The sequence below is a fragment of the Parasteatoda tepidariorum genome, chromosome 1, assembly GCF_043381705.1.
Source record: "Parasteatoda tepidariorum isolate YZ-2023 chromosome 1, CAS_Ptep_4.0, whole genome shotgun sequence".
Lineage (NCBI taxonomy): Eukaryota > Metazoa > Arthropoda > Arachnida > Araneae > Theridiidae > Parasteatoda > Parasteatoda tepidariorum.
In genome coordinates, this window is record NC_092204.1 from 18,351,431 (window position 1) to 18,423,519 (window position 72,089).

A 72,089-nucleotide genomic window follows, 5' to 3' on the forward strand; every position below is an offset into this window, starting at 1 on the left:
TGGTTTGAATGCTCAAACGAAGAAAAAGAGAAGAAATTTCATTTTACTTCAAAGGTCACAAAATTTCAAGTACGATAGAAGAATTGGAGGTTTGTATTATTCCATCAAAACAATTATTTTTTTATCTCTGTTATTGAACGCAAGGAGAATTGTTTTGCACTAAAAGATTTGCAACATTTTACGTCAAGAAAAAAAAGCTAACTTATTTTATGAATTATCTAACCAGACCATGAAAACAAATTACAGAAGAATATTTACTATGAATACATATTTAATATAAATTACACTGGAGAACAATTATACAAGTACTTGATCTTATATAATTAGACTGTGGGGATTTTAAATCAGAAATTAGTTGTATTTGGAAAGCTACAGATTTTTTTTTCAAAATGATAGCTTTGTTTAGTTTATTTTTTGTCTAAAAGTACAAGTTTGTAAAGAATGTATAGGTTTATATACTTGTTTATACCAGGATTCATACACACCTGGAAAAAATTAAAATAGATAGTAATATTGATGTAAACTGTTGTTTTACATTAATATGTCTGTAGCTACTAGAATATTTTATTCTTTCTGAGTAAATATATATAGATCCGAAAATGGAAGATATGAAATTATATTTCGAAAGTGAAAGGTGATAAGGAATTTTCAGCTCTTAATGACAAAATTTATACTAGTTATTAATAATTTCCAGGTGCGTATGAACTTTGACATACACTTGACTGTTCCTTTGAAATAAATACTTTAAAAAATATATATTAACTTTAAATATCGCATCAAGAACTGAAATGTATTATTACCTACTTCCTACCACTCCCTAAGTAGCTGAGAAGAGGGGGCTCTTAGTAATTAATGGAGTGAATTTCGAAACGTCCTGGTAAGGAATATATAATTGAATTGAAACAGTAGCTTAAAGGGAAACCAGTTGTAGATAAAAATCTCATGCAACAGAAAAAAATTTGTTTCCCAGTGCTTTTAACAAATACGTATAGTTTTCTTTTAATTAATTAAATTTCAATTTATTCAAACCTGCTCATCATTTCATTAGTAATACATTTTGAAAGAAGTGCAATACCTTTGTGATCATCCTCTTCCGTTCTTTTGCAACCTTCCATGGTATTTCCGGAATCCAGAAATTGGGAGATTTAAATTTGTAAAAACGGAGTCTGAATTTCGCTCCATTTTGATATTGCGTCATCGTTTCAAAGACCCCACCTCCAACCGATTCGATAGGCGACGTCTTTATAGAACTCCAAGACGTTTGTCTTCTTGCCCTTCTTCGATTGGTTAGAAAATTTGACAAATCCGCAAAAAAAGTCAGCCCTTTTAAAAACTTCTCTTTTGTCACTAATATAAAATATACATGTTCTAAGGAGAAAGAAATGAAAAGATATTTGTTTTTCTTAATTAATTGAAATTTGGAATAAAAACAAGAACAAAAATCAATAAATAAATATTTTTTACCAATTTATCTGCTACGACGAATAATTTTATAGTAGAAATACAATTCCCTTTAAAGTTGTGAGAATAATCGGTGGAAAAAGAGACATTTCAATTTGTTTGTAACTATTCCAGAAATTAGTTCATTAACGCTGGAATTTTAATTGCAATAATATCAAAAGTGCTCTTATAAAAGAGTAGAAACACATAAATGTTTCAATCAAGTGGGTATTTTCTTATGTTAGCTACCATTTAAGTTTTTTCAAAATTCATATAATACTATTATTATTGAATTGAACCGAAGGCTTACTATAATATATCTCAGCACTAATCTAAAACTTCCCCAAACTAAAATCTATCAATAAAATAACTGTGGTATCAGTTTTTATGTGGTTGATACGGAACACCCTGCATGTATCTTAAGTCATTTATGTAAGTAGACCCTTTTTTAATTGCGATTTAAACTTGGGATCGATTTTTATCTCTCTGAAGAAAAAAAATCGGAAGTGATGCAACAGCTGCTGTTTTGGCTGTTTAGCGATACATTTTGTTTTGTTTTATAAAACCTCTTAGACTTAAAAACTACGAAAGGGTATAAAAAACCGAAATTATGAAGAGACATAGAAAATGTACAAGGAATGTGATGAAATAAAACAATAAACATGCGATAATTGTTTTGAGAATGACTTGCATAGTAAAAAATACCATGCGGCCCTTTCTAAAGCATGAAGAAATGCCACTGTTGTGTTGAAATTAGACGCACTGTAAGGGAAATTTTATTTATGAGCTTAACCATGGTTGCCATACCCTGGAAAAATTTTAAAAGTGATAGAAAAGATCGACTATAAAAATTGTTTTGACTTACTCCTATCCATCCCAAAGAAAATTTCTAAATTTCAAAAATCTACATCTAGATGTTAAAACTGTTCTTATGAATTTGTAAAATTAAAGGAAAAAGTCTCATAAAATTTCTAACAGATTCACGAAGCACTTGTCACCACTTTTTAAATTTTTTCAGACTGTGGCCACTCTCTTAACTATTTATTCATTGTTGTGAGAAAATTTATTTATCTCTCTCGAGATCTTTATTTTATAAGCTCTAACTAGAGTTAATGCCAAAAGTAGCAAAAAAAGGAAGAGAGAGATTTTACGTTACTGGATATAAATTTAATATTTATATTGAAATTTTTAAAAATATTTAAAAAACATTAATTCATGGGAGATAAAAACTGTTTCTTATTTGAACTACTTCAATGATATAAAACTCGTAAACGAGTAAAATTGCTTCTCATTTATTTCATTTTATTATGTTTCACGTTCTGTATTCCTAAGTTAATTTTTTTTCGAACACAGGTTGATTAGTTTTCAAATATAGATAATCATTCATCTCAATACAGTTAACATATCAGCAAAACGGTCTTACGCAAAATTATAATAATTATATATTTTATTTTCAAAATGTTCTTTTTTTTTTGAAAAATATCAGCTTTAGAAATCAAGCAATGACGAATGAGAAACTATCGCGGGATTTGATGAGCGAAGCCAGCAGGGATTGTTAGCTTTTATAGCATTTGTATTCTTTTATTTCCACTGACATACAGACTATAAACAAAACATTAATAACAGGAAAAAGTCGTTTGGTTGCCTAGCAACCAGCCAGAGTTGCAGTTATTATATTTACAAGAGTTGGCAGACGATTTAAAACAATTATTTAAACTAATTCTCCATTGATGTCGGAACATCGGTAGTGCCTCCTTTAAAAAATCCAAAACTATGAACTTTCTAACTATATATATGTCGCAGTTTTTCTTTGTTGTCGGTGCAATTTTTTCTGTCCCTAATATCACATGGAAGGATCCAGTTTTTCCCCATTAATTTTCATATTTTTTTTTGTTGTCATCAGCATAAAATTAATAAAAGTCATAAATGCACTATTTCCCTTTAAAATATTTTTGCATCCCAAATTATTGTATGTAATATTTATTTTGCTTATTTTACTCCGCTATTATAACGTTTTTGGTTGTTTTCTAAATTTGGATTTGGAAAATCGATAGTCGTAAACTTATAATTGGGTTAGTTGTTCAACACCGAGGAAAAACAAATTAAAACGATTGAGTTAAAAGAGTATACTTTAATGCATCTATTTCCAGCCGAGGGCACGTGGTTATACTCTATCTATCATTTTAGAGTGATAATCTATAAAGGTAAAATCGACAAGGTTAAATTCTCTTATTTTATCAACCATTTTATTTTTAAAATTTTGCAATCAGTTTATTTTAATAAACACTATGTTATTGTCACGAGAAAGCATCATATTTTCTGCAAAAATAGTTGGACGATAGTATGCATCATGCTTAACAGTATGATTACTCACTTGATTAACACAAACTGTAGGCAAAAATTTCCTCACGCGATATCACGTGATATGGCAAAGAACGTGTTAAAATTTTTTTTTTTAATTAACGAATAAACTGTTAATTTCCCCATTCTTCTTCTAAAAAGATCTTTCTTAAAAAAATATATATAACAAAAAGTTTCCTAAACAAAGTATTGTTCATGTTTTTGTTGACAGCTAGGTTCTGGTGATGGTGTAGGGGTCGCTATATCATTTGAGTAAGTGCGGGTCTCAGGTGGTGGCACGAATAGGATTAAGAGGAGGCGCGGGCAGATTTCATTGAAATCCCTCGACATCCCTTATAAAGAAAGACATCATGCAAATGAAAAACCATCTTGCCTTTGCTCTCCAGTTTGTGTCCGTCAAGTGACTCAAGGAAAAACATGAGGGTACCTCCACAAATTGATCTAATGTTACCCCACAAAAATTGTATAGCTTAACATCCTTAAATTTTTTGTACAATTATTATGATTGGGGTTGAGAAATTTTATACATATCGTATATTACTCATTGTATTTTTACACGTATCGTATATTTGTTTCAATTATATTTGCTTCAATATATTTGTTTCAATTTTTGCTAATTAATAAGATTGATTTGTTACCTTAATCCTAATTTCTTGGATTAGGTAACTTGGATTAGGTAATTTCTCGGCTTAAACCTAATTTCTTGGGTTTACGACTACCGATGTTCAACTCCGTAGTCTTGTAATTTTGAACCCAATCCAGAAGACAAGGGAACTCTTGGATCAAGTATTGGGAGAAATGTACCTTCGTGGAGGACTTTTTGATGGAATTAACCCGCATATGTGTTACACCTCCCACGATTAGCCTGACGGCAAGGAGACTCAAACCCATGATCCGTCTACCATTGAGGATATTTTACGTCAGCACTGTGGTCGGCGCAAGCCGGATGCGGAATTCGTATTGACCAACCATCGCTGGGATTCGAACCCCTGAGCCATCACGGCACATGAGTTAAGAAATTGAACAAATTGGTTTGATGACTTATAATAAAGGAAAACTCTGAAATACGACCTTCTCTATATATCATAAAAACATATTGGTCTGACACTGCTTTCCGTTGTTATCGGTGCATTTTAATTGCCTGGAAAATCATATGGTTGAATCCAGTTTTTCCATAAGAATTTCCATACTTTTTTTTTTTTTTTTNTTTTTTTTTTTTTTTTGGTTATCATCAGCTCAAAATGTATAAAGGTCATGAATTGTATTGTTTTCCTATAAGAAGGGGCCTCCCTGGCCGAGCGGTATCGCCGGTCCAAACGCTCTGTTAAGCGTGGAGGTAGCGGGTTCGAATCCCGCCGTAACCCTGGATGTATTCTTTGTGATGTCTTTCTCTGAATTGTTCTATCTGTATTTTCTACTTGACAATGACTTATAAGCCTATATTGAGCACACAAGTCAGCAAATGTATGTAATTTCAATTCAATAAATCCTATAAGAAATATTCTTGCATCCATTATTTTAAGGGGCCTCCCTGGCCGAGCGGTATCGCCGGTCTAAACGCTCTGTTAAGCGTGGAGGTAGCGGGTTCGAATCCCGCCGTAACCCTGGATGTATTCTTTGTGATGTCTTTCTCTGAATTGTTCCTCAGGTCGTCGGGCTACCGAAGCGGGGGTGCCATCCCCTCCGCAGAGGATCAAAATTGTGATGGCATGTCTTCGGATCATCCTCCGGGATGCTTCCCAGACCGTCGCCAATAGCCCATTGTGCAGCTCTAGTGCGACGTAAATTAACAATAACAACAACAACAATTGTTCTATCTGTATTTTCTACTTGACGATGACTTATAAGCCTATATATTGAGCACACAAGTCAGCAAATGCATGTAATTTCAATAAATCAGCCATTATTTTGAAGTATTTACCTGTTTCTAAATTAAGAGTTTGAAACTAACCGAGTTTTTTTTTTCTTTATTTTTTTATTTCTATGATATTACCTTATTACGTTACTTTTTAAGATAAGATTCTTGAAATTGATGTCAAACTTATTAACCGTTTTAAAATTCTAAATTTCAGGTGAAAATTACATTAATATAATGTACCGGCCAGGTGGCCGAGCGGTTAGCGAGGCCTGACTGCGAAGTCATTGGCTGCGGGTTCGAATCCCGCTCTGAGCATGGATGTTTCTCTCGCTCTTCGTGCTGTCCTCTGTTGTGTGTGTGCGTGTGATGTGTGAATGTGGGCCACCCTATAAACGGGTTTGTGGCTTGGGCAACGTTGCTCACCTCCGTGACTTTGGTTCACAGGTGACCACTGCGTAACGCTAAATGAGCAACAATTCCGGCATCTTCATAGGCAAAGATTCAAATTCAGTGCCTGCCATTGGGGGAAAAAACATTAATATAATGTAATAAATTACAGTTGAAGAGATTCGTTAAATGATTAAAAACTTAACGTGGATAAATTGTACTTAATATTTCATCCTGCTCGGTAAGCGAAACTGCGGATATAACTCACCACATTTGTTCTAGCAATACACCTTTAATATTAAATGATATTTTAAAAATGATTGTTCAAATTAATTAAGCAAAATTATTTATGTTCTCAAATAGATCTTAATGGAATCAGAAGGAAAATGCTTAGACGTGGAGGAAGAAGCGCGAGCAAGCAGAATTCGTTTTAGTACAAATATTTTAAGTGAAAAATGTCAACTTTCGTAGAAACAAATTGTTTTATGTCAAGAAGCAGCAATTATTGTGACTGGATTACTGTGTTCGGAGTTGATGAATGGCTACAAACATAAGGCTTAGTTCCTAGTTTTTTTTTTACTTTGATAATATTTGACCAATATCTTTAGAATATTAAATTTTGTCATATAAAATTACTTTGTTTCAGAGAATGTTGAAATTTCTTTAGTTTAGAGTTCACAAATTCTTAATCATTATAAAATTCAAAAACGATAGTTACAGAGATGCCAACCGCTCCGGACGCGCCAAAATTAATTTTAAAAAAAAACGGTAAATAACCACAAAGTAAATTAAGCAAATATTTGCCTATTTTTGCTTGCTTTTTAAAAGGTGACATTAATGCTTAGACTTAGACTGATTTCTGTAACGGAGTTCCTGTCCACAAAGCGGCCACTCCACTCCTTCGTTATGATGCAGTGCCCGTAGGCGCCTGTAGTACTGTCGTTAGCAAGAGATACTAGAGAAGTAGCACAAGAGATACTAGAGAAGTAGCAGAAGCTTTGGTCGACGCAGGCTTATACTCTGTGCCTGGCGACATTAATGCTGGTCTGGTCTTGTTGGTTGGCCGGGGTACCTGAGGCCGGAACGGCCCTTTACCCCTTCATCAAGAGATGGGATTTTTGAGGTGTTTCCTTGTGGTGGTGAAAATCTAAAATTGAAAACATTAATGCTATAAAGTGGTGAATTATATAAGCCTACGAATCATTTAGAAATAGTGGTGGATAAAAATCTACTAAATTGAATTTATTTAGCCAAGAAACACAATTGATAAATGTAAAATAATATTTGCTTAAAATATATATTTGCTGTTCGGAGCAAGTTGGCATCTCCGTAGTTAATTATTCAAAATTACGTATTGCGTAGTTACGTATCTTTATAGAAGTTGAATAATTTTATTTTATTCTATAGCCCTCGTTAAACAGCCGACCAGCCGACGCGATTTTAAGTTAACGACCACCAGTGTTCAACTCCGTAGTCTTGTAATTTTAAACACAATTCAGAAGACAAGGGAATTCCTGGTTGGAGAAATTTGCCTTCGTGAAGCACTTTGGAATGGAACTAACCCGCATTTGCGTTAAATGGAGAGGAAAACTACGAAAACCTTTTACGCTTAGCTTGACGACAAGGGGACTCTAACCCATGACCCGTCTACCACTGAGGATATTTTTCGTCAGTATGGTGGTCAGGGCGAGCCGGGTGTGGAATTCGCATCGACCAGCCATCGCTGGGATTCGAACCTCGTGTCATCTCATTGGGAAGCGAGTGCTCTATCTTCTAAGGCACCACGGGTCATGTTTTATAATTTATTCTTTTGATTCGTTAAAAATTTGTGAAGACTCACAAAAATTAAAGTTAAACCAAAGGCATCCAAACTATCAATCATACTCCTGATTTCACTATTGTGACTTCATTTTTCAAATTAGGCCAACCCTCCTTAGTTTGAAGACCAGAAATCTGAAAACATCTTAAAAAACGATATGCTTGTTTGAAGAAGGTAATTTTGAGGTTTACACGAGGTTGTTTTGTGATATCAAGGTTGATTTGAGGTTTATTCGAAGTTGATTTTAAAAACAACCTTCCACGATGTATAATCAAAGTGTATGAAGTTGTTTCTTTCGCACTTGAGGTTGATGGAAATTTAGTTTAGAGCAACCAGCTTAGGAAGGTTGTGCTTGAGGTATAGGGATTTTTTTCTGCACTTCAAGCAAATGCGTATATTTGACGTGTTAATAATTTCACTAGATCTAAACTAAAATTATTTCTGAGTTATATATGAGATTGATGTTTTGAGGTTATTTTATAAGGTTGAAATTGACGTTTATTAATGAAGTTATTTTTGGTGCAAAGCATAACCTCTTTTTCTACCTCAGGTGTATATTTTTACATCTGTCAACCAGAAAAACACCTTCTTTTTTTGTAGGGGTATGTTTTTATAGCTGATTTCGTGTTTTTAATGTCATCTGTCTTGATTAATTAACATATTCCAAGCATAGCCTCTTTTCTTTTTTTATTCACTCTTTTCTTTTTTTAAATTCATTCTTCTTTTTTTCTTTTCCGACCTTTCTACTGTATTTGACAATGGTCTGATAGAAGAATAATATTCAAAATCGTTATGAAAAGACAACTTTGTCCTATTCACAAAGGGGAAACGTTAATCTATTAATATACAAAACACAATTAATCCTTTAATGCGTGGTCACACAAAAGTTTTTATAACTAAAATACACCAGCTCGAAAAAAGTGCCACTATATATTTATTTGGATATTTCCTTCTGTTACTTAGAATTTTAGCTGTAGAAAAGCTTTATGCTCTGTCTTCAGGTGCAAACATAAATATTTATATATTGTGGTAGAGCTTTTTTTTTTGCGAAATTAATTCTAATAATGGAATATAAGTGAAACCACTTTTTTTGGAGTAAGGAACCGTTTTTTCTAAAAGGATACTAGACATTAATCGGTACGCTCAAAAACCTCTTTTTGTGCTGTAAAAAATCGCACAAACAAAAAATTGCACAAAAAAAAAGACTGCACTAAAACAGGTTCGACTGTATATTAAAGTAATCATATTAAGCGGGTGTAACAGGATTTTAAAATTCCCAAGTTTGTAAGATTTCACATTAAAGTTATTAGCATTCTCATTTTTAGTGTTCTCCAGCACATTTAAATCGTGTTATGCACCACGGAAACCTATCACCCTATTTTCTCTTTAAAAGCTTTATCCAATCAAATTGTGTGATTTACATTTGTCGGGTGCATTTTTTGCTTATATTATTTGAATCTAGATATTTTTTGACAAACGTACGTGTACCTAATTTTTGAATTTAGTTATTTAAACAGAGAAATCACAGTTAAAAACAATTAATGTCGATTACGAGCATTATATTCATTTACGAATGCAAAATGAAGCTGACGACGTTTAGTTCTAATCATTGCAATATAAATTTTGTTCTCTGTTTCACTCTTTAAAAAAATTAAAGGTATTTGTTTCATTGACTTAGTATTTATCCGGCAAATCTTGGTAATTATTGTGGCTGAAATCTGGCAATTGTGTTGTGCAATTATGTTGATGTACAATTATTATTTTTTATTTCCAATGGCACATTAAAATGGACAAGTGAACATCAAAAAGATAACAATAAATCTATAAATAAGAGCGAGCAATCCAGTAGCAGACCCAGATAGATTTTCGAGGGAGAGCAGGGCACCTAGACAGGTGAGACAAGTCCATTACCTCGTGGAGGTCACACAATGTACAAAAGGGATCATGAACCACGTTGATGCGACATAGATGTTTTTTCAGGCAATCGTGGTCAGTTATCAGACGAAACATGGCGACAGATTTCATCCTAGGCCACTGAGGGTATATAGTCTGAAAATATTAAAAAAATAATTGGCTAGCAAAAGCATGAATAAAAGTAAGAATATTAATAAAAATAACGGGTTAGCAGAAGCATGAATAAAATAAATTAAGCACATAAAGAGATATGCAATAAAATAAAAGCAGACGTGAAACGCAGAGCTATAAGCGATAAGCAGAGAGCTCGCCGCACTTAACTATACTCAATACTAAAAGCAGACGATAAAATTAGACCTTTTTTTAGATATTAGTTATGTTTTTGAATTTGAGTTTTCATGTAACCCGTTACGGGTTTTTCTAGTTTGTTTTATAATATTTTAACTATCCCGTTACGGGTACCTCATATTTGTTACTGTTTGTGTTGTTTGTGAATAAAGGTTTTTTATTAGAAACAGAACTGTTATTTATATAACTTGATACGTTGCAAAGGACATTGAGAATCTGTTTAAGCCATGGTTTATTGGAATTACGATTTTTAAGTTCCTCGTAAAAAGAGGCCCTGAAGATGTTCTTTATGATACTTTTGATATTATAGAAAGGGAGTCTAGAATTAGATCTCTGTAGATGTACAATTATTGTTTCCTGAAGAGGTTGCAATATGAACATTTGACGGGCTCTTAGCTAGCAGATATTGAAGTAGAGACCAAATAATCAATAACGGCTTGTGTCAGTCATTGTATTTTAATTATTTTTTTCTTTTGATACAATCTGCAAAACTTCAAAAAAAAAAATTCTCAAAGTACCGATATAAATATATAAGGCTTCATCGTACTTTAACAACGTTCCCTGATCGGAAGTGTTTGCATTCTTTCCCATCAGCTTTACATCTGATCCTATTTTCTGCAAAAGCAAAAAGGCCTTTTCATATCCAGGCGCCTTCTGCCTGCCGTAAGGACACTTAATCATAACCGGACTCGGCAGTGGATCATCTTTCAGATTTTGGATCTTCCGATACCCGAATCTTTTCCCGAATCCCCTATTTGGGATGGAAAAACAGAACAGGAGGGTTTACTTTTTTTTATTGCTAGTTTGATGGCATTTTGAGAAGAGAAATACTACTTGTGTTTGAACAGATTGAAATTGGCGAACAATTCTGGTTTAAATTACTCGGTTTCTGCATAAAGTCATACGGAAATGTCATGTATTGAAGTACGAGTATTGTGATCCCTTTTTTTTTTTTTTTTACTTCGTAGGAAATCTATTCGATTTTTAGGTTACATAGAAATATGTTTTTGAATAGAGGAGTTGTACGTTTTGAAAACTTTTTTGATAGAGAAATTTAATTTTAAGCTAGAAATCTGCTACCACAACTTTAATTTTATATATTATTATTAAAATTATATGTTTACAGTATAAAAATTACAATAAGCAAACAGGATTCATGCAAGTATAATTATAAACATTCATTCCAGCATTATATTTTCAGCTTTTTAAAATTGTATACTCATAGAAATTACGTTAATTGGGTACTTGCAATTCAAGAAGAAATGAAGTAATAAAGCCTAACCATGTGATTTATTTGGATACCTATAGGCGACGTCACGCGTGTGTGCCGAACCTGATTGGCTTCTGATTTGATATATGCCACGATTTACCTACGATGACGTCACTTGTAGGCATCCAATTAAAGTATGAATTACATTCATGTTATAATTAATTTTATTATTCATTTTTAATGCACTTATTTTATTACCTTTTCCACCAGTAAGAAATAAATTCAGTCCTCCTTCTGAAGTAGCGTTAGCCTTTTTTTATATATATTATAAAATACCTAAATTATAGAATCATGAATGCTTTCGTCTTCGAAGATTTCAAGGATGACATAATTAAGATACCAGTTTTAATCTTTCCGAGCAAAGTTCATGGAAATGTTTGCCGTTAACCGTTTAAACGTCATTGTTCCAACGCCATGTCTCTTCTATGAACAGTTAAGGACTGGTAACTGAAAATTTTCATTTTAAGCACTTACAATTGGAGATGCTGAATATTCTTATCCACCAGAATATATCAATAACATTAAATTACATATCTTTTGATATATACATTTATCTGAATTCTAAAATCGACCAGTTATGTTTTTGAACCAAACTAGTTGTTAACTGGAAAAAAGTTTCATTTGATTTTAAAGAGCTCTTGTTACCCACATTTTTCATTGAACCATTTTCCCCAATGTTGCAAAATAAGAGCCCTGCTTGTGAGCAGTTTCAGGGTTGCAGGGTCCTCAGAGAAATTAGTTAGTGGCAACGAAACTATCGTTTAATGCATATTTGTCACTGAAATTATATGTTATTTTGAAAAGAAAGTACACCTGTACCTAAATTCTATCCAAACCAGATCTTTAAGTTGTGTCTTAAAAAGGAAATTCCTACTAGCATTAATTCATTTTTTCTACAATTACTAAATTTTCCCAAGGCCCATGAGAACTTTGGGAGTTAAAATATTTTTTTTTTTATTTTTTATTTCATGTAATTTTTACGAAGGCAATCAGAAGCGCTGAGTGTCACCTTTTACCAGCCGGACTTTTGTTTTGCTCTAATGGAAAAAAGTACCTTTAAGAAAAACGTGGAAGCAGGTTTGCATATAAATTAAATCTACGAATTTTGTTAAAAAAAAAAAAAAATAAAACAAATGTTTGATTTCATAGCATGATATATGTCACAAGATATATAATTAAGAGTTTGGTTGATAGAAATATTGAGTTTTTCTAATTGAAATTACAAAGTATGAAAAATTTCAGTTACCAGTCCTTAACATTTTGAAAAAGAGATATGTTCCAAAAATAGAACATTAGCATCGAAAAGGTTAAAGCATTTAATGAATCATAACCGAATAAGGTAACTATTGGAGTTTTATCTATTGCAATAAGTGTTCACTCCTTCGATGGAAAATTTCGATGAACCGTTTCGTAAGATTCGTTACCATTTTAAAAAGGAGAAATGTTCCAAAAATAGAACATTGGTATCGAAACGGTTAAAGCATTTAAGAAGACAAAACCGAATAAAGCAAAGTATTGGATTTTTACCTATTGCAATATGTGTTCACTCCTTCGATGGAAAAGAACGTTTCGTAAGCTATTTTATAATCCTTCTACCGATTTAAAGGTGGCTCAACTTTATGACTCTCGATAGAAAAGCTGGTATTTTAACCAAATTAAACGCGCTTCTGATCTGAATAGGTTAAGCATTCGACATCAAAGCATGAGACGACCGATAGCTTTGCATGAATAATTCAGAGACGACAGAAACAGTTGGTTCAGGTGTCGAAAAATCGGCATTAAAAAGGTTGGTCACGTCATCATTTGCAAACGCGATTGTGTTCTAAAGAGATCGTAACTCTCTAGTGAGCACTTCGATTTGATGATTTCTATTTGCCCATGCAGTCAATGGGATTTAACCTAAAGGGATAAAATGACGCGCAAATCTTGAAAACTTTATTTATTCAATGATAGCTGCCTAGATAAATATTTTACATTATTGCTTCTTCATTTGTTCGATCAAATTATATTTTCGTTACAGTAAATTAATGATTGTAATTAGGCTCGAAAGGAATATTTAGCTCAACAAAGGGCTAACGTTTCCATAAACTTTTTTCAAAGAGAAAATAAAAACTTATTATCTCGATTTCTATGAATAGAAATGTGACAACTCAATGTAAAAAAGGGTATCTCAATTCTCAAAATTGCGTACAAATCTATGTTTATGTCACTTTATCTGTCCTACAGCAGTTAACAGTTAAAAAATAATTGAATGTGATGTCACAATGAAAAACTCATGAATTGAAAAGTGATAAATTTTCCAGCTACCAAACTCGTCATCTAGCAAAAATTATGACTTTATTTTTCATGAAATTAAGCAGACCTTTGCTAAAGCTCAAATCGATTGACGAACTTATTCAAATCAGTATATATTTGTTTAAATTTTTTCTTCCATAAAAATTCACTATTATTGCTGTTATTTTTGTTTAAAAATTCTCTAGATTTATTATATTTCTTGTTGAAAAAATTAAAAAAAAAATGATCGAAATTTGTGAGTATGAACCATTTTTTCAAAAACAAAAAATACTTTGTGACATTTATTTACATTCAACCTATTTGTAACCTAAAGATCACAAAGATTAGAATAATATTAAAGACTGTAGAGTAGCTAAAAGAGGGAATACGGGGGGTCATAATCCCCCTCCTCTCAGATTAACCTATTACAAAAATTATGACCAATTATTATCAATAAAATAAAATTTGTGCAAGTTTTTGTTTTCATATAAGTTCATATATTTCTGAGATAGTTGACTAGAGAGCATAAATTTTTGCTTAAACTGCAATGAAGTTGTAAGCAATTTTTCTCCCAATTTAAGTGCTTATATCCAAGTTGGTCTCTCGGATTGGCGATGTTATTTCATTTTAATGTTTTAATTATGTTTTTATGCTATGCTTTTATCTTGTTGTGTTTTTATGTTTATTTGTTTATGCATGTTTTCTTTTCTATTTTTTAAAGTCCTATTGCATGTTACGTAAATTTTAAAAAAAATTTTTACATAAAAATTTATATTTCGTAATTTAGTTTTATATGAGAATTTAAAAAGAATTCTTCAGTTATTTTTATTAATAAGTTAATTAATAATATACAAGTTTTTTTTAAAAAATGTTTTGATAAATATTTTATTTTAAACGTTAAGTTTTTTTTATTAAAGTTCATTTCTTTTCATATTTTTACTTCTGTGAGGCATGTGGCTGTAAATAGTATCATTTTAAATATTTTATTCCATAGATAGTTTCTATAAATTTAAATTTGATTAAAAATATTAAAAATTAATTTCTTAACCCCTTGACATACGAAGACGTCTGGGAGACGTCATTTGTTTCTTATGTCAAAACTATAATTGACGTGTCTGAGACGTCTTCAGGACAACATTCCGTTGCGAGTTGTTGTTTACAGGGCAATCAAAGATCCTTTCTATATCAAGAAATGATAAGTCAAGGGTTTAAATTAATTTTTTTAAATTTATTTCAATAATTTTTTACATTAAAATGTAATATTATGATATGGTCTTTATTTAAAATTTAAAAAAAAACGTTTTTTTTAAAAAACATTAATTTGATTAATTTCTTATTTTAAGTGATAAAATTTTTAATTCAATTTTAAACATATTTTTCACATTTTTGCATCTATGAGACAAGTGGCAGCAAATAATTTCATCTTAAGTATTATGAGAGTTTTTAGATAGTTTCTATAAATTCAATTAAATAAATTAAAAATTAATTTTTGTAACTATTTTTCTTTAAATTAATCTTTCTTAACGTAAGAATTTTAATTTTGCAATTTAATTTTATATAGAAACTTAAAAAGAAATCTTTAGTTTTTTCTAGTAAGTTAATTAATAATATTTAAAAAAAATTTAAAAAAGGATTTTATAAATTTTTTTTAAATATTAAAATCTTTTTATTAAAACTTGCAATTGCTTATAGTATTTTTTTTCTGGGGCATGTGGTTGCAAATAAAATCATTTTATGTGGTTAGATAATCTTTGTCTAAAGGAGAGAAGAAAGAAGAAGAAAAAAAAAGGGGGGGGGGATTTGAAAACTTTGAAGTTTGTATTACTTTTATTTTCAGATATTCCAATTGAAGACAAAAATCATATGAAGCATGAAGTGCAGAATATTAAAAAAGAATTGATGGTGACGGAGCAACAAATAGTTGACATGCGAAAACAAGTTCAAGCTTACAAAAGAATTTTAGGACTTGAAATAGGGACAGAGATAGTTCCGATCCAACTTGATATTTTTCATTCTAACTGGCGAGGTAACGCAAATAAGAAGATTATAATTAAATTACATTATAAAAAAAAAGACAGAGTCTTATATAAAGTTTACCCTCTATTTAAAATCTTTATTTATAATGATTTTATTCTGTTTGTTACGTCTGACAGAAAGTTTAAAAGGAGTGCAAAATTTCTTGTTTTCCTGTGGCACCGTCTATGGCCAAGAATTCGACTTCTGCCACTCCCGCTTATAGGGCAAACCCAGTCGTACATCCTGTTCAATCTAATTAATCCTTGTTTTTTCAGTATAAAGTAGAGGCAATGGAAAGTTTCCACTTACCTTATATGGACCGCCTTTTCTAAAATGTGAATAAACATTTATTGATTTTAAACTACAGGGCGATAAAAGACAAACGTAACCTAAAATGGGATGATAAAACATAAACATGAAAATGGGATGATTCATAATAATTAAAAAGGTGATGAAGGCTTAAGAAAGTTAAAAGCAGCAAGCCGCATCTCGAGTTCCATTACAACAACATCTATTTGAAAGTTTTTGAAAACAAAAGTTTTTTTTTCTTCTTCTGCGCTCGCAGCGCCATCTCGAGATAATTTTTAACATGAGGGCTTGCGACACATCCATTCATTCATCCACAGATTGTAATTTTGACCTGAACCAGAGAACGATCAATCTCTAATCCAGTACCCCCAGAGGTGTAATTTGTTATCGGAGCATGGAGGACTTTGTGATCCCACAGATTTAGCGTGTACCAGTCACCATTTACTACGCGAGCAGGCTTCGGCCGGCTGAATTCGAACTCCCGCTCTCACGAATGCGAGTCCAGTGCACTGCCAGCTAGGCCATTCCGGCCGCGAGCTGATGAAGTAGATCTGTACTTCTCGCTGTTATCCTTAGTGCCTTGAGAGGTGAGGTTAAGAGTTGAAGTTGATGCTACAAAGTGGTCGTGAAAGTAGCTGAGAAAAGAAAAAATTCAGCAATAAAGGATTAAAATTGATTCATTGCAAGTTGTTTTGCTAACAGGTGAATCCACAGGAGAAAAAATGGGGCTCCAACACCTTTAGAGATTGTCAAAACTTTAAAGCACACAGGAAACCAGTTAGAGATGCTCTCTAGGGCAGCGGTGCCCAAATCGTGTTCCGCGGAACCCTAAGATTCCATGGAAGTGTCACAAGGGTACCGAGAGTTAGGAATGTTTTTTTTACCAGTTATGATTCTCGAAACATGCAATTAAATTTATATCTAATTATTAGCTATTATTTATTGAATATTTTCGTTTTTTAAGGAAGTTGTTTTTTAAAAATGCTTACAATGAAAGAAAAGCCAAATTAAACCAATTTTTACAAATTATAAGGAACCAAATAAATAAAAAGATCCAAAGCCAAAATAAAACAAATATTGAAATATAATGAAAGAATATGTATTTATGAATAATTGCAGTAGTATTCTCATCGTATAAAAATAGCCATCTTTAAGAATCTCTGATAACCATATCTCAATGTTTATTTTCGTCTTTTTCATTTTTATTTCAACAGAAACAACATTTCAACTCATTTTCATTTTTTATGAAATTATAAGAACTAGACAAAATGGTGTTCCAGACATGTGAATCCAACTGTCTAACATAAAATTCAATTTTAAGACAATTGATAAAACGATTTGATTAAAAGATTTCATTCTTCACTGATTCACTGAATGATTTCAAAATAGTTAATAAAATTCCAATCATTGAATAGCATTTTCATAATGATTAAATAGTTTTCGTTGGTTTATATATATTTGAACTGATAATGAAGTTTATTCATTAAGTCTCATGGATTCCACCTAAAGAAGGCTGATAAATATCTTCCCCAAAGTTTAAAAAATCGGCATGCTTACATTATGTATCATTAAGTTCTACTATTATAGGCGAAGACTCTCTCTTATTGTTGATTTCTTTAAAAAAAAATCCCCACTTTCTGAAAGAATTTTTTTAATTATCATCTCCCTTATATCATTATTCCAAGAACTGAAAATTAGTGTTGTGGTTTCAAGCACATAAATTTTAATTGGAGCATTGTTCTCAATATCGTTTATTGTTTTTTGGACTTGTATTTTATAACAAGACTGTTTAAGGCACTTTGTGACAACACGATCCATCGACCTTAATCTCTTCTGTATTTGTTTGCTGAAATAACAAGTTAAATGTTTCAAAATTCTGGAGATCACTATGTGCCATTATTCACAAAAATTCTTTTGTTTTCGTTTTTTAACATGAAGCGTTCTGCCTATATATATAATTTTCTCATAAAATCTTTAAAAAAAATTACTGCCATCCGTGCTTTTTTCTTAGATTTGTACTCCAAATGAAAATTTTTCATATTGTTGAATCAACGGAGATTTCAATACTATACAATCACAGAATAAGACTGACAGATACTCTTTGCTCATTTTACCTCCGAAATAATTTTCATTTTTGAACATTATTATCTCATTTGGAAGACATTTGAAAAACAAGCCCATTTTATCAATTCTTGAAACAACGTTTTCACGGAATCCTTGAAGCAAATTGGGAAAGGTTTCATTAATCCACTGTTCACATACTTCATTAAACAGAGTTGCCACAGTCTGGAAAAAATTTTAATAGTGCAAATGAGATTTATCGTTAATTTTGCAGCCTTTAATTTCGCATCAATTTTAGGAAATCTGCCTAGATATTTTACTACTAGTTTTAAAATTTTTCTGGAAAGTGGCAACCCTGTTAGACGTTTTTAGTTTTACCACGGAGAGTTCGAAAAACGATGTTATGTCTAGTTTTAAACTTCTCGAGCCAGTGCTAGCTTTAAGATTCTCAGCCTCCAGCAAAGCTGCAAAATCCTTTGCTTTATCCCATAGCAAAGTCCAGATAATAAGGTCGAATAGTCATAAGGTAATAAGTCATTATTCGAATTTCTATGCGACTGAAACCATTGAAGAAGAGCTTATTCCATTTCAGGAAAAGTATTTATGGCACTTTAGGACGATATCTTTCAAAATCATTGAAAAAGTTTTGGATGTAATTCCATATTTTTAAGCTAATTTTTTTCCACGTTCGAATTTGAATAAGATTCAATTTATCTTCTAAACTCGAGAGTTTTTTTTAAATTTTTTTTATATTTTTTTCGCTTTGACATGTTTGACTTTCGAGGAACGATACTAAACTGCGAATGATGAATGTAAGGAAATGAACAGTTTGGGAAAAAAGGGCTTTTAAAACGCTTCAATTATGATAAACTGGTTTCAACCAGTTCAAGTTGTTCATTCCACTAGCATATCTTCAGATTCGGATGCTGTTTAGAAAAACTGATTCAAACTAATTGATTGATCAAGACAATGCACTTATTAAAACACTGCTCACAAAAGAATCCCCTTCTCATTAAGAGACACCGCAGATGTTGTTCAAGACATGCTGAGTCAAACGTGAAGGAACTTCAAAAGAAGGAGTTGGAATATTTTGCTTCGTTGGTCTTAAGAAAATGAATGGGTATTCTTTTAGCTTTAAAGAACAAGACGTCTTGCTTGAAAAAAAATCGAGTTAGGGAGTAAACGTCGAGTATAAGTTTCCATGCGGTGGAAAACGTTATGGTGAGCCCAAGGTTTGCAAGAACAGCGAATAGGAGGTGATACTGGTCATTTAGTTAGACTTTATGCCACATTTAGAGTTTGGTTTTTTTATATTCTATAACGAATACATTTTTCTTTTCAGACAGAGCACGAGAAAAAAACTTCCTCAAATCTGAGCTGGTCAACATNAATGGGCTACAGGTGGCGTAGAGCAGAACTCTCTACCAATGGCAACACTTTGCATGCTTTCAGCATAAGCGTGTGGAGAGTCATAGAAGAAGGAAGTACGTTTATTTATGTCTTGATTTTCAAATAGATTAAAATCTTTAATGTTAGGAAACTATATGGAACTGAAAACTACGTTAAACATAGTTCTAAAAGAAATCTCCAAGGAAATTTTTAAAAATATTTTTACCAGTTAAATACGAAAAATACTAAGAAAAGTAAAAATATATTAGTACATTCCTATACAACTGAAAAAAGAGAGAAGGGGCCAAAGGCATGTTACCGGTCTACTTCCCAGATGGCGTATTCGAGGGTTGCGATCGCCACTAATAATTTTAAAAGAAAAATTAAAGAAAAATTAAAAATTAAAGGAAAAAAAATTAAAGAAAAATAAAAGAAAAATTAAAGAAAAGAAAAATTACCAACAAGTATAAAAATTGACTGCTATTATTTTAAACCCATTAGACGTTATAGATCAATTCCAAATAAATTGATTTGGCAGTTTTGTTCATGTTGAAATGCGAAACCTGTACATCGCATACTGAATCATTTTTTTTAAAAAAAATCCTTTATTTAAAATTCTCATTGCAAGGGTATATCACTTTTTTGTTTAAAATATATTTTTGTGTTGATGTTCCATTATTTTTATAGATAAAAGAGCTAATTTTGCAATCCGAAGAGGATAAATCATTTATGGCGTATCTTTTATCTTTAAATCACGACAGGAATAATCAGTCGACTGTAAAAGAGGAAGGATTTAAAACCTCAAACGAAAATAAAGGTAAGTTAAGATAAATTCTGCTAACTACCGTTATTAGAACATTGCATTTTAAAGAAACGCTAAACATCTTTCTGTATTGTTGCCCTAAAAATTGAGTATGCCAAAAAAAAGTAGTTTTCATTAGCAGTGGACTGATCGTAAAGACACGGTTCCCAGTAGAACACCGAAGTCAAGCATCACTGGCTGCGGTCAGTAAGCGGGTGGGTGACCACTTTGATCAGCCTGCGTTGGGACCGAGGATGCACGGTATCAGTCCTCGTTAAACTGTTCTACCGTAAAGTGCTCGACTTTGCACGCAAGCCGTCGGGCTACCATAGCAGGGGAGCCATTCCCTCTTCAGGGAATCAAAATTGCGGTGGCATGTCTTCGCATCATCCTCCGGGATGTTTCCCAGACCGTCGCCAATAGCTCATTGTGCAGCTCTAGTGCGACGTAAATAAAATTCCTACCTACCTACATAGGAGACCCCGAGCTTGAAGTGAAAGTTTTCCTGCAACAATAGCTACCACCCTCAAAGAAATTGACCACAACTGCTAAAGGTGTCGTAATTTCCCTTATACGGGGTTCTAGCTTAACCCTTAAAATGTTTTGATGAAGCCAAGGAATTTCGGTTACCCTGATTTAAAAAAATACTATCTTTAATCGCTTGAAACTATAAATTGCAAATTTCACGTGAACTCCTTTAACCATGAAGATTACAACTTAAGTATTTAGAAATCCGATCGTAAGGAGGATTTTTTGTGCATTAAGAATATCAAATTATTAGACGCACTGTAAGATTCTATGTAAAATCTTAATCATCAGTTGATGCTATACAGCTTTATTGTTTTTACGTGGCTGAAACTGGTTTGCACTTGTTTACGTTCGTGTATCACTTGGCTGAATTAGATGATATATAATATAAATTTGACGACTGAATAAATTGGAAGATATACACTATCTAGCCATTAATGACCGGACACCCCTTGAACGGCAGGTGGACTCGTCCTGGTGGAATAAATACGGAACCTGTGATGGGGGAAAGACTACTCGCAAGCAGGCGACGGCCATACGAGCGTTAACAGTGAAAATGAGTGGACGACGAGAGCTGAATGAGGCGGAAAGGGGCATGATCATAGGAGCCCACCGATTTGGTCATTCCATACGTGCCATCTCCTACAAGTTTCAGGTACCACAGTCAACAGTTGGTGACGTCGTGTTGAAATGGGAACAAGAGGGAGTGAAAAACCGCAGTCCCGACCCGGCAAGCTCAAAATAATGTCCGACAGGGATCGACGATCTCTTCGACGTGTAGCGAAGGCAAACCGACAAATGACGTTGGACACTGCCGCTACCAACTTTCGCGCTGCATCTGGCAGTGTTGCCAGTGCACGTACCATTCGTCGGGAGCTGATTGCACAAGGATTCCATGGACGAACAGTAGCACATAAGCCAAACATCTCTCCATGAAACGCCCGCCACCGATTTTAGTGGTGCAGAGCACGTCGCCAGTGGACAGAAGAGCAATGGAAAAGCGTTATGTGGAGTGATGAGTCACGCTACATGTTGTGGCACTCTGATGGACGAGTGTGGACCTGGCGAATGCCCGGAAAATGGTACCCACGGGAGTGCATTGTCCCCATTGTGAAGTTCGGCGGTGGAGGAATTATGGTTTGGTCCTGTTTCTCATGGTTTGGCCTTGGAGCCTTGGTGTTAGTGCGTGGAACCCTGAATGCAGAAGGGTATAGAGACATCCTGGACAATTCGGCGCTTCCCACCCTGTTGCAACAGTTCGGTAATGGCCCGTTTGTGTTTCAGCACGATAACGCTGCTATTCATAAAGCACATGCCATCACGGACTGGTTTGATGAAATGGAGGTGCAAGAGCTTGAATGGCCATCCCAAAGTCCCGACATCAATCCAATTGAGCATCTCTGGGATGAGTTGGAGCGGCGGTTGAGGGCCAGACCACAATGCCCCAAAATCACCACTCAACTCTTCGCCATGTTACAGGAGGAATGGCGGACAATACCTGCCGCCGTGTACCAACATCTAGTGGATAGCCTTCCTAGAAGGGTTAAAGCTGTGATTTAGGCGCGTGGCGGCCCTACGCCCTACTGACTTGATACTAGCACCTCATGTATCCGAAATGAGGGGTGTCCGGTCATTAATGGCCAGATAGTGTATTATATAAACATTGAATATTTATTATATCAAGCATTATATTAGTATATGGTAATAATTAGACCAAATTATTAGACGCATTGTAGTTTTTTTTATAATTACATGCTTTGCACGAGTTTGAATGCAATACTTTTATATTTAAACTTGCATGTAATGGGATTTTATTCAGGAGATTTTTTATATACTTCCTATTTTTATTTATTTTTAACGTATTGCATTACATTGTTAACCAATTGATAAACGAACGTAAACAAATGCAAACCGGTTTCATCCGCGTAAAAACAATAAAGCTGTATCACCTGGTAGCTGTATCAAATAGTATGGTCAATATCACCTGGTAGCTGTATGGTCAATAAAGCTGTATCAAAAGTATCACCTGGTAATTAAGATTTTACATAGAATCCTATAATGCGTCTAATAATTTGTGGCGAGGGACTGTATAATACAATTAGTACAATGTAAATAAAGGAATATCAATACAATCATTAATCTATCTCTGAAAGTTATAGATTCATCATTACATTTCTACGGGATAAGATGCTTAAAAATATATTATTTTGTTAGTAATTCTTAACTGATTCCTAGTAAGTTTTTCCCCACATATAGCAATTCTTTTACTATTATTTCCCCCCGCATGTAATCTAAAATTATTTCAGTGTTAAAAGCATTATTTTAAAATTAGTTTTATGAGAATTACCTAAAAATTTAATTTCAATCTGTTTCTCAATTAGAACTTTTTTCTTTTTCACATTAAAGAATTTTAACCGGTATGATTGTGCATTTTTATTCTTAGACGAAATTGAAAATAATGAAAAGTATAAAAACTTGTTGGAAGCTAATTATAAAGAAAATGAAAAGATTCAAATGAAGTTAAATGAAGTGAAAAAAGATATAAGGGAGGTAAACAGACGGTTGGTTGAAGCTGAGAAATTGTGCGCATTAAATCGTATGAATTTCAGAAGTTTGGAAAAAGAAACTCGAAAACTCCCCAAAAAATCCATTTGCTTTGACAGGTAATAAAAATGCTTTTGTGCTCGATAATCTCCACTCTTTATCTAACATTTTACAATTCTTAACAAAAGTGAAGTAAAAATGTATGCACAATAGGATACGTAAATTAATATAGTGTAAGGATCAAAAGAATGAACGGTTTTTGTCCATGAAAGTTGATTCTGAGTAAAACGAATTTCAAGGTAGACGGAAACTGTCAGCAAGCTAATCTTTACTGTGTAATAACTCTCGAGAAGAACCGATTTTACACGTTATTGATTTGTCAAAACTTTCCTCTAAATGTAACAGGAAGTGATCCTAATGCCATTTTTTTGTGAAAAATGAACATAAACTTCTCCTTTCCTCTTCATGTGCGAGGAATTAACAAATAAAGGTTTTGAAATCAATCGAATCACAAGAGAAGAAGCCGAAGTTTAAAAACTTCTAAACCAGCTTGGTTGTCCGATGAAACGTTGAAGTATTTTTAATAATCACGTGTCAACATTTCTCTGTTAAAAACCACAAAGAATTAAAATTTCTAACTTACCTTGCCAAATTTAATGCAAAAATATATATTTGCTCCTATTTTTCCTCTTTCTTCATTTAAAAAATTTGCCTTTATGATATTTTATTTTTTAACAAAAACATCGTTTATTTTCGGAAATAAATAGTTCAGGACTTAACAGCAAAATTTTCTTTTTAATGTTTTCGTAACTTAATGTTTCATTTCAAAATAAAACACACCTTGTTGCTTTCTCTTGTTAGGGATATGATAATAATGATATGAAGATCTATGTAAAATAACAAAAACAATAAACCAAAAGTATATTAATACATAATTTCTATCAAAACTTATTTTAAACTATTATATTTACATTAGTTGGATGAGAAAGCTTGAATAGAACTATACCAGGGTTTCTTAACCTGTGGTTCATGAACCCCTAAGGGGTCCATGAGTTATAGTTTGGGGGTCCACTGACAACTAATTTTTAAAACGTTTGAAAGCCTACCCATTGCTCGTAAAGCGAGCTATGTCAGCTATAATTCCGTTTGCTACTGTGTATCTTTGCGAAGCGGGATTTTACACAATTGTGACAATAAAAACGTAACATCGAAATCGATTGAATGTTGAACATGATATGCACGTTGCTTTGTCGAAAACCATCCCCCAATGCAATTTATTAATTAAGGAAAAGCAGCAGTAACCTTCACATTAAGAATTTTAATTTTAAAAATTTTGTGTACTATTAAAATAATAAAATTAAATGTTTTCTCATAATTGATGTTTTTGCAATTATTTTTTTCACAGGGGGGTGGTCCGTGACTTCTTAAAAATTTTTAAAAGGGNGCCAATAGCCCATTGTGCAGCTCTAGTGCGACGTAAATCAACAACAACAACATCATTTCAATCAAAACTTATTTTAAACTATTATATTTACACTAGTTGGATGAGAAAGCTTGAATAGAACTATACTAACTTAATTGAAACAGCTTTTACTTTAACAGCAAATGTTTCGAAAGATGTTACATACTGTTAGCACATTTTAAAAGTTCATGCTCAAAGCTTTTAGAAGTGGTGTCATATTTATGCATGCAAAATTTGCTCGGACGAAGTAAAAATGTTAGCTTCTTTTTTCATTGATGATTGTATCCGCATGGTTTTGTAGCGCCATCTAGAAAAACATGCAAAAAAGAGTGAGTGTGTGTGTGGAAGGAGAGCCGTAAAGAGCCACAAAAAAGCTCTCTTTCAAATATTAATAAATGAAAACAGAGCAAACCTACAGTCCACTTCTTTCTGTTTAGTTGAGCGCGTTCATATTTACCTGATCGTCGACAATGATGTTCGCAAGCTTCAGAAATTAGGGAGATTTCGCACTTTTACGTTAGTTTCCGTACGCTCCCATAAGGTAAGATTCAAGCAACTGCCCATGCTCGCGTTTATTTTAGCTTCTACGTATCATAACGTTATGCTGTTGTAATTTACACTACAAAGACAAATCTAAAAGCACGATATATATAAGCTGTTAAATGTTGTTTTCTGTTGAAGTCCACCTTCGAACTGAAAACAAGGCCATGGAATGCGAATATTGATAAAATTTAAAAATGAACTGGGAGATCTTTTAACCATTGATTCATTCAATAAAAAAAAAATATTTTTATGGTTGTTGTTAAATATTATGGTTGTCTAATTGCACTTGTTCCATAAGAAACTAGATACTATATTTTTGCTATTTCAAAAGTATAAATTATATTTATTTTAGCTATACAATTTAGTTAAAGGAAGTTAAATAATCAATAATATTTTTAAATTTTAATAATAATAATAAGCTAAATTCTTAATCGCTGAATTCTTCCATCTTTATAATCTACCAACTTTTTCTGCTCACAGATTCGCAGTTTTACGCAGAGGAGAGAAACTTGAATCGTATGCCACAGGATATTCAATTACGTTAGCGTTTTTAACTTACGGAGTTTTACAAAATCTCTTATTTTCACTTACACAAGTTTGATATTTTTTCAAGGGTGCATGCGACAATTTTTATATATCCCCCCCCCAAAAAAAAAAAATCTTACTAGAGTTAACATAGAATTTACATAGAGTTAATATCGAAGTATTTCCACATTTTCTCCAAATCCTGTAAGAGAGCCGTGATGGTTCAGGGGATAGAGCAGTGATGGGCAAACTTTTTTGGTCGAGGGTCCAAAAATCAAGAAAAAAAAATGTTTGGTGGGCCAAGTAAAAATTTCAAAATTTAAGAAAAAAAGGCGATATGCAAGTTTTAATTTAAATATTTAGTGAGATGAAGGAAATTGCGATTTCATTTTTAAAAGTTCCTTACATTAAGGTTGGAAGTGAGATGTGCTTATTTTAAGGAACAAGGCTAAATGCTTTGCTGTTAGTCTACTTCTGAAATGATTTTTTCTAAGGTTCATAGTTGAAAACTCTTGCTCACATATATAAGATTAAGCAAACATGCACTAATTTTCTGAGCATGAAATATTAAATTTCGGAAACTAGCTTTTGGTAATGATTTGTAAAACTTTGGAATAGTATTTAGAAACGACTGCTTCAGATGATTGTTAGATTGTCCGCTCTTTGGAGCGGAAAATGCGCAGTCTGCCAAATGTGAAGTGCAATTTACCTATATTAGATTCCATAAGTCAGCTCCTCGAGAGAGACAAGCTCTAGTTGGAGCCAATCTACGGCTATTCTATAAAGAACTACTGCTTTCAACATTTTACCAATTGAAGCTGTCTGAACTAACTATTTCCATCAATTTATGTTTTGTAGAACAAAAATAGAGAAAGCAAAAACTTCATCAGTACTTTGCTGAAAAAGTAAAAACAGAAATAATTTTAAACATAGTCGACAAGAAAATGGATGTATGTTGTTTATATTTGCCACTGATCGGCAAATAAAAATTCTATCCGCGGTCCGGATAAAATCTTCCAGAGGGCCACAAATGGCCCGCGGGCCATAGCTTGCCCATCCCTGGGATAGAGCGTCCGCTTTCCAATGAGTTGAACCAGGTTCAAATCCCAGCTATAGTTGGTCGATACGAGTTCCGCACCCGGCTTGCAATAACCACAGTGCTGACGTAAACATCTTCAGTGGTAGACGGATTATGGGTTAGAGTCCCCTTGCCGTCTAGCTATCCGTGGGAGGTTTTCGTGGTTTTTCCATGTAACGCAAATGGGGGTTAATTTCATGGCAAATTTCTCCCACTACTTGATCTAAGAGTTCCCTTGTCTTCTTAATTGGGTTAAAAATTAAAAGGTTACGGAGTTGAACATTAGTAGCCGTATACCCTATATTGGGTCGGCTGCTCAACGACGGTTATAAAATTAAATAAAAATCATTAATACCACTAAGGACTGATTGTAAGACTCGGTTCCCAATACATCATCGAGGACAAGCATCACTGGATGAAACTGTTAAACCCAGTTAAACTGTTCAACCGTAAAGTGTGCGAATTCACGCGCAGTCATCAGGCTACTGAATCGGGGAGATATTTCCTCTACAGGGGATCAAAATTATGATGACATGACGACAGATCATCCTCGAGGAAGTTTACAGACCATCGCCAACAATTCTTTCTGCAGCTCTAGTGTGACGTAAATGAAGTACAACTAATAATTATAACCATTATTTTAAGTATACTTAGTATTTTATTGGTTTATTCATTTTTCTTTGCTGAAACTTGAGGGTTTATCTTCCTTTTAGTTTATTGAAAAGCTAATTTGGATCTTTCTTTCATTACAATAATCTTTTAACAAGAAGTGGTTTTTTGTCCTCCATAGCAAAATGACTAGTGTAGCCACTAAACACAAGCCTAAATTAAAGTTAAAGCTATTTATTTTCATCAATGATCAATACGTAGACCTCAACTTTTATTTTTTATTTTATTTTAACTGTCAATTTTTCTGAAATATTTAAAAGGGTAGTAAATGTTATGCTTTGTAATTTAATTTTTAATTTAATAAATTTGATTTACGATAATGTCAACCGCTATATTCACCACTTTTAGAAGTTTATATTTAGTTGTAAAACTGAGATATTTTAATAAAATTATAACTATTACGTTCAAAGAGGTTTTGTAAAAAAAAAATTAATATTTACTTTCGTATTGCAGTAAATTAGCCATGTTTCAAAAATATGGGTTTCCTTAAAAATTTAAAAAGAAAGGAAAAATAAGTATTTTATGAAAAAAAATTGTGATAGTCAAAAGGCTACTTGGTGAACCAAGTGAGCACTTGGAGTAAGAGCCACTTGGAGTAGCTTAGCTACTTGAAGTAACCAATACTTTTAAAATATAAGTTATTTGACACTCTGACAAGTTTCTGAACAAAACAATAGACACGAAAATGGTATTCCTTCGTTATTTTATTCGGAAATTTGTTAAGGAGCACTTGTTTACCAGATAAATTTAGCACTATCACGTGACAGCCCGCATTTTCATGCATGTTTGTTCTGTGCAGTGCTACAGAGCTCGTGCAGAACATACGTGAAAATGCTAAATCTCTATAACAATTAAAATATATCGTTTCTTTTCTTGTTCATGGTATTGGGTTAGTGAATACAAAACAATAAAATTATGTTTAAAAAAATATTTTTTCAAATTGATTTTGAACCCAGTCGTTTAAAATATAGCACAGAACACTAGACTTCGTTGCAAATTTAGAAATGACTATTGCGGTACATCCTCAACCACATATAGCTTCGTTTTATTTAGCTATAAAATTATATGCCTTAAACAATATACAGTCAATTCGCTATAACTCGAAGTACGATAACTCGAATATTACTATAACTCGATTTTTTTATGAGGTCCCGACCCTTTTATCTTCAATTTCATGTTAATTATTCTCGATTACTCGAATTTTACTCCCTTTAACTCGATTTTTTTTGGATCTTTTAAAGCAAGAAAAAAAACCTAGGAGCTGATATCTTGCCCCTTCCTTTGCAACACACACACAATGTCTTTCGCACTCTTCATGGAGAAGCTAAAGCTGTCCCTCTTGAAGTATGTGAACAGTGGTTAAATGAAACGTTACCAAATTTACTTCAAGGATACAGTTAAAATGATGTTTTCAATATTGATGAAATGGGTTTATTTTTTAAATGTCTTCCAAATAAGACTATGATGTTTAAGGATGAAAACTGCTCAGGGGGTAAAATGAGCAAGGAACGTTTGACTGTCCTAGTTGGAGGAAATGCGTCTGGGACAGAGAAATTGCCCTTACTTGCTATCGGAAAATACCGAAATCCCCGATGTTTCAAGAATGTAAAAACGTATCCTTTGGATTACAAGTCTAACAAAAAGTTTTGGATGACATCAGTTTTATTTGAATACTATGTAAGAAAATTGGATCGGAAATTCTTCGCTAAAAAAAGAAAAGTGATACTCTTTATGGATAAATGCACAGCGCATAGTGATCCACCTAATTTGAAAGCAGTAAACTTGCAGTTTCTCCCGCCAAACACAACAGCAAAGTTGCACCCGATGGACCGGGATATCATAAAGTGCTTCAAACAGTCTGATCGTAAATGGCTTGTCAGAAAAATGATCTTAAATATTGTAAGCATTTAGAGGATTTGTAATTAATAAGCATTAATTAAATAATCCGACAATATTTTGAAAGTCCAAAACTAAAACTAACGGTAAGTGGAACTTCCGATACGTCGAAGTTTTTCGTCAGTCCTATCAGATTCGAGTTAACGCGAATTCACTGTAAAAGCTTTTTAACCCTTAACTCGTCGGACAGAAATTTAATTCGTGCCATTTTTATAAGTAAAAAGAGGGCCGTGCAACGTTCGTCGTTTCAAAAGTTGGCGATGTTGATATTCGTTCGCGTTTGGAGCTTGGCATCCATTTAGCGTGCACTTCGGTGCAAGCAGGTTTTCTTTACAGGGGTAGTGGTTTTTTCCTGGCTTGCAACAGAGTATAAGCAGCTTAAATATAATTCTCAATTAATTTTTCAGGCAAAAATTCGCAGTGGATGACGCATCTGGAAAAGATTTCAGGATTGTGTTACAAGAAAAAATAGATAAATTAGGAGCGACAAAAAGAGAGAATGCTAATTTAAAAAATATTTTACTCCAGGAAATTCTTCTAAAAACGCAAGATTTCCATCGCTTCTGTGAGAGTCTACAAGCAATGGCTGCGAAGTATCGATCAACAATAGAACAAATTAGAGACAAACAGAACGCAACCGAACAAGAAAAGGAAAGTAAAAAGTAATGGTTTAATACTGGAAATATGTAATTATAATGTGTATCGATTCTTTGAAAGAATAAAGTTCTTCGTACATTCAATTAAGTATTTTAACTCTTCACCCTTTTCCAGCATTAGCGGTTATTGTTGTAGGCTTAGAAGAGAGAAAAATCAGAATATTTCTCGTCGCTGTTTTGGATAACGCTACTAGTAAATCGTTACAACAGGTTACGCACAGTATATTTTTTTGTTTGTTATTTATTCAAATATAGCTATTTTTATTATTTTGTATGTTTTAACATAGCAGTATGCAAGCTGATTAACTGAATAAAATGTTCATAATTTCTCTTTTAATTAAATCATTGAAAATTGAAAGATTTTAAAATAGCATTTTTGCTTTGAAATTCTAATACAACTGTATGCTGATCGTATGCTTGGATATCTGTATATATTTGCAAAGTTTATAATGTTGTTTATGAGGGAAAATATGTATAATAACACTGCACTTTAAATCTGATCAACACGCAATTTTTTGTAATATATTTAGAGAGATCTGTATATATATTTACAGAGCTTATCCACAAGTAGTTCCATGACATTGCTGAGATGACCTCGGCTGTATATAGCACATGTGCAGCAACGCGGAAGAAGTGGCTAGCAAGCTACTGCTCATCCTCCCCCTGCGAAAATAGTTCGGAATTCATACCGAAAAGAAAAAGTAATCTCACACAATAAACTACTGGATTTATGTAATAGTTGATAACAATAGTTTGCCTGATGTTTGATAATTGAAAAATAATAACTCTACTGGCTCACTTTTTAGCGTTTGATCACAGAATAGTTATTTTTCACTACATGTTATTTTTTCGCAATTTACCCATGTTAATTATTTACTAAGCAGATTGTTATTACTTATTAGAATATTAAGCAGAATTAAATAAACCCGATTTCAAGTTTATATGATAATTTGTTTAAGGTTATGAGCTTTTTATGCAGCTGCTTATGGTTCACTACTTAAAAAATTAGAAAAAAAATTACTAAAATTACTACTACTATTTAAAAAATTACTACTTAAAATTCTTAAACATTTTAGAAATAAGTCAGTAGGGGAGAGTGGGGTCAATTGTAACAGGCTACGATTGTAACAGAGCAAAAATTTCGAGTGTCGGTGTTTTAGATTTGGTTCCCAGGTGGCGCACAAGGTGTATTTAATGAATCTACATGTACACCCCTGCTGGCAATCATTTTTATGTACTTTTGAAAGAGTTACATCACAAAAGATATTTTCAAGCTACGTAAGTACTTTTTTTGGAATTAGAATATTATATTGTAACAAAGTAATTTTGTTTAAAAAAATAAAAATTATTAACCGAATATGTAAGTGGACACCTTAATTAACATTTCAAAGAAAAAAAGATTAGTTCTGTTAATTAACTAACATTGTTTTTAACAAATGAAGCTGAAATGGCGTCTTAGGGACGATTGTAACAATAAGTAAAGGGACGATTCTAACAGCTGAAAATAAAATTCATAATTTCAAATTGCAATTGTTTAACCCCTTAGGTCCCATTTCTTATGTTTTCAAACCATTACTTAACTCTTTAAGAACCACCAATAGTTTCCTATATCATTTTTATTATGTTGCATGTGCATTATTTTATTTGTCACCTTTCACAGCATAAATTAAAATTTTTAACCCCTTAAAGTTAAAAGTTTAACCCTTTAGGTCTCTGCTCATTATTATTTTTACTCCTAAAATATCACTACTATTTTGATCAATAAAAAAATATATCACAACTATGATAATATGTATAATTAACTATGTTTTAGTTGAATTTATGAACTGTTACAATTGACCCCGTAAGTGGGGACAATTGTAACAAGTGCACGACTGTCAAAAATTGTTAATAACTAATATAATAACATTTAAAATAAGGTATTTATTTTTCTTTCTAGTAGAGAATAGTCTACTTTACTCGTCTGTCAATTAATACTAATAATATATTGGATTTTTTGTTAGTTAAAAATAGTTAAGTAAAAAATGTTACAATTGACTCCACTCTCCCCTACTCTTTCTTATGTAAGTTTAATGCTGAATCGAATGAAATCAATTGCAAATAAATTAATTTATTGTTTAAAAGTTATATGCTTTTTTTTTTTTTTAATTTCGCACTATGAGATACGTTTTTATGTAATTAAGCAAATCATTGTAGCAATTAACAGCTCTGCTGGAAAGTTATAAGTTACATAGGAAATATTTTGCTCGAAATCTTTTAAAAGCATTATTTCAAATCGTTCTCTCTTAGACATTTTCCTCTCATAAAATTGCTCACAACTTTAAAACAAATGCTCCTATCACCTTGTGCTTAGTTTTATTCGAATAGGTGTAAAAAATGCATAAAAATTAATACCTAATTTTAAAATTTTATCTTATTAAACGATTGTTGATTCTTGATTACATTGATTAAAATAACTATTTTTTGGGGAAACTCTGATGTGATTGACAATAACGGAAGTCCATTTCGGAATCAGCATCAAAAATTCATCGAACATCGAACAACTTACGTTCATAAGAAACAACCTATCCAACGGTCAAAAAATAAACTTGAGGTTGATTTATAATAACTTGATGTGTAAAATGACGCCCCTTAAGTAGATAAAAAAATACCTCTACAAGCACAAAAGCATATAGTACTTGAGATTGAAATATAATAACCTGAGGTAGAACATAAAACACCCCACTACAGTAAAAAATTACCTTTACAACTGTGAAAAAATACAACTTGAGGTAGATCCAGAATAACCTGAAGTGCTAAATGAAACACCTTAGGTTGTTTTTGTAATTACTTGTACAGATGTAAAAAAAAAATTATATACTTCTGGTTGATAAGTAATAACCTAAGGTTGAAACCCTTAACCCTTTCGCGCCGACTGTCACAAAAAATGTAAGATGAAACACCTGAGGTTGATACATAGATACCACTGGAGGTATATTTAAAGTACATATATTAGAGAAAAATGTTGAGGTACTCGTTTACACCCTTTTCAACCTACGACGTATTTAAAAAAAACAACCTCGTTAAATGCCTTTGAAAAATACCTCATTTAAACCACAATTTTTCCGTAAGGGAAGACCTTGTTATATCTCATACTTATGCACAAACTCACAATACAAATCGGATGAACGAAAGTCTCTTCTCATAATAATAAAAGGTCACTCGAATACGATCGCGCACTACAAAGTTACATATTTTGTCGATTTGTTTTCATGAGGGTAAATCTTATGAATTTTTCCAATTTATATCCATGTCTCATAGAACAACGCTATTACCGTGCACATTTCAGTGTAGGCTGAACTGTTGCCGCCCACTCTGGACTCAGGAGTGGGCGGTCTAGACGAAGTGCTACGATCGCATTCGGGCAACCTCAGTAAATGTTAATTATGTTAGCATTTATAAACCTTTAAAATAAATGATAATAATATGCTGGTACCATATAAAAGAAAAGGCATCTATTATTTTCTGGTGTTGGGGTATACTTCACGCTTGAATCAATGCACCTTGCTCCGAAATCAACTTGTTCGTCTTTGAAAATGAAAACCTTGTTAGCAAACTTTTATCATTAAAAATCTTCAGCAAGTATTTGGCATTTTTGTATATAGTATGTTGAAATTGCATATAAGTTGAAATTGCATGTATGTTGTTTTGTATGTATGTTGATTGAGCAAAATCACTTTCAATCGAGTTTCCTAAACCCAAAGAGAAAAACTATTTAACAAACAACTTAAAATGAATCTAAAACGAAATAAATATAATTACTTAACGTGAAACTAACTATTCAACACTGCACTTAAATTTTTGGTTAAGACAACCTAACCAAATGGAAAATAATTATAAAATTGCCAATAGATAGAAAATACCCGAGTTTATGGTGCCATGCAAGAGAAATACATATATTGATAATTGTTTGAACAATAATTTGAATTTTTATAACTTTGTGTTCTATAAATCACTAATTCTAACTACGCTGAGCTGCATATATTAACAACAATGTATATACAACTCACATTTCTTGACAGCCAACATTTTTAAAAATTCTGAAAAAAATAACAGCAATTAAAAGAATAATAGAAGTTACCAATTTTTTTTCTTTTCTAAAAGAAAAAAAAATACAGGAAAGGAAATAGTTGTAGGAAAATGCAGAAAAGCTTGACAATTTTTAAATACAATTTTAAAAATCCCATTGAAAAATAAACTTTTTTTCTCTTTTTTAATTTCTATCCTCTCTTATTTTGTGGATAGAAAGTTAAAGATTGAAATCGAAAATATATTAATAATAGAAAAAAATTCAATTTTTCACATTGTTATCCTTCTGTAATCGTTCTTATCGCTGTAAAAAAAAAAAAAAAAAAAAAAATTTCCCACCGAAAAAAAAATTCTAATTTTATATCTTTATTTATCGTCTTCAACGAAATAAATAATTGCTTCGTACAATTTCACAATCAATATTATTTGATATACCCTTTATCTTTTACTTGAAACAGCAAGATCTCGTGTTTATAGTATTTATATCTGAATGAATGCGTATGGTAACCCTTAAAGCACTCGTGCTAACCGAATAGTATAAGCATGTGCTTAACCCATCAATGCCTTGCCACAAAAACTGATTTCGAAATCAGTTTTTGTACAACGATCGTTGTTAAAAAAACACCTCTATTAATAATTTAGTGTTTCTATGTTTATACTAAGTGTATATTTCCTTCCGTTACCTAACACTCTAATTTTAAAAAAGATGTTGACTCCGAATCCAAGTTAAAATATAAGATTTATATTAATATATTAGGGTGAGCAGAGTTATTATTGGTTTAGCAAAATAAATTCTACTAATGAAACTCTTGTGCAAACACTAGTTTATTCTTTTCTGAAAAAAAAAAAATTTACCATCCCTTTTGCAAGGACGCTAGGCACAACTGGGTTAAACTATAGAACTGTTTCTCAATACAGATACCAGACTAAAAAGTATGATTAAAAATATGGAACGAAGATAAAACCAAGAGGCTAACTTCTCTCGCAATTAGCAGAAGATTTTTATCAGACAATGGCAAAACTTATATTTTAATATTGTATTTTTGATCTAGTGAATGTGATTTTAAACAATTTGGCTACCACAGTCCATTAATGTTATAATTTAAACTAAACTACAAAACTGTTCTAAAAACAATTTGCTTGTGTGAAGTGCAAACGAAATTAAATTATATCTGCTTATTTTAATTTTCATTTCACTCACTCTGCAAAAACTGGGCGTTACTTTTCATAATTTCCCATATGATGGGCGGTTTTTGATTTCTAACGCCTTTATTATAAAGAAAATTAAAAAAGGAGCTAAATTTTCAAAAGTTTTAAAAATAAGATTCATGTAAATGAAGTGTATGAATGATGATTATAGTAATCGTTTTTCAATCATTTATTTTAATAAAAATATTAAACAAATACATCCCTTCCTAGCTCAAAAATTGTCATCAAATATAATTGATGACATATATTTGATGAAATATAATTGAATAAAAAATGTCAAATTATAATTTAAATTTGGCTTTCAACAACAACAAAAAAAAACAGTTTTCGTTTTACTTCCAGATTTACATGTTTTGTTTCACAGACTTAATATGCTAATATATAATTGAAGCAATATTCCAGATATTTTGGAAATAATTTAGTTTAAGACAGGCGTTAAAAAATTTTTATCAGGTTTTATGTGGCTTTAGGGGAAAATTTTTTAACATCTTGTTTTTAATTTCATCATATTCGGCAGCTTTTTTGGATTTAAGTTTCTTTGACAAGTATTTAATTTGTTTCTTCTCAGATTTGTTTTTTAAATATGTTCACATTAGCTGTGGGTTCGCATGTATTGCCGATTCTCTTTGCCAGCGGTTCTCACTCGCACGCGAAAATAAACAATGCTTTAAAAAAAGTTTGTCTAAAGTAAGAACTCCCCAAGCCATTCGTCTGGACCAGTGGGGGTGACTATGGTAACGTGTTATAATTATTTCAAGTAGGGGTGTAGAGTCACTGGCTTTGGCTGGGGTCGATAAGAGAAAGAGATTATTTTTCTATTCAGTCTATTGCGTTAACCCTAGAGGAAAGAGAAGTTATCTCTCTGAAATGCGCTATTATTGTTTCCATAGCAGCAGACAGTCTCAGACTTTGAAGCGGGGGGTGTTGTTACAGTAGACAAACTATACCTCACAGCCGGAAATGTTGATGGGTGGTTAGGGAGCTTGATTTAAGTTGTGGTAGAGTAGTGCAAGCATCCACATGTATTTACATCTGCATATATTTTGCACATCTTTAGACCTGTGCATCAAGAGCTACAGAGAGCGGATCAAGTTAAAGTTAAAATACACCTGTATTATCTTCGAAAAGGGTCATTTTCACTGAATGCATGCAGCGCACCTCCGATCGTGGTCGTCATAAATTGCGTGCAGTGTAAACGCAATGTTGAACATCATGAAATTGGAATCAATGAGAGTAGTCCCGAATGCTCAGATTTGATTGATTTATTGAAATTACATATATTTGCTGACTTGTGTGCTCAATATATAGGCTTATAAGTCATTGTCAAATAGAAAATACAGATTGAACAATTCAGAGAAAGACATCACAAAGAATACATCCAGGGTTACGGCGGGATTCGAACCCGCTACCTCCACACTTAACAGAGCGTTTGGACCGGCGATACCGCTCGGCCAGGGAGGCCCCCCGAATGCTCAGTATCTGATTCGTGTATTTCAATTTGTATGCGAAAAAACGCATTTTTTGTAGATAGTGTAAGTAAACCGTTAGTACTTGAATCGAAACTTAGCTGGAACCGTGTAAAAAAGGTTTGATTTTTTTTATTTATTTACAATTATTAGAAAAATTGAAGAAATTCGATATTTTCATATTGATCAATATAAATTTATTATTCCTTATTTGTGCATATTTTTACTTATCTTCAAAAATAGTTATTTGAAAAACGAAATAATATACTAGAGCCTACATGTTGCTCTGTTCTCCATGTTTTAAACTGGTAAAATTATTTAAATTACTTGAAATATGCTTCTATGTATTGGTTAATATTTCAGCTTTTTTTCTATTGCACTTACAATATGACTTTTTAATCCTATATTTGAAGTGAAGCATTTATTTGTTAAAAGATAATTATCTCTTCGATATTCCCTGCGTCTGGGAAAACTTACCGGTCTGTGACGCAGTTTCTCAAATAATAAAAGGAGTTTCATTTGCTTTCTTTTTGTGCAATTTTTCCTCTTACTAAAATTCTTCTTACTATAATTAATATTTTTATAAACAATATTAGTAAAATATGCATTACTTTCAAACGCGATGTAATAATTCTACATAATATACCTATAATAGGATCATAGTATATATGGGGATATATATTTATATTTTAATATTATAAAGTCGTTTTGGTAGATTTCTACTCAATATGAGTGGTACTTCTGAATTAACAGTTGCAAGGATGTTCAACGCTTTTTTTTTAATTTTATTAAGTTTTATGCGTTTATAAAATAAATGAAATAAAAGAATTTTTAAAAAAATTTGTGACATTTTTCGGTAAATTGTTGCTTTCACCCAACTTTCCAAAAAGTACCTAAGTCATAGCGGTTTTTGGGCTTAGATAAAATGAAAAACTTTTTGCAAACACAAAATCTCTCTATATTATTTCATAACCATCGTTGAACGGCCGACCCGATTTTAGGTTTACGACTACTTATGCTCAACTTCATAGCCTTGTAATTTTGAACCCAATTCAGAAGACAAGGAAGCTCCTGGATCATGTATTGAGAGAAATTAGCCTTTAAGGAGAAGTTTTTGATGGAACTAACCTGCATTTGCGTTACTTGGTGAAGAAAACAACGAAAACCTCCCGTGGTTAGATAAGTGTAGGCCGGATGCGGAATTTTCATCAACCAGCCATCGCTGGGATTCGAAATATATTTTAAAATGCTCTAAAGGAATTTAAAAGCTTATCTAAAGGTATTTTATGAATCTCCTATACTTTGGTATAATATGGTGTTTGAAGATTTACATGTCAGTACCTTTGTCTAATGAAGGCTAATTTATGCCGAAAACTGGAAAGTGGCATGCAAGAAACTGAAGATGGAAAAAAAAATGCACAAAGGGACAATTAGTATATAATTAAGTTTATTTCAAGTGTAAGATTGGATCAATGTAATTTAACTTTTAGGCTATTGGAGTTAGGTGGGTGGTCTTGTAAAAATATCCCTGAAAGTTGGTTTAGGCTTATTGAAATCACAAATGAAAATTCATAACAGTTGTTGAAAAAATAATTATTCTAAATTAAACGAATTTTGGAAAACAAATAGAATATTAAAATAAGATGTAATTTTTTTGTGGAAATATGCCAATATTATTTCTGTAATAATAAAAAAGAATTTCTTTCTTATTTAATAATGTTATCTTGCAGATGATGTGATAAATTGTAAGTTTAAGTGTCTGGTTTTTCTTTCAGATTTTTTGAGCATCAACTATTGACTTCTAGTATAGAAATAAATCTATGCTGATTATTAAGAACTTAATCGATAAAAATTTGCCAGAGGTTTCTGTGAACCATTTGTTAAAATTATACCTACGATTGTTAAATAAATATGTTCTGTTGTATTTGGAGAAAGTTTTGAAAAAGTTAAGAGACAGAAAGAAAAAAAAAGCTTAACTCTCTTAGGTCTACATAAATTAGTATGTATACATTAAAAAACTGAAAAGGATACTTTTAAAAGACAAAATAAAATGAAAAAAAAAAGTTATTTGACCTTGCACTAATTTTTATTCTTTTTATCTGGTTGCTGAAAAATATGGTATAAATAACTGTTTTTGACCTAAATTTTTTAAAGGCAACTGTTACTCTATAAATGTTCCAGTCCTCCTCTAAAAAGGTAATTTTCAAAAATATGTGTGATGTTTTGAATACTGTCTTATTTGTGGTAAAACTTAAAGCATTTCAATCAATAAAGTTGTGAGTACAATTGGTACAGTGAGTGCAATTAGTACAGATGATCCTTGTAGTCAAGTTTTAGAGCTGGTGCTGAACCAAGGTTTATTTGTAGCAGAATCACTGGTTTTCTAAATCTGAAATTTTCCACTCCCTTATGACCCCTACAATCTTCAAAAACAAATTATTAATATAATTATTACTTCTGTTTTTTTTATTTTTATTTATTTGAATAAACCTAGCATGAATATTAGGTACTATTAAATTTTTTGTGTTTGAATGCTTTTTTTCCCCTTGATGTTTTTGTTATGAAGTTTTTAATATTAGAAATTTAAAAATTCTAGAATATCAGTGAAAAATGCAGATATTTCTATTTCATATGACAATCACTGAAAATTATGCAAGTATTTTACATACCATGCAGGCACGGCTGTGCTTAAGAAGAGGGGGGGACTTGACCACAATTCATTACAAAAGATATAGTGCTTAGTAATTAGTTTTTATAGTTTTTATTTTATTTTTATTTCAAATGGCTGGGGCTTCCATGAACAAATTACAGGGCAAATACAGAACAAAAACAAATTCTAGTTAAGTATAGCTCTCCATGGAGGCTATACTTCTAGTTTTTATAGTAAAATAGCAGGAAATTTCGTTATCTATTTAAAAACTGCACTTTCGTATAAGGGTCTTAAATTTCGCAATATATGAAAATGAGGCTTTTGAAACCAAAGGAGCTTGCTATAAATTTTATCCTGTGGTCCATAAAACCTTTGTACAGTCTTAAATGTAGTTATCTTCTTCTTCCGCTGCACTGCAGATTTAGTTGGCTCAGCATAGGCACATATCAGAAGGTGTAGTACCGATCTTACTCCAAATGCAGAGGCTGTCGAAACGGAACAGTGCTACTATTTAACTAAACCCTTATTGTTTGTTAGGGTATGAATCTTTAGAAGACGTATAATAAGCTGGACTAAAAGTGTTTTTTATATAATTGTTACGCAGTGTTCTTCCTAAGCATTTTTAAAAGGGTGAACCCCCCTGCCTGCCCTTTAATATGCCCTGTTTGCTTTTTTTTTTTCAAAAATAAGCTGCCATCCATTAAAAATACTGCTTTTTATTTGTACTCCAATTAAAAATAATAATACTCTGTTTAAATACTAATTACACACTGGTAAAATTATCTGTGTTTAATTTAAATCTGATTTCTATTACAAATATTTATCTTGTCAGGGTATATTCAAGGGTATATTAATAAATTTTTTAGATGATTTTAAATTTTAAGATTATTTTTAAATAACTTTTTTTTTAAAGAAAAAAGTCATCTTTAAATGTTTATTACCTCATAATTTTCAGTTTAAATTATAGAAAAAAGCTTTCAAGTTAATTTTCAATATCTTTTCCAGTTTATTATTTATCTATTAATTAATTAATAAATTTTTTTTGTTTGAAATTTTTTTAATTGCTTTTTATAAAAATAAATTTGTAAATGTTTTTTTTTTATTTTTCTCCGATTTTGATAAAGAATAAGAATTACTTTTTGAAACACACACATAAAACAGTACAAGAGGTTATTGTTAATTATTATATGATATTAAGCATTTGGATAAATTTTTATGGTGTTAAGTGACTGCTCTTTCAAACCGTAAAGCGCCCTTTTCTGTGAGAAAGTGCCTGCCTTTTTTTATTCCTAGGGAAAACTCTGTGTTATGACAAATTAATAAGATTAATTTAAAAACAAAAGAACATTCGAGAGTTGACATTGTAAAAATACTTCTCTACATCGACACGATGAATTATTTAACATCACACCAATGCGGTAAATCCTTCTTTTCTTCTTGACTAGTAAAGTGTAATTCGAAGTTTGCACGCTAGAAAACGGAACTAATTTTGACCTAATCGACGTACCCCTTCTCATCCACTCTTCCCTTCATAATAAATATGCATAAAAAATAGGCACAGTAAAAAAAAAAAAAAAATGTTAGACATCTCCTATTTCCTTTTTAGTTTTGGAAACTATTACTATTTATTTAATTTTTTTTTTTAAGTTTAGTTTATTAGTTTTAATTTGCATGGTGTTTTATTTTTCTCTTTCTAAAGAAGCATCTGATATTATTTCAGGAATAATTTTGACAACTTTCTTTCAAGAGATCTCTTGAGTATATAAAGTAAGTTTTTAAATTTTTTTTTATTTTTCAAGCATGATGACTTTTAAATTTTATAATTTTTTTTTTCATCACACAAAAATTTTTAATTTTCAATAAAGATATATTTTTTGACTATCGGCAATGACATTTCTTTTTTATTTTAATAAGAGATACCAAGAAGTGCTTGAAATTTCTACTGTCCTAATTAAATTCTTGTTTATAATGATGTAGCAAACAGTTTTCACATAATTTGCATTTTATATACAGTCTGTGTTCTTTCCTATCATTATAAATACCAATTCATAATGTCTCGTAGCTATTCCATAGATCCAATGTTATTTTAATGCCCATTAAAATGTCTGAACTGAACCCTTCATTCCAATATAGCAACTGAGCTTTAATTTCATATTTTTTTGCTATCATAGAAAATCAGTTTGAAAGTAAGTTTCAAGCATTTTAAAATGCTTTCAAAACAAAATATTTTCATTCTGGTCAAATGGTGAATGAAATACGGTTTACTTCCCATTGATAATCAAGAGTGAATAATGTAATTGCAAAGCCTTATTCATGAAGTTCAAAAGATGCGATTCTTATAATTGTGAATTTCTTTTCAGAAGATCCATTAAATTTATCAATCATATACATATATCATACTTTTCTCTTTTAAAAATTTTATTCTTCTGTTCTTTATTATCTAATAATAATTTTAGTTAGGGTGAGGTTCTTAAACAAAGTGATATAAATTTGTTAGAATTTCATTTCTTAAGCTAACTTCTTATTAACAGTATTCTTTCTTATTAACTGTATTATTATTATTTGTTATAACTTTATTTCTGTTATACTATTAAAAAAGTAATGCATGTTTCCGAATATAAATCAAGAATTTTTCAAGAATCGAGAATCGTTCTCTGGTTCAGGTCAAAATTACGATTTGTGGATGAGTGGGTGTGGCAGAAATCGAATTCTTGGCCATAGATGGAGCCACTAGAAAACAAGAAAAATCGATAACCTCTGTCGATAACATGGCTGAAGACAACAACAACTTCTTGGGTTTTAAAATAAGCTTTACGATTCTAACATAAGCAACAATTCTTATAAATTTTTATCTGTCGATGATCGATCGAAGTGAATCGATTGAAGTTCAATCATTTATTAATTCCCTTTTATTTGAAAATCTTCATTTTCGTAATATAATGCTTTTTTCTACTTTTCAGTAAGTCATGGACAGTCCTCAGATTTCAAGATCTGGAAGAGTTCTTAAAAAATCTGCAAAGGTGAAAGAAATGGAAGATTTTGACATTAATGATTTGGACATGCAAGGGAAACCACGCAAAAAAAGTAGGACATCTGACGAATTTGATGAGTTTGACGATAAAAGAGTTGCGCCCATAAAAATTCCAAAAATCTCGCTTAATTTATCTCAAGGAAAGAGACCTCCTCAGACTATAACCAAGCTTCCTCAAGGAGCTGCCATGAAACCAAAGCCAGATCAGAGGAGATTTTATGATGATTCTTCTGCTGATGGATCTAAAGAATCTGGTATTTTAGTTTTGACTAAATCTTTTTGTGTAAAACTTCTTCGGGTGTATGGGCTATAATACTGTATTTTTAAGCTCTGTTTAGTTAGATTTTGTTTTTCCCCCCTAATCTTATTTTCTTTTACATGGGAATTTTCTTTAATTTGTGTTTACAGTGCAATTGCTACTGATAATCTTAATGAGAAAACTTGCCTCTAAAAGATTGAAATTACTATGCAAAACTTTTAGGATAATTTCAGTATTATATTTTGAAATTACGTTCCTATCTATAAAAAAATCAATTAAAAAAAATTGTTTCAGATTCTAGCTCAGTATCAAGTGAATCCTCGTCGTCGTCCTCATCTTCAGATGATTCTGATAATGATGAAAATGATTCTCGTCAGTGGTATTCTAATGTTGATAAAGGTACTGTGATGCAGAATATTCAACATATACCAACACAGCAAGAAAAAGTAGTCGTTGAATCTTACAGACAGGTAATTTTTTTGTTACTGATTTAATCTTATATAAAAGGAATCTTTTATCTGAAAGCACTATATTTGCTGATTTAATATTACTTCTTTATGAAATGAAGGTTTCCCCCCCCCACATAAATGAAATTTACTGTGTAAGTAATAATTCTTTTTTATCGCAATTTCTCTTCTTTTTTTTTCTTGTTAAAAGGTTAACTAGCTGCGTCACAAAATGAAAATTATACTAGTTTTTCATTGCAATGTCCCTATTACAGTTAAGTTACTATAAATCTATTTTAAACTTCACAGTGATAATTAAAATTCCCAACATTGATTCAAATTTTGTCTTTGTTTCATGAAAATTTGATCATACCAAGATTCAGCTCTTTCACAGTGTTTAATGAATTAAGCAGTACAGAGAGCACTTTCCTTGCTTTTCTTTTAAGTTCTGAGAATTTCTCTAAGACTTCCTCAGAATTCGAGAATCTGATTTTTTTTAAAGTTCAGGTCAGAACTAACTTTAACATATTTTTTGTATGCAGCATACTCAAGTTTTATTGCTTGATCACCCATTCCTGTAATATTTCTTAACAGTTATCATCAATATTTATGGTAACCATTTGTTCTGCATCAACAACTCTAGCAGTTTTTGTACAGTTTAAAGCTAGTTGATTAAATTTGATTTTGGGACAGTGGATTAGTCAGGTATACGTTACTGAAATTAATCTCAAAATTAAAAGAATGTGAAGTTTCATGTAAATCAAAAATTAAAACTATTAGAATATATAGCAATTATTTTGGCAATTGTAAGTTATGCAGTTTTCTACATTTTGCATAATTTGTAGGGCCATAATAATGACTATTATGTTAGGTGAAAATCATAAAAAAATATTATGATTTGTTTACTAGAAATTCACAAGTGATAAATTATTATTTGATAAATATGAAATAAATACACAGATCATTAATTATTAGTTAACTAGCATTAAAATATGTCTTGTATTTTTCCTTAGGGTATACATTTCGGTACACATCAAATGACAGAAATTTTATGAAAAGATTTGTTCATTTTTATTCATTAATATTTTTAATTTCAATAAAATTGCATGTAATGTATTAATTTTATAACTACAAATTTGCAAATATATGTATGCAATTTTTTGTGTGTATGTTTTTGCTGAATGGAATTTTTACCAGTTAAATCTATCTCACGAATATCATTCTAAGCCTCAAGATTCTGTATCTTTTTTTTCTGAATGCTTACATATTTTTTTCTGGATGTTCTAGTGAATGTACAAATATATCTTCTATGCTATATAATCGATAAATTATATAATCAATAAAGATAATCTTTCAATCTTCTTGATCCTGTACAAATATGCATTGTAACTCTTCAAATTAACAAATTTAAATGTATTTATTATTATTTTAAAATAGAGTAGTGGAATGTCTATGGATAACAGTGAGGATGAGGCAAGTGATTCAGCACTGGTCATTGCCGAGGAATCCAATGACTCTCTCACATCTCGAGGCAAAGGTGCTTTATCTAAGAAGAAACCACCTGTCCAGAGAAAGGAGCCTAATTTCGGCCCTCGTAAAAATGCTCCTCTGAAGAAAAAGCCGGTTATCCGTAATATTGCTACTGCTGCAGCTGCTGCCAAAAAGGATAAACCGGTTCGTTCTATTTGATTTATTTTGAGTTATTATTTATTATGTACCATAGTAAAATTTACTTGTGCACTTATTTTATCTTATAAGTTATTTTAGAAACAAGCAATTTAGGTAATTAGTTTCCTTTTATAAGGCATTTTTATTAGTTTTCTTTTTATTTAAAAGAATACTGATACTGTTTAATAAAATATAAAATTTAAAAATATACATTTAAAAAAATTTTTGTTTACTTTCTCTTTTGTTTACTTAAATGAACAATCCCAATGCTAATTTATTTAAAGCCCTACTTTTATAAAATTTATTATACCTTGTTAAATAAAAAAAAAATAGAGGAAGAAAGTTACAATTTGCTTTAAAATTTTACTCCTATCCTTGATTTTACTCTGTTTCAAACAACAAACATGAAACAAAACTGTATCTATGATTTTTTTTAACTTTATTATAGTCGCTACTTATTTTTAGTAATGTTACTTAAATTTTAATGCTTCACTGTCAGGTAATCAAACTTTATTGTATACAAAGATATGCATCCATTGTCAAACTACTTTTTTCAAAAAAATTTAATTGAAACTAATGTAATAAAAGCTTGAAAATGGTTGGCAACTAAATAATTGAACTAGATTACTCAGCCTTTCATATTAATATATTGTATTAAAAGATTAAAAAAAAATATATGCAAATTGAATAAAAGACTACTGAAATCAAATACATAATATGTCATCTGAATTAATTATCTGATGTTTTATTAAATTTATATATTTATGTTTACTTATATACATATTACAAGCATTGTTATGTTATTCAGAATTAAATGTTAAGGAGTTCTTTTAAAATACTGTTGAGGTATATGTTATGGTGATTTTTGACTATCTTATCGCTTCTTCAATTATTTGTAATTAGTTATTTAATTTTTTTTCCGAACGTTCTGTTTTGTATAACCATTCATATTTTCCTCATTTAAATGATTCTTATTAGCTCAAATAGAGCTTTTGCATTTGAGAAGGATACAGGTTTTTTGGTAAATAATTGTGTGCGATTAATTTGCATATTAATTTTTGTTCACTTTACCTAAATTGTGGGATTGTTTCTTTGTTATTTTTCTGCTCCTTTGTGATGCAGTGAGCTGTCAAATTTTCTGGATTGAGTTACTAATAAAGCCATATGAAACACACACAATTTGCATATATTTTCTGAAAACAATATATGTATTCAGTCATTTTAGTTAAATTATTTCCTAAAAATTCATGATGCGTAGCGTTTTTATAAAGTACTTAAAGGTGCTTATTTTCATTGCATGTTTGTGAAAAGTGTTTAATTTTCTTTTTTTTTTTCAAAAAAGATATTTTTTTCTTTCCTTGGAGGATTGTCGCAATGAATCACGCAATGTTTTCACAATAGTGTCATTCAACAACAATGAGTTTTGACCTACTGACGTCTTTATCTTGCTGAAATGTCAATTGTTATACATGTTGGATGTTGTACATGTTTCCTAGCATGTACATTGAGTTGAATTCTCTGAAAAGATTCCTACAATTACACCTGCAACTCGCTGCATTTTATAAGAGACTCCCAATTTCGGTTTTTATCCCTTACCTTCTGAAATCGCAGGGTCAATCATAAGAATCAGCTTAACATTTCCAAATATTTTTTCTTACACATTTTCTTTCCTTAATAGTTTCTTCATTGAAACCACATTGCATATGTCAGATGAAATATCATGGCCTTCTAGTACTGTTCAATTTTTTAAAATCAGTACCATAATCCTTGAACTTAACTTAGGGATTGTTCACTAATTAAATATTTTCCTTTGGATCCAGTGCAGTCAACAACTCCAAAACTCCACTCCATCTCCCTTTTATTCATTTGATTTAATGAAGTTTAAAATGGTAATAATTTTATAATTGCAGGAGTTTGCTCCTAAGGGACTGTCCACCAATTGTATAAATTATTTTAAGCTTTTTGTTCTTTTGTTTATCACTGAATTTGTTATTGAAATTTTCAGAACTCTTATTTTATGCGAAAAAAAATGCAATAATTTTTTGAGGCAAAGTTTTAAAAAAGTATGAATGCCTTTCACTTATTTAATATTTATAAAATACGGTATTAAATCTGTTATTATTCAAATTTGCCATTTCAAAAAAAAAAATTTCATCTCTTTATTATTTGAGTTTAAAAAAACCTTTGAAATTAACAATTCAATAATCTCAGATTTGTTAAATATTTCAAATATAGTGACCATGAAATAATTTTTATCTGACAAAAATGTTTTGCATTGATATTTTCATTTTAAATTTATTGAAACTTTATTTTAATCACTTGTTTAAAAAAGTATTGAACCAAATTAATAAATTTAATAAAAATTTTATAAGGTGCATCTGCTTTTTTTCATTTGTAATATAACTTTATTTAAATTTCCTTTGTTTGTTGTAATTTTCTACACATCTTAATCAATTTATTATGAAAAAAATATTAATCATATAAAGGCTTTGGTATAGTATACATTTAAAAATAAATTTCATTAAAATCTAAATAATTTGTCCAATAATTTTTTTATAGTTTAACTAATTGTAATTTTAAAATGAAATTTATTTATATATTTTCCAAATTTGAATAAAGTAACTATTTTTTAATTAATGAATGAACAACTCTTTATTGAACATGTTTAACATGTTTTATGGTGGCTAATAAAATCAAGTCGAGAACTTAATGCTAAGTATATGTAGAGATTTCTATAATAGGAAGGGAAAAAAATAAATTATTGGTGCATGATTTTTTCAAAGTGCTATAAATATTTTTTGAGCACTTAAAAAGTGTTTAATTTTTGTTTAAAAAATTGACTATGAATTATGTGTATTAATAATAAATGAAAATATGTGTATAAATGAAATTACAATGAGTTTTAAGTAAAGCACCATCAGAAAAAAAAAGTTTAAATTTACTAAAAAAAAAAAATGTTTTTTTTTTCTTTGTGCAGTGTAACTTTTAAACCTTACTGCAAATTTTCCACAGAACGTAAGAGAAAATATATTTATTACATTCTAGCATCAAAATTACTTAAAATTATGTTTCAAAATAGCTTTTGAAAAACTAATATTATGCTGATATCTTATCTAAAATAACAGTATATGAGTTATGCATGTAAATAAATTCATAAAAATAATAAATGTTTGCTTTCCGCATCATGTTAATTTTAGTGATCAATAAAGCATTTAAATTATTTGATGCATCATACAATGAAAATTATAAATATTATTGTTGTTTTAATAGCCTGGAAAATCAAAACCTCCAACTGCATATACATTATGGTGTATTGAAAATCGCAAAAGGATTGCAGCTGCCTCTGGTGCTATTGGTAAATTATCAAATTCTCTTATGTCAAATTTATGAATAGCTTTAAAATGCATGATTTATTATTCACTCCAGCTTGGACATTTTATTTCATTTAGTGAAATATAATTGTGTTTCAATAAATAGTGCATCTAAGATATTTTTGAGTTTAATTTCTTTTCTTAAAATTTGAACTGTTGGAATTTTTGTATTTAGGTTTTGGAAACATTGGCAAAAAATTGGGAGAGGCTTGGCAAGCATTGCCAGACAAAGAAAAAATGGTATGTTTTTTTCTATGAAAAAATTGTATAAAAATAAAATTACTCTCATCTTGAGAAATGTCACTAACTAGATTTGAGTTTTTGAAAGTTATGCAATAGAATAAAACTTCAATGAAAAACCACTTCCTCAACTAACCACATTTTAAAAGCATCAATTTTTTTACCCAATCAACTTCATGTTTTTTTTTAAAGTCCTCTAAGAGAAACTAAACAATTCTCAATATTAATAGAAAGACAGCTTCATGTTCAAAATAAATCAATTTTGGGTATGAAATAAATGAAAAATATATACCCGAAACAATAGGTTGAGCTTGATCATGCACGTGAGCAAGAAAATTTTTCATCATTACTGGTTGAGAGTGAAATTATATGCTGGGATATTAAAGTTATATGCTGTTTATGGTGAATTATATATTACTGTTTATAGTGAATTATAATGAAATTATATGCTGGGTTTTAAAGGAACGAATGCATAATTTTAACAGCATGTCAAAGATATCTAATCTCATGAAAGGAAGTTAATAAATTTTTCAGATTTACTAGGAATCCAAATCCATAAAATTTTAAAAAGTAAGGTATAAAATTGGAAATGAATTTGAAAGCTTCAGTTTTTGAAAAGGATACTAATGATTGATATTTTCATTAAACTGATCTCTGTCAGTTCAGACAGTGGTCTCTTCCAGGAAATTTCACTGTATTGTATTAATCATAGAAAAAATTATTACTTTACATGCTCTTAAAATTTTTATAGTCTTTACTCATAGCTTTTATGTATCTGTTTAAACTAAGCACTTTATTGACAAATCTTTGTAATTTAATGAACTTATATCTCAATAATTCTGATCAGTCACAATTCATTCTTGTTTATTACAGACTAACATCAATTCTCGGTGACAAACCAGTTACAATTACAGTTGACATTAATGTTTTGTTTTAATAACCCTCATAACCAAAAATGTAGTTTCACATAAATAAGTTTAAGAAAAAGGCAATAAAATCTTCATTGCTTTTGAATAAAGAAGGAGAGTATTCTTTTATAGTTTTTAACCGGAACTGGTAAATTTTCATTTAATTGAATTTGAGCTATTATAAACTCCTAGACTTGATCTAATTTTAATAAATAAATAAAAATTTACTGAACAGTAAAAGCAAGAAACTTTTTTCAAGCTTATATTTATAGCCAATGTTTCATTCTAGGCTTGGAGGAGGAAAGCAAAAAGATTAGCTCTGAAAAATTCTGGAGGTTTGATCACTACTGGACCTGCAAATGGAACATCTCCTAAGAGCACCACACGTTCAACATCCACTGCAAGTGATGATATTTTTAAAGGATTGAGTGAGAGCACAAGGGCTCTTGGAACATCTGCAATCGATTCTGCAGCTTATTTGAAGCTTCTTGGAGACTCTTTGAGTGTTATTGGTCAGAGATTAACTGAACATGAGGTAAAATATTATGTGTTTAAGATTTCAATATAAAGAAATGTGTGGAGAAGAAAATGCTAATTAATATTTTACACTATTAATTAATATTTTACAATAGTATACCTGCAAGTGGCATATTGTGGGTATCTTTGATCCTGATTGGTTGTTGAAACATGGCCTTTGTTTACGTTAGCAATCGTTCTTTCCATTCTATTTTGAGTAAGACAAGCCCGTCAAGTATCTTACGGGCTTGGCTTACGAGGTTAAGGCTCCACAATTTCATAAGCTCCAACATAATGGTGGCAATGTGGTCAACATTATACACCGACCGCCTATACTTTGCAGATAAGCTAGTACCCATTGGTCTGAAGCTGGGTTAAATTCTAGCTACCAACAGGTATCGAACCCCAGTTTTTCACAATGATAGTTCTATGTCTTAAGCACTGAACCAATGCAGCTCAATTTAAATAAAACCCTGTTTAATTTTTAAATGACATTTATTCTTAATAATTTATACCTCATACCAAAATTATTATCTTCAAGCTTTCAAAATTATTATCTTCTTTTATAATAATTATTATATATCACCAAATGGTGATAAAGATATACCATCCAAATTAATAAAATACTTATATATGTAATAAAAAAAATACTTGTATTATTAAGAATTCGCTCTCTTCCAATCACAATTTTTATTCACAGTTTAATTGAATTGTAAAATGTTTTGGTTTTAATCATATTTCATTTATTTTGCAGGGTCAATTAGCTGTGTCAGGAATTTTCTCTGTTCTGTTAGATACAATCCTGTGTGTCGTTGGACCACTTTTATGTCTAACCTCTGAATCACCCGTCTTAAACAGTCTCTCCCAAGATGTGTCCAAAAGGACTTTAGATAGCATTGCTTATTTTATGCCAGGATTGTAAATGATATCCTGTGCTGTATCTTTCTCCATTTTAAATTAACCATCGAGTGCATTGTGTAATAATCATAAATTTGAATTTACAAAATAGTAATGAACTTTCATAGTTTTTTTATTATTATATTATGTAGCATCATAATTATTAATAAATGTATGTATATTTTTCATTTCTGTAATAAAAACCTTGTAATGTTTTATTGCCATTTTTATCATTGAATCAATTCTATTTTTATCATTATTAATACTTTACACATGCTTCTTTTATGTTGCATTTGGTTTTTGTAGGCTCCTGTTTGCTTTTAGCAATGATAATATACAATTAAATAAAAAATGTATTGCACAGCTGCCTACTCTACTGGATTTTCCAGTGGACTACTGAATTCTGCTAGTTTCTATTGGTTTAATAAAAATTCTCCCGGTTTTTGTACATTTTAGAAAACTCCCTAAAATTGAGTAAGTTTCTTAAAAAAATTCCTATTGAAATAGAATTTTTGCACGGATTATTGCTTGCTTGAATATTTAAATAAGTATTAATAATATATAATGAAGCAAGCCTCGATCATTCATAGAAATCAGTTTAAAACTTTTTTTTGTTATAAAATGTTTAATTAATTTTTATTCAAACTCCCTTTTTAAATTAATTAAAGAAATTTAAATTTTTTTATGAATTAAATGCCTATTAATATTCACAATTAGGAGTAAACACAATATACAACATTTCAAGCATATTTGATGACTATAAAAATCCCTATGTGTAACATATTTAGTGCATTATGCAACAATTATCATAAAATTTGTATTTCGTAAAATCTACTGGATTTTTTCCTATCTATGTTGGCAGCTACGATATTACTTAACTAATAAAATTTTCTAATTAAAAAAACAAAAATATTTATCCTATTAAAATGTTTTTTACTGTCGGTTATCAAGTATGCTTTTTTTTACTTGCATTGAAATCGAAAAACAATGCATTTCTAATATTATTTTTAATTTATTTATTTTGCAAGAGAAAAAGAGAGGCTTGCTGCATGTCTTTTTAAAAATTACTCAGTTTTATGAATTAAAAATTTATTGCTTTGTTTCAAGATAAAGGAAATTAAACAGATAACCACAACATCTGATGTAGTCTTTAAACTTTTTCCTGATACATTCAATATACTGTTACAAGATACCCAAAACCAGATTTTTCTTCTGTTAATGGCTTTTAGTTCAAAGTCAATAACGACATTTTATTACTTATCATCAAACATAACAAATCTTCATTCAAAGAGAACTTAGTTTTCACAAACCACAGTGTATGTGGCATGGCCTTATGAAGAAAAAAAAAAAATTGTTACCTGATCGAAGTAGGTTGTTTCATTTTATGACAGGTGTGAGGTGTTTAGTTTAGTGTGAATATAAAAAACAAAACTAACACTGATAAAATACAAAAAAATAATAATATTTTCATTTTATCTATCATTATTCATAATGTTTCCTATGATTTTGTTTTGTGAGTTTATTTGTACCAACTGGAAAATAGCTTTCCATTAAACCTATTATAAGATGTACTAACTTGTTTCTAAAGCAACCAACAGTAAGGGTTTTTCTCCTGATAGTCAATTAACAGTACTTTTATAAACAGAGTGGATTGAATAAAATAAATGTTTGAATTTTAAAATGCTTTACTGCAGAAAAGTTGTGCAGTATAATAAGAATAAAAAGATCAAAAAAAATGTTTTAAATCAGTTACTATCTTCTTTTTGCGCATCATAATTAAAATTAATGAAAGCTTAAAAAGATTGTGCCTTTTTAATTTTTCAAGTTGGCTAAAACTTTGAAATAAACAAGCTTTAATTTTTTATGCTTGTTTGTCTCTAAATAAATTCTGATCATCAATTTCATTTTTTAAAATATTTTCAACGTTTAAAAAAGAAAATTGGAGATTATTCAATTTTTACTCTTCCTTCATTATGTTAGATCACATCAACCCAAAACTCACCCCATGAAAATGATTGCACATTGAGTTTCATCTACACTGCACCAACCAACCAATTTTTCGGTGGGGTATTTACTGCTAGATACAAAGATTTTCAATGAAGTCTTTGTTCTGCACTGTTTATTTTAAAAGTATGTAAAGATGTTATAAAAACTAAAAAGTTTGCATTAAATTGCACAAAGCTTAAAAAGTAAAATTTGGCATCTGCAATAAAACTTAAGAATGGAATGCAAGGAAAATTCTGAAAGAAAAGAATTACTCATAATATTATACAGTATAATATAATTAATACAAAGCAAAAATTAAGATTTGAACTACTCAAATTTTTATAAATGATTAAAAAATGAATTAATTTATCAGAAAATGTGAAATCGTCTGACTAAATCAACTACCATAAATCAAGGTAAAATGAAGCAAACTAATAGAAGAAAAGTAAAGTATTTTATTATTATTATTTTGTGTGTCCACATAAAAATTTTATTTCCAGCCAAATCTGTAATAACCTACTAATTTAATAATCTTGACAATCCAGCCCAATTTATTATAAACTGCTGTTTGTAGAAAATGCAACACCATGAAAGAATCATCAGAATCAAATGAAATTTAATGCAGAAACGACTTGTACTGATACAAATAAATGATGAAATTTTCAAAACAAAAGAAACAAATTAAGCGTCCGAAATCAGTATTTGGTGCAGCCACCACGCGCTGCAATAAGTGCTGCTATACGACGTGGCATGGAGTCAAACAGATGTTGAATATCTGCTTGAGGAAGAGAATTCCATATCGCTTGTATGCGCAACCAAAGTTCGTCTTTGGAAACTGCAGGACGCGGATCACGAGTGAGACGCCGACCAACCATATCCCACACGTNTTTTCAATAAATAGTTAAAATATATTTTTAAAAATACGGTCAGACCTCGATATAAGGTCACCCTAAGGGACATCGCAAAAGTGACCTTATAAGCGGGGTGACCTTTTAACCGATTCATTAGCAGTTCGCCACTAAGCACGTAAATAGTACACATTATAACTTTTTAAAAATGGTAATACAAACGAAAACGATCGGCCATAAATTAAATATTTAAGTCAATAAATTTTAACAGAACTATTAAAGAATTAAGGAAAGTTAGATTTTTAGAAAAAAATTTAATTTAAAATACAAAATTTACAAATTTCTGTCTAACACTGTTTACAAATTTCTTCAAAGTGTACATGCATACCGTATTTAAAATAATCATTTATGCAGGTCTGTCTCGTTTTTGGTTTCATTTTTCGAACAATGTTTTCTAGATTTTGTAACTCCTCAAAATGTTCCTCAGCTCCTTCATGGTTTGTAAAAAAATTTTGTATGACATTTATTGCATTGAAGGCTTCCACTTTGGTTACAGCTACAGTCTCAGGATCACTGTCATTGTAATCACTGCCCACAACTTGTGAAACAATATCAGAAATTGTAGCTTGTTCGTTAGCTGCAACATTTTCCTAAAACTCAAGAGGGGTAACTGGCTTGTAAGGAAGTTAAATAGGCTTTTGTAAGAAAAGAGCTTCCCTCGCCTCAGATAAAATGACCTTATAAGTGACAACGATTTTTAAAACTTAACCATATATCTGATAATCTGTAACAAAGAATTCCTATTCAGTGAGCCGGGACTTCAAGAAAAGTGACCTTATATGCGGATGACTTTATATCGAGGTCTGACTGTATCTTCTTTTGGTGCATCATAATTAATAAAAAATTAAAAAAGATCATACCTTTTTAAATTTTTTTTAAAGTTGGCTAAAACTTTGAAATAAACAAGCTTTAGTTTTTTATGCTTGTTTGTACCTAAATAAATTCTGATCAATAATTTCATTCATCAAATTGGAGATTTACAAATTTTTACTCTTTGTTCATTATGTTAAATCAGATCAACCCAAAACTCACCTCATGAAAATGATTGCACATTGAGTTTCATCTACAATGTACCAACCAATTTTTTGGTGAGGTTTTCTACATTACATTTATTGCTAGATACAAAGATTTTCAATGTGAAGTCTTTGTTCAGCACTGTTTATTTTAAAAGTATGTAAAAATGTTATAAAAACTAAAAAGTTCGCTTTAAATGCAAATGTTAAAAATATTGCACAAAGCTTAAAAAGTAAAATTTGGCTTCTGCAATAAAACTTAAGAATGGAATGCACAGAAAATTTTGAAAGAAAAGAATTACATTTAATATCATGCAGTGTAATATAATTAATATGAAGCAAAAATTAAGATTTGAACTACTCAAATTTTTATAAACTATTAAAAAATGAATTAATTTATCAGAAAACGTGAAATCGTCAGACTAAATCAACTACCATAAAACAAGATAAAATAAAGCAAACTCAATAGAAGAAAAGTGAAGTACTTTATTATTATGTGCCTGCACATAAAAATTCCTCCCCCCCAGCCAAATCTGTAATAACCTACTAATTTAATAATCTTATGATTGACAACCCAGCCCATTTTATTATATATAAAGGAACTGAAATTGAATTTCAAACTTTAGAACAGCCTCTTGATAATAAACCGAATAATACAAAAATGTTAGAGAGGGTACATTTTTGCCTGAATTCATAACTTTAAGTATTAGCTGCAATTTTACAAATATTAAATTATCCTTTCGACCTTGAAATCATCTAAGTACCCGAAATCTAAATATTGGGTCAAATATTATATAGATTTTTTTTTAAATGGAGAGTATAATATTACTGTAGGTAATTGCTAATATTCCAATTAAATAAAAAAAAAAAATATTTCAAACCAGTTTTTAATGACATTAACAAATACCAAAATACAAAACAATGGAGAACATTAACAACAGTTTTTTTAATGCATATACAAGAAATGAACAAATGCTTAATGACTGAAAAATAAATCTTGCATAAAAACAATTTCCTCATTTATTTCCAATTTTCATATCTAATTTTTTTTAATGCCTAAAATAAAAAATTCAAGAGAGTAAACTTCTGTATTTAATAAGTCTTCAACAAAAAAAGTATGTGATTTTGAAAAAGCAATAAAAGGGCTTACATATTTATCATGATTCAATTAATTCTTCACTGATAGATGGTTACTTTATCTGCTAAGATTGGACAAAACAATAAACATTTTAAAAGCACAATTCCTTACGTAATTTTATACAATCACAATGATTTTTATACATCTTATACAGAGCAAAAATACCCGGGCAATAGTATGTGATGTTTATATAGACTTACGATCTCTATACATAGTGAAGAAATCTTCAAACAAAATTATATTAACTCAAACGAATTATATTTATATTAAGCTTTTTTTTAAATAAAATAATTCAAAATTATAATGCACTTATCAATATATAGATTAAGTTTGGTTTTTGACATGACACGTCAAAAAGTGTCATAAATTATCAAAATCGGTCAAAAACCTGGGATAAGTTTCTTTTTTGACATTGGAGACATCTTTTTAGATACTTAATCTTGGACAATACCTACATTATATACTACTATAAGTACAATTTATATTATGTATCACACATAAAAAATATTCCCAAAATTATTGAAACTATTAATTGGTTTTTCAAATGGTAATCTCAAGATTTTGAGACCCATATTATAAATATTTGGTTTATATTACAGGTAATAACTATGAGCTATTAATTATAATCAATCTAAATATTAATTTTAAATCTTTTATGCCACAATTTAGGCAGATTTTTTTAGATTAAATAAAACTAAAGCAGTTGCCTTACCTCTACTTATGAAATTTTTTGTTTGATTCGCAATATTAGTTATTACTTATAAGCAGGGGAGCAAAATATGTTGGATTGTGCAAATGAGGTTTCGAAAGAAATTCAGGCAACCTTAGGGAAATTTTTATTCTAAAAAAATTCCAACCAAATTCCTTATTGTTAAAAAATGTGTCACTTTACAAAATCTTTCCTTATAAAAAAAACATGTAAATTTTTTTATAAGGTTAGTTATAATTCCACTGTTAGTTAAAATATATTTCTACTGTTAGTTATAATTCCTTAAGTAGAACCTTAATTTTAATTTAATAAACTATTATTATTTCAATATATATTTTTTCTATTATTTTATAACACATAGGCTTGTTTATTCAAGAACTATGTAAAATCAAATGAGTATTTTTCTTATATAAACTTTATTGTCTAAAAATACTTTTAGATTACTAGTGAACTAATTGAGTTTACAAAAAATATAATGTTTATTTAAATGAGTTAATTATTTTTACAATCAATCATTCAAGAGTATAATTAAATTGCAATTAATATTTAGTATAGTTATTAGAATAAATTTTCTAGTTACATGTTATTTTATTAAGTTATGCTAAGTAAGCTTTAGTACCTCTATGCAACTCAGCATCAATCGAAAGAATAGTTCAGAATTCAGATCGTAGGAGTCAAAATGAGATTAAAAGTAAATGAAAATTGATTTTACATCTAATAAATAAGATGATTGTTGAGTGTTTTTTCTTTTAATTGATTGTTTTCGTATTTTTATTTTCAATAATTTAACAGATTGGAAAAATTCTACACATTTTTAGTTATAATTATTTAATAATTTCTAAATCAAAATTTGGGATTTTGACAGTAATTGTTAAAACAAAAAGAGTTTAATATCAAAGTAATAAAGAACATAATTGATAAATCACTTATTATTTTATGTGTACGTTTATTTATAAATACTTCTTATTTATAATAGCTAATAATTATCCTTACGTTAAAATTTTGAGTTTTTGACACTTGCCAAAAACTATGTCGAAATGGGGTTTTTGATGTTACAGATGAAACCAAGGTTAAAACCGTCAATGGTCAAAAACTTACTATAACTGATAATGACTGTATATTTGTGTATTAATATGAGAATCATCAGTATTTCATCTCCATTTTAATGCTGCAATTCTATTCTATATTATTTAACCTTAGTAGGTACTTAACAATAAAACATTCATAAACTTGCACTCAATTCATACATTGTATCCTGAAATTTGTTAATGCACTTACAATAAATATATATATAAAAGTAAGAAGTTAGGCTTCCCTAATTTAGTGGTTCCTAACCCTCTTAGTTGTGCAGATTACCATCTTCGAAAAGAAAATAATAAAATTATAAGGCTTTCTAATCATTATATATACAAGTAAAAAATATAATGACAAATAAATATCTATTATATATGTAGAGCAAATATATATAATGTGAATATATCTATGCCCTTTTTCTCAATAGGACTAGTGAATTGTCCTAGAAAAACTGGTATTATATCCCAAGATACATCTTGATTTAAACTCTCAATCAGTGATTATAGCCCGGTACTACGCTGCTCACGAGTTAAGAACTGTTATCTTAATGTAATATATTTAAGTCAGGTTTATAGTTATATTGTAGAATAAATATTAAGCAATAATTAACTATGAATATGGTTGGTAAATGTGAAATTAAAAGAATTTGAAAAAATTAATGAAACAGTTTATTTCTACATTGTGATTTGTTGCGTCATCCATAATTGCCAAGGAGGAAATAAATTTTTAATTTGAAATTTTTTCTTTTAAAAAAGGCATGTCAATATTTGCCTTGGGGGGGGGGTTGCTATGAGTAATACCTTTTGAGTATGCCCCTTTCTATAATGTTTATTTTTTTCAAAGTTTCTCGCTGGACGCTGCCCAAATCTTCTGTCACAAATCAGGAAACGTAAATCTTCCCCTAATGAAATTTTTTTTAAAAAAAACTTACAGCACCCCAAATTATAGATATTGAAACCATCTAGATATTCTTATCTGAATGGTAATTAGATTCACATTGGAGTTTTGGTGCTTTTTTGTTATCCTGGCACAGGTAATATCACCCATTTTATTTTATTTACATATTTTTAAAACAAAACAAAATGGTCGTCTCCTAAAACAAATAAATTAATAATTGAATTTACTAGGGCCCAACTAACCAAATTTCTAAGACACATTTTCATATTTCCATTAGGCTCAGACACATTCAACTCTGACAAACGAAGACATTTTAGAGTCAAAACAACTCAAAATACAACAAAAAATACAACTTCAACAAATGACATTTTCATAATTAATCAACAAATTTCTTTGATTAATTACTAAATATTTAGTCAAAATTACGGAAATTGTCACAAAGATCCTTTTGATCAAAATGATAAGCTATGATGGTGATGATCATGTTCAATGAGATCAATAACTTATCATCAGGACTTGACAAGCTATCCCGAAATCTACAACAATGCTTTGATAAGTTGCGCAAAAGAGAACAGGTGTTAGGATCTAAAGGTTTTTCCAAACAAACCAACAAAGCATATATCCACTTCCCCACTTGGTGGCTGAAGTTAATATCATCCAACCACGTATCAAAATACGACAATAACTTTTTGATTCTATTTTGATCCAAATGGGCCATCACGCTGAGAAATGGTAGGTGAACATCTGTACTCAAACGAGACCTTTTTGCTTGGGGGCCTGATTTTTCGGAATCTGATATTTCTGAAGCAGTATCATCACAGTAGACTTTTTTGTGGCATTCAACTCCCAAGCAATATAAACACCATTCCTCTGCTTGGTTAATTTTGGGAACAGGACGACGGCGGAACTTTTCCTTTAGAGCGATTCGGTTTTCTGTCATGTGCGTCTTATGGGAGCGAAAGTCATCCATCACCAATTCTTGCCAATCTGGATCCGGTTCGTAACCAGGACGCGCGGCAATAAAACCGCTATAAATATCCACCTGGACAGTTTGTTTGTTTATAAACTGCGCTGTATCGATGTTTGCCACAACAACTTTAGGACACTGTCTAGTTTCTAAACGCACTCTGTAGAGATAATCCATTCCTGTTGTCGGATTGGAATTCAGATCAATATCGTCAGGGTCGATATCATCGAGAGCAAAAGCCCGTTTCAAATACGGATCACTCATGATTTTAAACGTCTGCAATCACCACTTATTAAAAATCATTTAAACAAAAGGAAAAATCTCTCTGGTCATTCAGGAAATGTAATGTCAACAAGAAGCTGTGCATTAACAACGATGAAATGTTATTAACAGTTAAATGTACTAAGCTTTTAGCTCAAGGATATATAAGGATAAGTTTTGTCGCCATCTATTGACCACCAGGGAAAGAATTTATAAATATATTAATTTTATATTAAATTCAAACGTTTTTACTATATAAAAAAATTGGATATTATGATATATTGTCGTTATATGTTATAATGCAATTAAAATTTAATCCAATTATTTCAAATTATAATTATTATTATCTAAATTATAATTTAATTTAGTGTAAAAGATTTCAATGAAAATGTTTAAAGGTATTTAAAGGCTTTAAAACAGTTACGCAAATGAAAATTAAAACAAGACTAAAAAAAATGTTTACATTAGAACGCGGGGAAAGCTTTCGAATTTATATTTAAACAAATAGCTCTCTTTAAAATGACTATGGAATTTAACACCTCACAAGAAATAATAACGATATTATTATTATATAATACGATATTATTATATATACTATATTATTATTATTATCTAATAATAATATCGTTATTATTTCTAAATAACGATATTGTTATTTCGAAATATCGTTATTTTTTCTATAAAGATATAACCGATAAGTGTTTACTATTGTTAATGCAGCTTTTATATGTAAACTGGCTTAATATGTAAACATACAAAATGCAAAAATTTAAAAAATAAATTACCCCGAGGAACTTTAAATTTATTTTTTAACATTTGCATGCATTTTCAATGTTTCCTTCTTTAAGTAAACAGATCACTATTTCCTTCTGAGTAGTAATATTTTCTGAGAAAGGTATAATAATTATATTAGATCTAAATGTATTAACAAATCTCAACGTAGCGGAGAATAAGATAATCAAGTACTTTTAAATTTGCTTGGAGGCTTCGATTGCCGAAACCTTGGTTACTTCTCATTCGTCGCTTTCCCCCTTTCAAAGTTGATAAAAATTATGCTTATCAAATAAATATTTATTACAATTTTACGTGCGAACATTTTGTTGATTGGTTAATCGTAAAAAAATAAACGATTATCTAGATTTGAAAAATAATCAACTGTTCTTAAAGAAATGGCTCAGAAATATAGAAATAACTTTATAAATTAAAATTTCATAATAAATAAATAAATACTCTCCTTATAACTTCGTAAATGAAAATTGCCCTTTTAGCGAGTCAATTTTCAACTTTATAGTTGCATTTTAGTGAGCTGTAGATCGAGCTGTATGGTCTTTTCTTTTTGCCAAGACGTTTAAGAATTGTTAATTATCGAGCTAATAATTTAATCGTTTACTTTTTTTCTTATTCTAACGTATGCCTTGTACATTTTCCGATGCACCTTTATAATTTTAAGATTTTGAGTGCTTATAGTTTTTTAGAAACAAAGTAGTGTACTGTAAAGTAGAAAAAAAAAAAAAACTTGTCTATGTTCAAAAACAAAAATAACCCATACAGCACGTTACATTTTAACTCTATTGCTTCTTTATTTCTGCAGAGTGATCCGCAGGATATTTTTTACTAAATGATTAACAGTTAATTATAATTCTTGAATAACGAAAGTTATTATTATTTTTTTTTACATCGTACTTTATTACATTTTTCCCACACCATCATAACAATTTTTTAATATAGATAGAAAAACATTTTCAAATATAATTTCTAACAATTGCCAAGCGATTGCTAGAAATTCTTTGACAATATATCCTTATTAACATTATGTTGTTTGCGACAATACAATCCACAGGGTCATTTCGTCGACTGGGTCATTTCGTCGACTGGGTCATTTCATCAACAGGGTCATTTCGTCGGCATGGTCATTTCATCGACAAGGTCATTTCGTCGACAGTGTTATTTCATCGACAGGGTCATTTTGTCGAAAATTTGTAGAAAAGGTTATGTCTTAGGCAAAGTCATGCGTAATGTTGAAACTAGTTTTATGATTTTTACATTAGACGTTATGACCCTTGCACTTCTTTGTAATTTAGTATATTTGTGTTGAAATTTTTTAAACCCAGCCTGATGCAAAATCTTAATAGTATGTTGAAGTAGCCAGAAAAGAAGTATTTTATTTGAAAATTGCCTACTCCTCTATTCACATCATGTTAAAAAAACGAAACATTTTTTACATTTGGGTTGTAATTGCATTTTACACATTTAAGTTGTATATTATAAAATTTTTTTCCAGTTATATTTAACACATTTATTTCTAAGTATAATTTTTAATGTACATTATTATAGATTAGCATCGCAAAAGCAATTGCAATAACTATTGTGAATGATTCTTAATGTAGGGAGTGAATGAAGGGTGAAATTAGCAAGGAAAAAAAGACAGTATATAATGAATCTGTGAGATAATGAAGTCACGTGGTCGATAAGTTATTCCATTGACAAGGTCTTTCCGTTTACAGGCCATTTCAGCTGCAAAAATTCTCTGTCACTAAAATAAATAAAAATTATACTTATATGTATAATGTTCCCCACAATGAGTTCCCCACATGTATAATGTTCCCCCAATACACATTAATACAGTTTGAAATCTTGTCAAAATAAATAAATAAGTAAATAAAAAAGAAAAGGAGCAAACTTTTACAATGATATCAATGGTGGTGATTACAAGGAATTTAATCAGAAAAACACAAATGTTTTAGATAGTTAACTAGTAAAATTACTTCTTGTTTTATCAAACTTTATATATTTATTTCTTCAAGCTCAGTTGATTTTTTTTTTCATACGCTAGTAATCATTAATTTTGTTACTTTTGACATAGTAACAATATTTTCTTACATAAAATTTCAATATTTATATTATTTTCTCTTTAAAAAAATATCGATGTAGGGAAAAACAACCTAAGATGTATGAGTGGCTATAATGTAGGTAAGATGTATTGGTATAGATGTGTATAGATGTATTGGTAAGTTTTACCAAATTTAGCAAGGGGCGGAACTTCCTAGTATTATAAAAATCTTGAAAAAAAATGCATGTGGGAAAAAATAAAATGAAAATCCAACTTGGAAAACATGTTGGGAAATATTGTTGATAAAAAAATTTGTTCTAACCCTCTTCCTTATGTATTTGTCAGCTGTGCTGCTGAAGAGGGAAGTTTCTGTCAATTCTTGTGAAATTTACTTTTGTGAAATTTAAATGAATTATTATTTCAAACAAAAAACTTGTTCTCACATTGCCAGTTTATTTTATTTCTTATTTAATTAATTATTTATAACGTTTTAATGATTAATAGTTTAATATGTATTTTATCCTATGTGTTCCCCAAACATTTATAAGCTCTTTTATTTTATAAAACAGACACCGCCAATGTAGAAAAAAAAGAAAAAAAACTCAAAATGACTCCTCGTACTCGGTGTGCGATGCAATCGAAATGATCGTGTAAAAAATGGTTCCAAATCATAGGAGGTGAGGAAGCCTGTCCAGTTGGTTTTTATGATTTAAAACATTTAGGAAAGAAAAAAAAAACGCAACTATTTACGATATAACAAATATCAGGTTGAGTAAAAAGTTTTAAACCATTTTGCAATCCTGTAAAATGATTTAATGATTAAATGATTGTTACAATCCTGTAAAATGATAAATAGATAGAAAATCAGCAAAGTTAATGAGGATAGTAATCTCCATTCAAATCAACAATAGTCTGTAAACGTTTTGGCAACTTTTCAATCCCTTCTGCGAAGAACTGGGGGGTGCGCGAGTCCAGAAAGCGATCAACCTCATTTATGACCTCTCTATTTGAACGGAAGATTGTGCCATCAAGATGCAGCTGCAGATGTGAAAACAGATAGTAATCCGAAGGTGCCATGTCTGGATGTATGGTGGATGTTGCATCAAATCCCACTCCAGTGTGTAGAGGGTCCAGCCGGTCATTGCACTGACATGTGGCCGGGCGTTATCTTGATGAAAGAGAACCACCTTCCTTCTGATCTCGTTTTTTCGTTTTTCGCGAATGGCATCGCTAACATTGATTAGCATATTGCTGTATATTGTACTGTTGATAGCCTGCCCGCTTTTCAGGTTCTCCTTGTAGATAATTCCACGACAATCCCACCAGATACAGCGAAGGACCTTCTTGTTAGTTAGCGTTCGTCTTGCAAACGAACCTGCTGATTCCCCGGGTGCTGACCACCCTCCTTTACGTCTAGTNAAACCTAGCCTGATGCAAAATCTTAATAGTATGTTGAAGTTGCCAGAGAAGAAGCATTTTATTAGAAAATTGCCTACTCCTCTATTCACATCACGATGGAAAAACTTTTTTTATATTATGTGTTGTAACTGCATTTTACTCATATAAGTTGTATATTACACATTTTACTCATTTAAGTTGTATATAACACATTTTTTTTTCTAGTTATATTTAACACATTTATTTCTAAGATTAATTTTTAATGTACATTATTATAGATTAGCATCGCAAAAGCAATTGCAATAACTATTGTGAATGATTCTTAATGTAGGGAGTGAATGAAGGGTGAAATTAGCAAGGAAAAAAAGACACTATATAACGAATCTGTAAGATAATGAAACCACGTGGTCGATAGGTCAATTCATTGACATGGTCTATCCGTTAACAGGCCATTTCAGCTGCAAAAATTCCTAGTCGATAAAATTAAAAAAAATAATAAAAGAAAAAAAAATATATATATATATAAAAGAAAAGGAAAAGGAGCAAACTTTTACAGTGATAACAATGGGGGTGATCACAAAGAATTTAATCAGAAAAACACAAATGTTTTAGACAGCTAGCTAGTAAAATTACTTCTTGTTTCATCAAACCTTTATATATTCCCTGTGTTATATATTTATTTTTTCAAACTCAGCTGATATTTTTCACATGCGAGTAATAATTAATTTTGTTACTATTGACGTATTAACAAAATTTTCTTACATAAAATTTCAATATTTATATATTTTCTCTTTAAAAAAAATATCGATATCGGGAAAAACAAACTAAAATGTATGAGTGACTGTTACGAAAGATTGTAAGCGAAGTGAGCAAGGGACGGAACTTCCAAGTTTTATAAAAATCTTGAAGAAAAATGCATGTAGGGAAAAATAAAATGAAATTTGTTCTAACCCTCTTCCTTATGTATTTGTCAGCTATGCTGCTGAAGAAGGAAGTTTCTGACAATCCTTGTGAAATTTAAATGAACTATTATTTAAAACAAAAAACTTGTTCTCACATTTCCAGTTTATTTTATTTTTTATTTAATTAATTATATGTAACGTTTTATGTTTAATATCTATTTTATCCTATGTGTTCCCCAAATATTTATAAGTTCTTTTACTTTATAAAATAGACATCGCTATGTAAAAAAAACAAACTCAAAATGACTCCACGTCCTCGGTATGCGATGCAATCGAACTGATCGTGTAAAAAATGGTTCGAAATCAGTGGAGGTGAGGAAACCTGTCTAATTGGTTTTTATGATTTAAAATATTTAGAAAAAAAAAACGCAACTAATTACGATCTAACAAATAAATTGACTTTTGAGTTTATCATTGAGGAGAGTTGTCCATATGCATCTGATTTTATCCTCCTTAATGTTTAATTAAAAATAAGAATAGCAAACTTATTTTTATACCAAAGTATTAAAATGTTTTTCTTTTCGATTTGCCAGAGAAAAAAATTTTATTTAAATTAATAAAATTTGCAATGAAAGTATATATTTTAAAGGCGAGCACTAAGAAAAGTCCTTTACAAAATGGAATCAGAAATGAAAATGCTTTTAAAGATAATGTTGGTAAGTGTACTGAAAAAAAAAAAGAAAGAAAGAAAGAAAAGAAATGTTAGTTTTTGTCACCAAATCGAAAAAAGCGGAATTTTAAATGTTGATAGAAGTTTATTGTGAAATTTTGCCCTTATGGTTTCTTTATGCTTGAAAATTTTTATAAATTTATTTTCTCATTTTCAGTCGACTGAACAAACTTGATATTTTAAATATACATACATCTTTTATTTAAATTTTTTTCTACTTTTTGGTTTTGAGTCACCTGGCATGTTTAGGCCGAAAATAATGAAAATTTTGATTGGCGATAAATTCTGCTAATAGTGGTCAGAAAGTGCTTGAAAATTGTGTTTTCATCCTGTACAGAAAATCAGTTAAAAATTTGAGCTCTTAAACCAGTCAAAAATTGGTAAAATTTTAATTGCAAGATTCTTTTTTCTTTTTTGTCTAGTTATAGTTATTTATTCTTACGTTTAAATTCCAGGTTTGATTTCTTTTTTCATTTTCTTATAAACAAAATCAGTCTAATTCAAATCCTGCAAATAAAACGAAATTAATTCATCATTTATTTACTACTATTATTATTCTTATTAAATTATACTATTCTTATTTAATTAGAATAATAATAGTATCATTTAATACTATTAGATTAGAATTTAATAATTAATACTATTATTAAATTCACTATAAATAGAAAAAAAAAAATTTGTGAAGAGCAAACACTAACACGCTTGAAACGTTACGCCTGTGTTTCTAAACATTTTTGGTCAGGTGAGTAGCACTTTAAATACTGTAGGAGTCTGCAACCGCCTCTATAAATACCTAAACATCACGTCCGCGTTCCTATAGTTCTTAGAAAACTCTAATATTGGTAACGAAACAAAGACTAAGTTCGATTTCGATTATTTAGTTCGAATAAGCATATTCATTCATCCTGCGTCCTAATGTTAAAGATGCTGAATAAAAATTTTAAAATTGCAATTAAAGTAACCATTAAGAAATTACTTTTTCACCATAAAAAACCTAGAAATTTTTTTCTCCTGTGCAGCTATAATTATTTAAGGCCTATGATTATTTTCATTTCTGTGAGAATTAGACTGAAGTCTATATTTCTGTTAAAATGTATGTAAAAATGTTGAAACTTTTTACAGCAATAAATTTAGCTTCCCCCCTCCCTGAAATAGTGTCTAATTTTCATTGTATATTTTATTACTTTTAATTCTAAGAATTTCTTATCTTAATAATTTGACTTTATATTAAAAATAATTTGAATGCTAACGTCACACTATATCAATTGTTGACCAAGGTCCGGATATCATGCTTGGTAATGTTCTGAAGACAATCCTGAAAACAAAAGTGTCGAGCTATTACGATTTAGATATGGAAAAGTAGATTTTGATATATCAACCGCTTCTAAACAACCTATAAATTAATTTAAAAAGCGAACTTCTTTTTGTGCAATTGGAGCAATACACAGCAATAAAGAATATTACTTCAGTATAAAAACGCATTAAATTTTCTAATTAATAGCATTTTTCAAAATTAATAAAAAAAATACTTAGATTAAATCTCTAAAATAGTTTCAGAATTACGCACGACACTATCAACGAAATAACCCTGTCGATGAAATGACCATGTCGACGAAATGAGACCCTGTCGACAAAATGACCTTGTCGACGAAATGACCCTGTCGACGAAATGACCAAGTCGACGAAATGACCCTGTCGACGAAACGACCCTGTCGAGGAAACGGCCTGTCGACGAAATGACCTAGTCGATGAAGTGGTCTGTCGATGAAGTGGTGTCGAAGAAATGGCCTGTCGGTGAAGTGATTGTCGATTAAATGAACCAGACCCATAGTTTACAAATCAAAAGCGCTTTATGCGCAAAAAGTACTTCTATTGAAGAGTACTTATGTACACTGTTTACATTGTTATCCAGATTCTATCTGAGCATGTAAATTACCTATTCTGACGCATTTTTGAGAATTGAATGAAATGAAATTCCAATCAATAGAATAAATGGCATTGAAATTATGTGCAATTTCTTCATAATCAGAGACGCTAACTGCTACGGATTCGACAAAATGTTTTAAAAAGTGGTAGAGAATTAAAGTTCGCAGATTTCCGATTTATTTTGCCAACAATTTTATGGGCTGAACTTAATTATAACAAAGTGGCATATCGAATTGGCTTTTAAATTATTTAGAAGTAGTGGTGAGTAAAAAGCCCTAATAGAATTTACTGAACCAAGAATCATACATTAAAAGACTACCACTCGAAAATATTTATCTGTTGTCTGGGGCTAATTGGAATCTTTGAATTTGATACGATTCAAAAATAGTACTTTCATATGTAAAAAAGCACCACTGCAACATAGGAATACTAGTAATTTTGTTGTTTTTGTTTTTTTCCCTTTGATTAAACGAGAAAAAAATGCATAGGAAACAATACTCACTTGTCTGTATAGAAAAATGCGATGTGTGTAACTAAGTGCAAGTACAAGGTTGTACTTTTTGTATACAAAACTCTAATAACTTCTTTATTCATCTTATCAAGTTTTGTTTTATCCCAGTCAATGCAGCATAAAAAAAAAATTTACATCGAAAAATATACCTTCCACTCAGATAGGTCTTATATAGCAATGTAAGAAAGGTACAAAGTACAGGTCAAAAGAAATATCTTTTGTACAAAAAAAACCCTTTTAAATTTTGAAATATTATATTTGTCAATTGTGATTTACATGTAATTATTTCTGCATATACGTTAAACATTATTTTCTTAAAAATGTTACGTAAATTTAAATACCCCACCCTTTTTTCAAATTTATAATTCAACATGTTTCAATACTAAAATTATTATAATTTAGACACAGTAGCAACCTTATCGAAGCATTGTTGTCAAAGTTTTCTAACAAATAAAAATTCACTCTTGTGCAAAACTTTAAAGCAAACTGAAAAATTAATCGCATGCAATTGAAACTGTAACAATGATTTCAACAATGGTTTTAAAGAAAAAAGTTATTTCAACAATAGCGTTCTTAAATGCTACTTCGATTATTAAGTTGTCATGTCATTCATTCTTCAGAAGGTAAGCTTGTTGGTGATACCGAAGCCAGCAAGAGAAATGTAGGTAATTCAATTTCAATTTTATTGACAAATTATTGATAAAATATTTTATTTATTTTCATAACATTACGTAGAAATAATTTTTTTCAATTATAAATGCTTATCAAATAGCTGTGATACATTTTTAAAACTAGCAAAAAGATAATTTGTTGAAAAAGTATATATGACTGAATGGGAAATAAATTTAAGAATTAACAGCAATTTTAAAGCCATATGTGGAAAAAATTTTAAACTCCTTGCAATAATCAAATAATTTTGTAGCTCCCGTCAAAAACTCTTTCTCTCACATTTTTGTTACCAATTTTAATACCAAATTTACTTCTATCGAATATTACAGAAGCATTATTTTAAAGAATAATAAGTTAAACAAACTTAAAAAGCATCATTTTAAACAGTAATAATTTACTTGAAAATCAATTATTTTTATCATAAGAAGTAAGTACTAATCAAAGGGTAGTACCGTTAAATGTTTTACTTATAAAAGCCGTGTTTAATACAAAATGCTCAACAGAACATAAATTAATTTAAATTAAATTATAATTAAATTGTATTAGACATAAATCAAAACTTTATACAGATATTTCATAATATAATTAAGATTTTTTACGACTTGACTCCGCAGACTTCTATAGTATTATCGCCAAAACGTGTGGTAGTACTAAACGTATAATCACCAAAATAAAATTTTACTTTGTCCAATATAAATAATGATTTCAATACTTTAAGTAATAAAGTTATAAAGATTTACGATATTTTAAAAAATACATTACTAACTAATTTTGAAGACAGGTTACAAACTTTTACACTATAGTTGTAAAAAGTACCCGCATTTGGAATACTATGAGCCTTGTACCACAGTCTTAATTACGTACTACAAAATTAGGAATAGCGCCTATTATCACAATACATTATGCACGAATGATTATTCAATACATCAGCCTAGTTATTCGAGACAGGTTACAAACTTTTACACTATAGTTGCAAAAAGTACCCGCATTTGGAATACTATGAGACTTGTACCACAGTCTTAATTACGTACTACAAAATTAGGAATAGCGCCTATTATCACAATACATTATGCATGAATGATTATTCAATACATCAGCCTAGTTTCGCGAATTTTTAGGGCCCACCGAAACGGAAGAGTACCGAAAAATCACCATACTTGGTGCGAAAAAATCTTGGAATTGGTGGTTTGAAGATATATAAGATCATTTAAAAACAGCAAAAGTGATTAAATTCTAAATTTTTAATTAAAAGATATTTGTGAGTGTTTAAAGAACTAAAGGCTACTGAGAAAAAATTAAGGTTCATTGAATTCTTAATTTTAAATTGAAAAAGTCATTATTTTTTTTAACTGATGGTTATTCTAGGAGAATATTTTTTAAACATAAATCTGCATGCTGAAGTTAACTTAAGTGTTTTTGATGATCTAATATATATTTACTAGCTCAGTTTTTTCCCTAAAAGTTTCGTATTAGCTATAAATGTAGTTTGATTTTTTATTAAATTGCATTAAACGAACGCCATCTAAAAGAGATACAAGACATCGCAAAATTTGTATTAAAAACAGGCAGGTAAAGGTTTAATTGGAGTTCGGGATACACGGCCTAACAGCTAGTACTCTGATCTTTGATTTGTAAAAAACAACATGGTTCTAGTGCAGTCTATTTTGGGATTCTGGCACTCTCCGTATCTTAAATAATGCTAACTCACCCGTTTCGAAAAAAATTTACAAAAATATTTGCTTTAAATGTAGATAGCTTTTTACTAAATTATATTTAACGTACGCCTTCCCCTTTTAGTAGCATTCCAGAGTATCTTTTACTAAATTATATTTAAATTTCGAAGAGCTTCCAGATATCGCAAAATTTGTGCTAGAGACGTGCCAGGTAAAGGTTTAATCGAAGTTCGGAATACATGGCCTAACAGCTAGTATGCTGATCTGAGATTTGTAAAAAACAACATGGTTCTAGTGCAGTCTATTNGACTTGTACCACAGTCTTAATTACGTACTACAAAATTAGGAATAGCGCCTATTATCACAATACATTATGCACGAATGATTATTCAATACATCAGCCTAGTTATTCGAGACAGGTTACAAACTTTTACACTATAGTTGCAAAAAGTACCCGCATTTGGAATACTATGAGACTTGTACCACAGTCTTAATTACGTACTACAAAATTAGGAATAGCGCCTATTATCACAATACATTATGCATGAATGATTATTCAATACATCAGCCTAGTTTCGCGAATTTTTAGGGCCCACCGAAACGGAAGAGTACCGAAAAATCATAATGTATGGTGCGAATAAATCTTGAAATTGGTTGTTTGAAGAGATATGAGATCACTTAAAAACAGCGAAGTTGAATTGAAATCTAAATTTTTAATTAAAGATTATTTGTGGGACTATAAAGAACTAAAAGGATACTGAAGAAAAGCAAAGGTTCATTGAATTCTTAATTTTAAATTGAAAAAGTTATTATTTTTTGTAACTGATGGTCAATCTAGGTGAATATTTTCTAAATATAAAATTGCATGCCGAAGTTAACTTAAGTGTTTTTGATGATCTAATATGTATTTGCTTGCTCAGTTTTTCCCCTAAAAGTTTCGTATTTGCTATAAATGTAGTTTGATTTTTTATTAAATTGCATTAAACGAACGCCTTTTAAAAGAGATACAGGACATTGCAAAATTTGCATTAGAGACGAGCCAGGTGAGGGTTTAATTAGAGTTCGGGATACATGGCCAAACAGCTACTGTACTCTGATCTTCGATTTGTAAAAAACAACATGGTTCCAGTGCTGTTGGTTTTGGGATTCTTGTTATCTCCATACCTAATTGAACATAAAGATAATAGTTACGAGAAAAGTTTTAGATATTTAGACTAAATTAAATTTTCAAAAAACATATTAAAATTTTTATTCGTATACTTTTTTCCTTAATTGTTTTATTTATAAAATGAACAATCATTTATTAATTTTTAGATAAAAATAAAAAAAAACAATACATTAAAATTTTTATTTTTCTTGCAGCAGTTAGCGCTTTAAAGCAACACCTGGCGAGCGAAAATCACATAAAAGAAGTGCAAGCCTAAAATAGCATTTTGGAATGAAAATGTAGAAAGTGGGTGTTTAAAGAACTATAGGCTACTGAAAAAAAGCTAAGTTTCATTGAATTTTTAATTTTAAATTGAAAAAGTTATTATTTTATTAACTGATGGTCATTCTCGGAGAATATTTTTTCAAAAATTTTTTTTAAATAACTGAAGTGTTCTTAATGATTTAATATT

The 72,089-nt window shown here is 30.3% G+C and overlaps 4 protein-coding genes and 1 long non-coding RNA gene across 8 annotated transcripts in view; 3 read left to right on the forward strand and 2 right to left on the reverse strand.

Annotated features, from left to right (window-relative positions):
- Positions 1-1,207, reverse strand: part of LOC107438272 (photoreceptor-specific nuclear receptor-like) — a 25,217-nt gene extending 24,010 nt beyond the window's left edge. The window contains exon 1 of the mRNA XM_016050508.3: positions 1,076-1,207. Coding sequence (XP_015905994.2) covers positions 1,076-1,115 — 40 coding nt within the window. The 5' untranslated portion in view covers positions 1,116-1,207. The remainder of the gene's footprint in view (positions 1-1,075) is intronic.
- A 12,600-nt stretch (positions 1,208-13,807) lies between these two features.
- On the forward strand, positions 13,808-19,450 carry LOC139426916 (uncharacterized). Its single transcript, XR_011638037.1, has 3 exons — positions 13,808-13,927; positions 15,509-15,697; positions 19,400-19,450. It is a non-coding gene; the product is annotated as an uncharacterized lncRNA (long non-coding RNA).
- A 675-nt stretch (positions 19,451-20,125) lies between these two features.
- Positions 20,126-30,227, forward strand: LOC139426917 (putative leucine-rich repeat-containing protein DDB_G0290503). The gene is made up of 3 exons (XM_071187077.1): positions 20,126-20,263; positions 23,220-23,439; positions 29,901-30,227. Exons 1-3 carry the CDS (start codon positions 20,176-20,178, stop codon positions 30,157-30,159), a joined length of 567 nt encoding a protein of 188 aa, XP_071043178.1. The 5' UTR covers positions 20,126-20,175; the 3' UTR covers positions 30,160-30,227.
- A 6,710-nt stretch (positions 30,228-36,937) lies between these two features.
- On the forward strand, positions 36,938-51,096 carry LOC107438295 (HMG box-containing protein 4). Of its 4 annotated transcripts, none has more exons than XM_016050535.3 (9): positions 36,938-37,012; positions 41,263-41,309; positions 42,503-42,827; positions 43,127-43,302; positions 44,716-44,952; positions 48,217-48,301; positions 48,493-48,557; positions 49,755-50,000; positions 50,736-51,096. In XM_016050535.3, exons 3-9 carry the CDS (start codon positions 42,509-42,511, stop codon positions 50,901-50,903), a joined length of 1,296 nt encoding a protein of 431 aa, XP_015906021.1. In that variant the 5' UTR covers positions 36,938-37,012; positions 41,263-41,309; positions 42,503-42,508; the 3' UTR covers positions 50,904-51,096. The 4 variants fall into 4 exon arrangements, with proteins under 4 accessions (XP_015906021.1, XP_015906020.1, XP_015906023.1 ...); XM_016050534.3 differs by having other exon boundaries at positions 36,992-37,200; XM_016050536.3 differs by lacking the exon at positions 36,938-37,012 and adding an exon at positions 37,130-37,200 and having other exon boundaries at positions 41,240-41,309.
- Positions 51,097-58,862: 7,766 nt separating this feature from the next.
- LOC107448250 (gem-associated protein 2) lies at positions 58,863-59,949 on the reverse strand. Its single transcript, XM_016063382.4, has one exon. It carries the CDS (start codon positions 59,832-59,834, stop codon positions 59,016-59,018), a length of 819 nt encoding a protein of 272 aa, XP_015918868.2. The 5' UTR covers positions 59,835-59,949; the 3' UTR covers positions 58,863-59,015.
- Positions 59,950-72,089: the final 12,140 nt, after the last annotated feature.

Bases quoted from the DNA above. Each gene is read 5' to 3' on its own strand.
- LOC139426917 (XM_071187077.1), top strand. From the start codon at position 20,176: ATGGCGTATCTTTTATCTTTAAATCACGACAGGAATAATCAGTCGACT. The intron at 20,264-23,219 runs GTAAGTTAAGAT...TTTTATTCTTAG, and splicing joins AACCTCAAACGAAAATAAAG to ACGAAATTGAAAATAATGAA. The intron at 23,440-29,900 runs GTAATAAAAATG...TTAATTTTTCAG, and splicing joins AAATCCATTTGCTTTGACAG to GCAAAAATTCGCAGTGGATG.
- LOC107438295 (XM_016050535.3), top strand. From the start codon at position 42,509: ATGGACAGTCCTCAGATTTCAAGATCTGGAAGAGTTCTTAAAAAATCT. The intron at 42,828-43,126 runs GTATTTTAGTTT...AAATTGTTTCAG, and splicing joins TGATGGATCTAAAGAATCTG to ATTCTAGCTCAGTATCAAGT. The intron at 43,303-44,715 runs GTAATTTTTTTG...ATTTTAAAATAG, and splicing joins TCGTTGAATCTTACAGACAG to AGTAGTGGAATGTCTATGGA.
- LOC107448250 (XM_016063382.4), bottom strand. From the start codon at position 59,834: ATGAGTGATCCGTATTTGAAACGGGCTTTTGCTCTCGATGATATCGAC.